Below are 72,089 nucleotides of genomic sequence, written 5' to 3' on the forward strand. Positions count from 1 at the left end.
ATCGGCCCATTCCACCCCAAAATCTACACCGACCAATATGGCCGCCACCTGAAAACTGTTCCGACTATAACTTGTGAGGCAAATGAGCTCCAAATGCAAGCTCGGTGTCTATTTGATGCTTTTTGACCATCATAAACACATGCTTATTTTCATGATTGGATGCATCTGGACCCCTAATTTGCATATTTCCAAGATGTCAGCGACCTAAAATAAGGGTTGCAAATGTCTGTACTTTATTAACCTGCTTGGTTGTTGGTACAGGATCAAATCTGCACTCAGTCAGAGATGTAGCGAGTGTCTCCCATATTTGACAGCTGAGTGATACTTTAATACTTGAGGTGCAAAGCTGCGATGTGTCAACATTCAGATGTCCCTCCACATCACTGTGTAGCTTTCTCTGGCAATAGAAGTATTAATCCCATTGTCACTATTTTATGATTTAATAAATTAAGTAATGATGTAATGATTGTAACTGAACAAGTAAGCCTGTACTTGTTCTTCACTCTCCTGCTGTGATGGAGTGAAGCTGTCTGTGCTGCTAAAAGCAAAACAACAAATCCAGTACATCAAATTAGTATGTGTAGGCACTGAGGTACACATTAGTAAATATGTAGGGATAGTAGCCAGTGGTGTAGTGGTAGTCGATGAGGTGGGTGTACCACTAGGTGAATGGGTCACCAAGGAGGAAGTGAGTATACTTTCTTATATTTTCCAATGGCTTTTTTTTTTGAGATGGCTTTATGATGTGTGCCAAACACCTCCATTACAGCCCACTTGTTCCATTAAGCATTTTTACTCCAAAAATGTGAAACACAACATCTGAGCGTGGTGTAATGACAAAAATGACACCAGTCAACAGAAAACACATTTTCCACTCATTCCCATTTAGAATATTCAACACAGGAGAACAGGTAATACATCAAAATTACGCATGACCTTGTGACCCCACACAAAAAACAAAAATATATGTACTTCTACAAAATGCTTCAGAAATATTGAAAGTTCTAACAAAATTCAAACCTTATGTAAACTTTGAGTAAGTTAAGTATTAGCAGCAAAATGTAACTTAAAGATTCAAACTTTAAAGATTAACAGTGCTGCTCTGAAAAATATTTGATCTGGGGCGCACAGTAGCTCAGTGGGTAGAGCAGGTGTCCCACTTACAAAGGCTGTGTCCTTGCTCTGGTGGCCTTGGTTTCAATTGCTGCATGTCATCCCCTCTCTCTCCCCCTTTCAGGCTTAAACTGTCCCATGAAGCCAAAAAATAGTCTATCAAAAGAAAAACTCTTACTCCCACAGTTCATCAGAAACAATCACATTCAGTCCCACCAAATTTGGAGATACATGGTTTCCACTGGACAGGAAGGGTGGGGGTAAAATTGCAATCTGATGAGTAACTAAAGCTGTTGGTCAAATATAATGGAGTAGGAATAAGATTTGCCTCTGAGATGTAGTGGAGCAGAAAAAGTACAAAGAGTTGAGTAAATATAGGCTACTTATATTTCTGAAGCATTCAGTAGAACTGTTTTTGGTTTTTGTGTGTGGTCAAGACGTCAGGTGACTTCTAGTGTTTCAATCAATATTGTGACTCTAACAGTGCTTTCACACCTGCCCTGTTTGGTTCGGTTCACTTGAACTCAAGTTTGTTTGAACACAACAATCGCACTCCAGACCGAGACCTTCTTGAAGAGGTCTCAGTCGCTCAATGTGAACCAACTGCAGTCACATGACACATTGTTTGGGTTAAACATGAGCATGTTGCAGTCCTGGAGGATTATTAATGTGCACCTCCTCCTGTACTGCCTTAATATGCACATTCAGCACATCCAATGCATCAAAACATTGTTTTCTAGTTGGAGCCACGCCTCGTTTTCAAACTGTATGGTTTGACTAAAATGAACAATGACAGCAATATAGTCCACGATGAGCAGCGCTAAAATCAACCTGCGTAGTTGTCCCTCCATTGTGACATTAGAAAGTGTCACATTTATCCTGCAAGTGTACTCTTCTTCAATGTTTTGTTTACTTCCTGGATTTTTCCCAACTGGAAATTCTGACCAATCAAACAATGCAAGTTTGTGACAAAATTCGTCCCTGATTCGGACCAAAGCAAGACAACTCTAGGTCTGAAAGCACCCGAACATTACTTGTAAAACATTTGATGACTGTTAATAACAAGTAGAAGAAAGATATAAGTTACCTACATAAAAACTGTATCCAGATAGTTCAAGAGGGTTTTGAGAAATTATATCAAAACTAAAAAAATTGTTACAGCTGCTCCCAGTCTCCCCTACTGAGCTGCTTAAAGAATTACAGTAATTGCAATGGGAGTAGTTGGGAGTTGTTAATATTTAAGTAGGTAAAAAAATTTTAAATATTTGTTTTTCTTTTTAAATTATCATCAACAAGCAGCCAGTCACACAATTAAACCTGAGTTCAGCCAGCAAACACACACCAGCATAGTGAAACTGCGGTCAGGTGGCCGACCACTTGTTGGCACACCGGCTTCATAGTGACACCAGTGTCAGAAATTTCCGAGGAGCACGTGAACGCACCGTTTTACCACCGGGTTGCGTGCGCTGGAGGGGCAGAACTTCCACGGCACACACTCACACTTCTCCGATGCCACAGTCTGCCCAGTTGTGGATGCTTTACTGGATGCGAGGAGGACTATACACAACGTGTTCATGTGTTAGACACTTATTTCAGTGCAGATCCTTTTCTGTACACACATCTTTTGGAGGGGGAAAGTTGGAAAGTTTTCTTCTATGTCTAATTAAGGGTGAGTTGACTTTGAAACTACTACCAGAAGGAATAAGTTACAGCCAAGGATGGATCTGTCACTGTGCTGCGGCAGAGTATCTTTTTTTGTGATGATTTTCTGCTTGTTTTTTTACACTGCTATTGTTTATCCTGGTGGAATGATTTTGTTTTTGTTTTATGCTCTTTAGGAGTTTTTGTTCTAAACAAAAATCATGTTCACATCCTACATAAAGAATCTGAATGATTTGGTATTTTCTACGGTAAGCTTACAGGTTCTAAGCACTCCTGCATGTATTTGCAATGCTGAGAGATGCATGGCCATACTAAAAAAAAGTGTCTGTGAACAAACCTCTACTTATATTTACTTTAGATCCCAAGCCTGCACTCCCTTCCTTTGTTCAGTGGCAAGTTATGATGTTTGCACTACCACGTGTCAGCTCATTAAAAGCATATTCATTTGAGATATGCATGTCGATTAACTGCTGCTGCGTGTGTGTGCAGATGTTTATGTGAGTTCTTCTCTGCTTTGATTTAGTCTGAGGACCCTGAGGAGCAGCAGAGCACCGGGGTCTTGGGTCGTATCGGGAGCTGGCTTTCTCCATGGAGGGGAAAGAGTCCAAAGAGTCCCACTGATAGTGCCTCACTAACTGGTGATCAGGCTCTTAGATCAGAGAGAGAAGAAGAGAGCGAGGAGCCTGTGAGACCCCGGGCAAGGACACAACAGTGGGAGGAGAAGGGCCAGAGCTCCAATCCAGATCCACTCTTTTTCCCCAAAGACATTTTTCCCTGTGAAGAGGGGGACGCCAGGCAGTCTGCCCACAGAGTCGGCTCTGCTGTGAGCAGCACTGAGAGAGCAGAGGGAGGTCCAAAAAAGGAGGAGTTTGCGGAGAGCAGGAAGAAGAGAGCAGGGCAGGGCAAGGAGAGGGAGGAGAGCAGCAACGGTACTTCAGCGAGCGGGAATCCTGAAAAGAATGCCAGCCATCTGACACATCTCTCTTCGTCTGCTGAGCAGGGAGTGGTGTGGGACTCTGACCGGGCCCACACCCTGCCTCAGGCCCCAAGACGAGCACAGGCACAGGCACAGGCAGGCGGGAAGCTCCATGTGTACCTGGAGGAGACCAGCGTGACTCAACGTGGCCAAGACACCTGTGCTGGACAGGAAGTTAAAATCACAAAAAAGAACTTAAAGGTCCTCCCCAAAGCAAAGTCATCCCCAAGTTTTGATTTGAGCTCAATTTCAATAAGCGCAGAGAACAAAAGGACAAATGTTAGGCCGGCTATTGGGGCGCAGAGTTATTACAGTGCCCTCGTGGGAGTGTCACTGAAATCACGCAAAGACTCACAGTCATCGCCTGAACCTGTAGAACAAACAGACACCGACAGCATGGGGCGTAAAAACGCAGCCAGGAGGAGAATCAGGAAGAACTCTCAGGGAGATGGAGGCAACAGCCCGCAGGAAAAAATGCCTCCCAACACCCAACATGCCCCAGAGGGAATCCCTACATCAGATAACTCCGTGACCAGTCCTCAGGGCAAAAGTCCAAAGACACACATGGGAGAGTCGTCTGCAAACTCCTCCTCCAAGCACCACCCCACCTCTCAGGCTTCACCTGAGGGAGCGGAGAGTAAGACTTCCTGCTCCAAGTCAGTCAAGCAGTTGGACAGAGTCCAGGACTCAAAGTCAGTCACTGCAGCCGGTCTGGCGTGTGTGGTTGATGGGGGCGCAGCAATGGAGGACGACGACAGCCTTTACAAAGTTGAGAGGAAGACAGAGACGCCAGAGTCCAAACGCAGGAGTATCAAAGTTTCTCGAAGTGAGGTGAAGCTGTTTACAAAGAATGTGCCTCTGAAACCAAAGCAAAGTCCAGCGGGTGAGACCCAGGAATTTAAGTCAACGCTGAGGAATAACAAAGATGAAGCGAAGGATAAGCCCGAAACAGAGACTGATGCAAGGTAAGTCTTCACCTGAATGTGACTGGGTAAATATAAACACGGTTTGTGATTTGTTTCTGAAACAATGACTCATCACATTGCATAAACTGCAGCTATAAAGCTTCTTCAATAATCTTCCACTTAAAACACCATTTTTAAGGATTCTTGATTTCTTTATTTGTCTCGAGGGAAATTTGTCTTGTCTTGTAAAGAATAAATGTTTATTTTGTCCAACATTTGCAAATATTTGAACCTACCTGTCAAGCTTTTGTCTAGCATTGCTGTCAAAAGAATGTGTGGTAAATGCAATGGGTGGATTGTCACAGGTGTATCCACTCTGAAACAATGGTGTGAGTCATAATTCACAAGGTACAGCCCTGTGCTCAAAGACTGGCACTGTAAAGAGCAGATCAGACAAAAAAATATGTCAGATTAAAGATAATAAATCGCCCACACATTAAAATATCTTTTTCTGTGGCAGACAACAGAGTGCATGCAGAGACAGTTGAGCCAAAACTTCAAATGTATGTTTGTATTCAAACCTTAACCTCTTCTCCTACACAGACTGCACCAACTGAAGAAAACTGACGAGGAGCCTAAGCCAGGCGTTGGCTGCATTGCAGATAAAATCAGCCTCTTTGAGCGCTCGACAGCAAGGGTCAACAAGCAGACCTTTCCAGCCCCGAGGAGCGCGGACGTCTCTCCTGTCAGGAATGCCACGGATAGGCTGAAAGAAAATTTGTTTCTGTCAGAGCAGAGGTCAAGATCGGCTGAACGTTACAGCCCCGCCAGGTCCAGCTCTGCTTCGCCTGTCAGGGAGAAGCTGATGACGATCAAAGAGCGAGCACAGAACTTCGCAGAGGCGTCTGAAACGGCGCCTCAAAAGCCAGCCTTGATAGGGATATCTCAAAAATCCACCTCGTCTGTTGCGGTGGCTGCAATGAAGTCACCAGAACTGGACAGTCAGGGTAGACCGGATACTAAAGTGCAAATACAAGCAAAAGCAAAGTCAGAGATAACTTTGAAACCAGATGAACAAGATACCACGGCTGTAGGGGTAAAAACTTCCATTGCTAAAGAACAACCAGCAGACGCCATAAGAACTGACACAGTTGCCTCAAAAACAGCTGATCAAGGTATGAAGCCTGACAGCGTTGACGCACATGTTCCAGCTAAAGGGACAGGTGATGCAGAACTGACTGACAGCATTAGCCCACAGTCCAAAGGCCCGAGCAGAACGGGCTCCCGCTCTAAAAGACGAAAAGGTAGGGAACCAACCAGTCCCATGAGCCCGAGTAGTGAAAACGAGCCAGACTGCTCTACAAGTAAAGCAGAGCTCACTGCAACAAAGCAGAAACAGGTGGATATTAAAGCCGAGGCTGCTTCTGCCTCCAGACAGCTCACAGAGGAAGTCTCATTACCATCTGATAAAGCCCAAGGAAATACATCAGACAAACAGTCTCTGCCTGATACCAAACAGAAAGCACTTAGGAAGGATTTGGAGCTTTTAGACAAACAGAAGAAACAGTTAGATTCTTCATTTAAAAAGGAGAGTATTGACAAACTGGCCAACAGAAAGGAGGGATTGCCTGAACCGTCTGTCAGCAAAGATGAACCCGATACTGGTGCTCGTAGCAGCGGAACAAAGACACCTATTGACAAGGATCCCGTTATTTTACCTCAAAAGGAGGAGAAGGCTGGGGGACACAGCCTCTTATTCACACAGAGGATGGAAAAGGACTCCAAGGACAGCAAAGAAACTTCAGCCTCCCCCGCCTCACCTGCAGTACAACGACCTACTAAGAAGATGGAGCCACCTGTTGAACATCCCAAATTAGATAAGGAAATGCCATCTGAATCAAAAAGTAAAGCAAAAGAAAGGGAGGCAAACACAAATAATGACACAGAACTAATAAATCAGGCTGAGAATAAAATTGTGGAGAAATTAGAAAAGGTTGAGGGTGAAAAAACTGAGAGGAAAAACAAAGAAAAACCACAGCTGCTCCCGCGTTCAGATAAAAATACCCCAGAGGCCAAGGTTGCAGACAGCAGACGAGGTATCTCAGGGACAGAGGGGAGCACTGCTAGAGATGATGAAAGAAAAAACGCTGAAAGAAAAGATGAGACACAGCTGGTTAAAGTCATGACAAAACCAGAGGCAAACCGTGCAGAACCGGCCGCTCAGTCCTCGAAAAACACTGCCGTTACATCAGACCTCCCTGCTGAAAAACAGCGTGTCAGACAGACTAAGACTACACGTCCAGAGACGACTCCTGTTTGTGCCGATAGCCACACTAATGAGGCCGCGAGTGTGACAAAGAGTGGGATAGGGCCTCCTGAGCTGCAGACAAAGTCCACAAAAAGCCCTGGAACAGAAACAGAGCCAGCAGTGATTGCAGCAGAACCACAGCCTCATTCTGTATCTGTGGAAAAAACGGAGAATTCACCAGATGACTCATGTGCACATGGAGCTAATGATGCTCAGCTCCCCAGCTCAAAGTCTATTACCAAAGCAACTACAGCAGCTGAGAAAGTGGCTGTAAAAGCCGCTGATGGCACTCCATATCTGATAACTGCACAGACTGATAATAGATCAGAGAAGGACTCGTCTGTTAAAGAGCCCACTCCTATTTCTGTCTCTGAATCTGCGAGCAGCAGGGGAACAGAGTGGGATGATGGGAAAAAAAGTTCAAGTGTCAAATCAGGGCCCTCAGAAGTCATAGTCTCAGGAGAAGGAGACGTGATGAAACTAGCTGCTAGGCGCCAACAGTGTGAGGAATCAAAAAATGCAGAGAGCACAAGCGATATCATTTCAGTCAAGGGCACAAAAAAAATAGCACAGAGCGCCTCTGACGGTGCCGCATCAAGCTCTGCAGTTACTGTGGTAGGGAAGACAGCTGAGAAAACATTCCAATCAAAAACAAATGAACTTTCACCTGTTGCTAACGGTGATATCTCTGCACTTCCACAACTCCACACAGTCAAAAAGGAAGCGGTCACTAAAAAGCAAAGTCTGAAAGCACTTACTTCCCCACAGGCCAATAAGCCGTTCTCAGAGCAGCGTTCAGCCATGAAGAAGCTCCATTTGCCACGGGGACTGAGCAAAGATGATTCCGCAACACACCATGACGCCCCCTCTAGCTGGCTGGATGTAGACCTGCCTAAGAAGAAGCTTAAACTCCCACCACCCAAACTGACCTCTTCTGGAAGTGAGAGCAATCTTTTGGACGCTTCTAGTGAGCTAGACGACGCCGATTTCATTGAGAGAATCAAGAACCTCTGCGCCCCGTTCTCCCTCCCGCCACGTAAACACAACCAATTTCGGCCACCTCAGCCGCCATTCGCCATGCCCGCCATCAAAGAGGTCGGCATTGAGAAGACCTTTGACCCAGAGGAGTTTAAGTTTGGCTTAAGGAAGAAGAACAAGTTCACTGTGGATGCAGCCCCGAGCTTTTTAGCCATGCTCCAGAACAAGGAGACAAAATCAAGCCTGAAGCCTGCCAGGGCGAGCTTGGCAGACAGGAGCCTGCTGCTCAGCAGCCTGGACACTCACTCTCGCCTCAGGGACAAGAGCCCCGCCAAGGATGAGGAAGGTGAAAAGAAGGAGGAGGAGAAAGACGAACAGGTCAGAGTGAAGTCTCGCTTGGAGGGGAGCTGCGTCCTCAGCAGCCTCACTTCCTCCATCTTCAGAGGGAAGAGGAATGGAGTCCAGGCGGAAGGCACCAGCTCCGGGGATGTGTCCCCCAGTGATACCCCTCGGCAAAGCCCCCCGCTGTCAAGCCCGACTGCCACAGCTCCACACAAAAACACACAGGCCCTTGGCAACAGAGAGGAAGCCCAGGCTGCGGAGGCTGTGGTCAGTGACTCAGGCCCTCCACTTCCCTCCTTTAACGACATCAAGCTGCCGGACTATTTAGAGAAGTACCTCCCCCGAGATCCAGCAAAGCCAGTGCAGAGCACACAAGGACAGGAGCAAGTCAAAACAGAGGTTAGTTTCTTCTGTGTGTTGTTTTCAACAAGTAAAAATGATGTGAATGTTAAAGATGAGGTCTCACAGACAACATACATCCTGCTAGCACAAGCTGAACTTCAGTTATTGACCAATAACACCATCAATCAGAACGTATTAATCATCTCGTGACAGGAAATACTTTTAGAACCAAGCGCTCTGTTTTAACACGTCTCTAAATAAAGTGCTGCAGGAATGAGTCCAGCAACCAGGAAATGAGTTAGCATTTTAGCATTCCCAGTTCCCTTGTTTTAAAGTCAATGGCTTTTTTGAATGGGTTTTTTTAGATGCCTGAAATAAAGTCTGTGGTTAACACAAGCATAAGAGACTTTCCTGTTTGGTTATAAGACATAAAATGCATCAGTGAATAACCCAGTTACGAATTTTGAAGCTTTTATGGGTCTTAAAAAAGGCAGTTGCTAACAGGAAGCTAATCTAGACTACACTGAACACGGCTTTATAGCCTTGTTGTCGTGGCAACATGAAGTCATACGACCATAGTTTAGTTTGTTTATAGCTTAGTGTTAGCTTCCCATGGTGTCCACAGAGCTTATTTTCTGCAATAATCCAAAATCAAATGGAAAAATCCTGTTGGATTTTTGACAAGGGAACCACACTAACTTCAGCGTCAGCCTACTTGAAGCACTCTCTAACAACAAACATCATTTCTGTAAATTTTTACTAGCAGAGAAGCCCAAGGAACAACTTTCACACATATCTGTTTATTTTCCACTTATTTATCAGGTTAATGGAAAAATGATAACTCCCGTCTCTGGAGGTGAAGAAGACCTGGCTGTGAAACCAGCTCCGGTGCTTCCTGATGCCGTGCCTCCATCTTTTCCTGATATTACTCCGATCACACACCCTGCAGTCCCTGAGCTCAAGCAGCCTCTGGCTCAGCCACAGGGAATACTTAGAAAAACTGTAAGTGTGCTGCATACATACTATCAAAGGATACCTAATAGTTTAGTATCACAGATTGAAGCTACACATCTTTTTTTTAAGTACATGTATGAGCTTAGACAGCTCACTGAACCAAGAGGTGACCTAGAAACTATTTATACCCTTCATTTCCCTCGGAGCTGCTTTACCTACGCTCTTTATGGAAAATCCACCTGTTTATTTTAACACTATTTGCACTTTGGTGTCGTCTTCAGCGGGGAAGCTTCTCAGTTCTTTTGCCTTGCTAGTCTCGAAAGATGATTCAGGGTAGAAACTAGTAATGATGTGTGTAATGCTTTGTTTGAAATTTCCAAATAACTTCCTTGTAATTTGGCACTAATTAAAGGGACAGCTGCAATTAAACCCAAGTAAATACTCAATCAATAGCAATTCATGATAGGTTTTTGTCGTTGTTGTCCATATATGTCGAGTGGGAGGGTGTGTTTTGTAGATGACATATGGGGAGTGATGTATGACGTGTGTGTATGAATCAGTGCAGCTCAAGCTGACGGCCTGAACTAGCTCGCAGGCGTTGCTCCATTTGTTGGAATAATTTGACTCAGAGTTTACTGAGTGAACATGCCGTGATTTCTCAGTTATTTATTTATTTATTTATTTTAGATTATGTTTCTGGGCTTTCGGCTTTTAATGACAGGATAGTCAGAAGCATGAAGGGGTAAGACATGCAGCAAAGGGCCATGGACTGGAATCAATCCCCCAGCTCTACCCACTGAGCTACTGCACACCCCTGTCTCTCAGTTCATCATACCAAATACCATGGTTCTTTCCCGAAAACTCTGAAATTACAAATTTCTATGATTAAGTGTTATTTAATGTGTTAACTTTTTGGTCTGTATACTGTCTCATCACAATTTCCCAAAGCCCCAGTTGACATATTCAAAGGTCCAGTGTGTAGGATTCTCTATTGGCAGAGATGGTATCCAATAATTATATCTGTATGTTTTCATTAAGCAAAGCAAATTTATTTTAACAGCACATTTCAGCAACAAAGCAATTCACAGCTCTTTACATAAAGCATCAAAAGCGTCACAACAAGGTGGACAAGAAACACATTATTAAAGGACATTTAAAAAGCAATTCATTAAAGAGCCGGAGAATAGAAAATACTAAGTTAAAATGTACTGAGACAGGCATAAAATACAAGAATAAAAGTTATAGTGCAGTTGAAATCAATAATAGAAATTACAGTGCACATTTAAGAAATGAATGAAAATTTGATTCAATAAAAGGCAGCAGCAAACAAATTAGTCTTCGACCTTGATTTAAAAGAAGTAAGAGCCGGTGCAGACCTGCAGTTTTCTGGGAGTTAATTCGAGATATGTGGTGAATAAAAACGAAATGCTGCTTCTCTGTGTTTAGTCTTGACTCTGGGGACACAAAGCAGACTGGTCCCAGGTGACCTGAGAGGTCTGGATCGTTCATAGTGTAGCAGAATATCAGAAATGTGTTTAGGCTCTAAACAATTTGGTGCTTTGTGATATTAGTGTATAATCACCTGGAAATAGGAATGGTTGTTTTTGTTACCTTAAAATGAGCCGTTTGTATCTACATAGTCAGCGGGTCCTCTTCCATGGAGCCCACCATGTTGTTCTACAGTAGCCCAGAGTGGACAAATCAAACACTGGCTCTAGAAAGGGCGGTTCTCATTTTTGTCTGCCACTGTAGTTGTCCCACACACATGAATTTTCCTAGTTGACCAATAGTCGAGTAGGGCCACTAGTTGACTAGACGCCCGCGTGTTTACGATATTAATTTAATTATTAAATGATATATTTTGGTGGTTTGAGTTGAAGGTGTGAGAAAGAATAGTATCAGTAACATTGTTAAGACTACGCTACATTACAGAGAAATACAAAACCATACTAATGACCCTTCATTAATATAGGCCTATATTTTATCTACAAGTGCACATCACACACTGAGCGAGCCGCCTGTTAATGACGCTGTCGGCAAAGCAGTGATGATTGTGCTAAGTGGCTAATGGGCATGTAGCTACTTCCACGTTTCAGATGATACGTCATGTTTGTAGTCGACCAATGAAGATGAGTTTACTATCACCTTGGGTTCGTCCTTCACCTTCTCAAAATGATCCCACACTTTGGATTTCCTGCCCGACATGTTATTAACTAGCCCGTGGAATAACCGCAGGTACCAGCCCTGGAAATTAATGTGACTCCTGAGTCCTGTCTGACTGCTGAGCGTGGCCACTTCCTGTGTCTGTCCTTTCACATTAAATTCTCATAAAAGGTTTTGATTTATTTTGACAAGGCACAGCTCCCAACAGAGTTCCATGTTTGTTTGTTTTTTCTGCAACTAAGCAACCAATGAATTCCTGCCGACTAATGACTCTTCTGGTCGACTAACGTTTGGTCGACTATCAGGGAGCAGCCCTGTGGCACACGGAAGAAGTTAAAGTTGTGCAACCTCACTGCTACATACCACTAAACCCTACACACTGGACCTTTAAACTGCATGTTTAATTTGACCAGCAGTCTAAAACCCTAAATTATTCAGTTCAGTATGAATGTAGAGGAAGTAAATATTCGCACTTGAAAAGCTAGAGCATGTGAACCTTTAGCATTTTTAAAAAATAATTACATAAATCTTTAATTGATGATCAAAATTGTTACCGACTTGATGTTGCAAGCTAGTTGCTGTGGTTTTTTTTTTGTTTTGTTTTTATTGCAGCCATTTGTAGCTGCCAAACTCACAATTTGCCTATGTTGTAAGCATGCTGTGTTAAGCAACTCTTTCCCTGCTGGCTATGCCCACCACTGCGCTGCTTGAATACAAATCCAAAACAGTGCAGTCTCCACGGACCCAACTGTGTCTGTGTAAGTAAACTGAAAGGTCGGGGCATTCAGCAGGCACAGAGCTGCTGCATAAACAAACGCACATTAGCATTTTATAGAGCTTTGCTGTAGTCCGCAGCCTTTGTCACAGTGAAAACTATGTGTCTTTGCATTCCAGATAAGAACCGCCAAGGGATTTCACAAGCGCCCAGGAAAGGTACGGTAGGCACAGCTTTGCCCACACACACAACAGAAACAAGACGGAGAGAGGAATCCGGACAGACAGCTCTGTCTGTTCTGTGAAAACATCTGCTTTTCATATGGTGTTCTTGGGGGTAAACAAAGTATGTAAAAAAAAAAAAGCAGTCTAGTGCGAATGCTCAGCTGGATGTGATTACAATCATGGCGTTCAGAGTTGCCAGTGCAGTGCAGAACTTGTGGTTCTGCATTATTGTAGAACTTCATTAGCAGTTGTTGCAAGAAAGAAAGAAAGATATTCCCCTGGCGCTCAGCATTTTCAGTTTCTTGCCCTCGCGTTGCTTTAATTCAGTCTACCTCCAGCTTTAGCTGTGCTGGGGATCTTCTGTCATGACTTGTACCAACCAAACCAAACAGCATGAAGGATTTCAGATTTAGAGTACATTTGACGAGGGCTTTTAGAATTAAATTAAAACATCATTATCGACCACAGAGTCTCTAGAGCAGCCAGTTTGTGCAGTACAATATTTCTAAAGTTCAATATTCTGTTGGCTGGTGAAATAAAAATGTAACTTTTATATTAATTAGAGTGGTGTATTACATTAACAGTACGCCCCGGTGGTTCAAGTAATGGGGCGCCTGTTGATGCTTTTTGTTGTAGATACATATAAATATGCTTTCACTGTAAGCATAAAAGAGGAAAGTACCGAGCCATTAGGTCTCAGCACTCTGTGAGTCATCATTCACTGTAATGGAGTAAGCACGTAATGCATTTTTAAATTTTTCTTAAGTGTTGATCTTTTTGACACTACCCTTCATGTCTCCACACAGATGGTGTTGTTCGAGAAAGCTCAGTTCAGCGGCCAGGCGCATGAGATTTACAGGGACGTAGCAGATGCTACGTCTCTGCAGCTCTCGCCTCTCATATCTGTGAAGGTTGTTAGAGGATGGTAAGTAGCGACTTTGGACTGGAACGACGAACAGAAAGTGTGCACTGAAGTGTGGTTCTAATTAGTGTCAAGTGGTTTTGGGATGCCAGTGTGGCCTGCTGGCTCCTGGATGTGTCATTAATTTAATGAAGTATCGGCATTGAGAGTTCAGCACTTGATGACTGTTATTATAGAACCACTCTTACAGTTTTTTCCTTGTAAACCTTGTTAACAAGCAAAGTTTCTGTTTACATTGAGTGTTGGCAAACAAATTATGTGTATCCTTGAGGCCAGGCAAATGTGTTGAATGCACGTCCTTCCCTGTGAAACATATTTTTCTTTGAGCCTGCTTTATATACATCCATATTTACTTGCTATCAGTCTTCTTCACTGACTTAGCTGAAGCATTGCCTCTTTCCTGACGAATCAAGGCCCAGACACACCAAACTGACATCAAAGAACGATGAAGGCCAACTGTTGCGTTGCCTTATGTCAGCTCTGTCTCAGCCAAAAATTACACTTGAACGCACCAGGAAGACTACAGCTGATGGCTGACTAGCATGTACGTTCTGGACCTGAGTGATACCTCCATACCAGCAGGTGGCAGCAGTCTGTATTAGTCATTCAAAAAGGGAAAAGGGGAAGACGGGTTCAAGATGCTAGTTAGCCAGTTAGCACATAACACAACCCAATGTTGAAAGATCATGTGCTAGTGAACAACAACACAAACAACTACAAACTCAATTTGTAAAAAATATAATCTAACCTTTTATTACAAGTTTGTTTCGATCTCTCACCCTCTTGACTTTAGCTGTTTGCTTTCCTCACTTCCTCCCTTTCTCTTCCCATGCAAAACCTACACTGCCAGTCAGAGTGATTCCATTCACTGATGGGCTCTGCTGTCTCAGATGCCGATTCAACTCGCTGAATAGTCCGAAAAACAGCTGACAAGAGTCGACTTGTGCCAGTAACAACTCATTTAAATTTTATAAGGATTAAAATTGCGCATAATTAAGGGTGAGCCACTTGATGCAACAGCCTGTCTGCAGATAGTTTCCTCCTGTTTTCAGTCACATCCTCTCGTCTGTGTCGAACTCAGGGTTTCAAAATGGGAGCCAACAAGTCAATGGGTGTCGTCAGAATAGCTCTGTCCATTGTTTTATACAGTCTGTGGCTGCTAGGCACTTTTTTTACCGGCTCTTTGAGCGTGGCTGGTATTGTTTTCACCTTGTGAGTCTGTGTGTGTGCTCTTAGAGACATCTATTGAAGCGCGACCAACCACAGATGCAAAGTGCAAGGTGTTTATGTGTCTGTCTGGGGACAGATTTTGTCAATGTGTAGCGTCACAACCGTGCAAGATGCAGTCACGAAACTGTACAGGTGTGTAGTTGATATCACAATGAAGGTCAAGTGTGAAAATGGGTATCGTCCGAGCAAGGGGAGCAAAAGTAGAGGGTAAGAAAGAAGGGAAGGAGCCATTGCCCCTCCCCCCGACTCTCCAACTTCATGTCTCTGGCTCACATTTGTCGCGGATCACTGTATCCATTTTCAGTTTGGTCATTCCCATCCACTGATTCAACTCAGTCAAGGGCATATTGATTAAATCTGGCTCAGTTCACCTGTTTGACCGAACTCATGTTCATATCCTGTGCCATGATTGGGTGGTTGGCGTGATCCCAAAGCACAGAGCTCAATTAGCTGTTCCTCCGTTTCCACTTTTTATGTTAAACAGTCAGCTACCTCTTCTCATCCAGCTTTTGGTAATTCCGGTATGCATATCTCCCAAACTGTTGCTTTGCTTTAAGGCACTATTTATACCACATGAATTTATCCTAGTCTTTACTCTCTTTTTTCCAACACACTCTATAATTATCTCTTCCTTGCCATGTGTCTACTCATCTTTGCTTTCACTACAGCTGGGTGCTCTACGAGAAGCCTGACTTCCAGGGACGCACCATCGCCTTGGAGGAGGGGGGCACTGAATTGACAAACGTGTGGGCAGAGCCTGGGCCGGAGACAGAGCCGCAGAACAACCAACCGATGCGGATTGGCTCGATTCGACTTGCTATCAGGGTCAGTGCTCCGATTGATAAACACTTCCCCCTCATTGAGCCTCCAGCATTTCAACATCTCCATCGTCGTCACCTCACATGGCCCTCTGAAATGTAGCTAATAAGTGATATTGCTTTATTGATATTCAGTTCAGACTCCCCTAATAGCAGAGGGAGTGTAAAGAAGATTAAAGTCGTACTTGGTTACTTTGCAAAGGAATGATGCAAGGACTAGTTTGGGCAGCTGCTGATAATTGCTGTGTTTGTTTCCCCCCTCTCTGCAGGATTACAGCCTACCCCATATCGATCTGTTTACTGAACCGGAGGGCCACGGCAGAGTAACACCTTACCATGATGACACAATAGAGACGGGCTCGTTCGGCATCCCGCTGAGCACCGCTTCCATCCAAGTGCACTCCGGGGTGTAAGTGTGTCTGTTTTAGCAAAACAATCGTTCAGATCTTTGACCTCTGGTAGAGCATGCGTGACAGTATCGAACAAGCAGACGAAACCAAATCATTAGCAAGACACGTAGTCTACTTATTGTGATTGATCAGAGTGGTAGATGGGTAGTTATCTGGAGATTAGATTTTATTTGAAATGCAATTCATTTAGCAAATAACATGTGTCATTGCTTTGGAGCTAATGAGACAAACCCCCATGCTCCGCAATCATTTCTCTATCGCTAATGACTGGTAAACCCAGCAGAGGAGTACACTTTGGAAATGTTTCCCGCTGTGCTCAACGTAAAGCTGTCTTTTTAATGGGATGTTCCCAGTGCTTGGCTTTGACAAATAGCTGGGAGATAATAATGATTACGACGTTCCTCAGTGTTTGTCTTTGGTTTGACTCTCACTCGTTCGCCTCTTGAGGAATGTTTGTCCTGCTGTTGCATGTCAGAAAATAGAGAGAGTGGGTGTGGGGGCACTTGGAAAATCAGAGTGAAGAGGTGGAGACTAGATGCAGAGACACAGACAAAGGTGTGGAGAGAATTTGGCAAAGGGGAGGATGTTTTTCCACGTGAGAGGTGTCGGTATTCGGGACACTTTGTGCCCTGCCCACGAGACCGTTCATGACAGTTTTTCATAGTGCTATTCTTGTAGCTTTACCTTGGCACCTTTAGTAGAGACCTGTCATTTTCCAAGATTGTTTCAGCGTTTCTCAACACCCTGACAGAATTAATTGCTGTCAAATGACAGCTCATCTTTGCTCGGCTACAATTACTCTCCAGCAGCTCCCCCCTACGGTGTTTGCTCTGCGACAAGTTGAGCAGCTGCTCAGCACATGGAGTTTTGTGTTTGTGTCAAATTTACTGTAACATGCTAGTTCAGTTGAATTCACTGACCAAACCGACTCACTGGCTCCTGTTATTATAGGTCTCTCAGCGCCACAAGGTTGGCATCGCTTCTTGGTATCACTTCCTCAGCGCTGACAGAATGAGCTGGGCTTATTTTTCCTGCCAGAGGCTCACATGTGGTCTTTGGTATGAGGCTTTGTGTTGCACTGCATAATGGATCAAAATGGCAGAGGTGGGGGCAAAGCTCCAACAAAGGCTGCCCACGCCAAAAGTGAATTGTTAAAGAAGAAGCTTTGAACTGGAGCATGTCATTCCCAAGATATTCTACTCCGAAACAAATAGTTGTTTGTTCTCTGCTATAGCTGGATGACTCATGTCTGTGGTAAATATAAAATTGTTAATTAAAATGCTGCCCTGACCTGATTATACTCAATGTACTGAGCAAAATGACCAGTCATAGCTGTAGCTGCTGATTTCTGTGTAGAAAAACAAGTATCAGTGAGTTTGTTCCTTTTTATGACCATTATGTCTTTATAAAAGCAACAAGCAACGCAAGGTCATGAATCCCAGTGTTTTTAAAACTGCCAAGAGGCAGAGCTGTGCATAATGTGCAGGGACTTTTTGGCTTGTGGTGCTCATTAACATGCATTGTGGGTGTTCCTCTTTCCTTCAGGTGGCTGGTGTTCAGCGACCCAGGGTTCCAGGGCATGGTAGCTGTGCTGGAGACAGGAGAGTATCCTTTCCCAGAGGCCTGGGGCTTCCCATCACCCTTTGTCGGATCTCTTAGACCACTTAAAATGGTTTGTAATTCTGTGCAACACCTAATGTACACCGGACAGTTCACAAATGTGATAACATAGTTTGCTACAGAGTGGTGCAGGGATGATGTTTAATTGTGGGCGAACACAGAGGTTAACATCCCCCTAGTTCCCTCGAAAAAAGTTTATGATTCTTACAAGTTTTGTTCAGCAAGATAATTGTCACAAAGGAACACTCTACTGGGGGCCGTAGGGGAGCCTATCCCAGCTGATATTGGGTGAAAGGCGGGGTACACCCTGGACAGGTCACCAGACTATCACAGGGTTGACACAGAGACAGACAACCATTCACACCCACATTCACACTTACGGACAATTTAGAGTCACCAATTAACCTGCATGTCTTTGGACTGTGGGAGGAAGCCGGAGTACCCAGAGAAATCGCATTCTGACACGGGGAGAATATGCAAACTCCACCCACCCCAGATTTAAACCAGGAAACCCTCTTGCTATGAGGCAACAGTGGTAACACTGCACCACTGTTCCGCCTACAAATGAACACTACTGTTACGATTTTCGAAGTGTAAATGCAATTGCCAGAAGTAAAAAGCTAACATTAGGCTGTAAATAAACTACACCACAGTCATATGACTTCAACGTTGCCACTTAGACAAGGCTGTAGAGCCACATTTGGCGTGGAGTCTCATTTAGCATCTTGTTAGCAACTGCCATTTTAAAGACATAATGACAGATAAAGACAGATTAAACTAAGCTTGTGTTAACCACAGACAAAAACCACTGACTTTGAGACAAGGGAACCGGAAGCGGTGAAATACCTATTCATTCCTGCAGCACTTTATTTCTAGCCACACTAGTGGCATGGGATTTTGGCATTGTCCAACTGCCCACCGCTTTTGTCTAGACTGAAATATCTCAACAAATGTTGGGTGCACTGCTTTGAAATATTGTGCAAGCATTCACGGTTCCCAGAGGATGAATCCTAATTACATTGGTTATCCTTTGTTCTGTCATCTGGAGCCACCAGCAGGTCAAAATATTCTCTTACTGTAGGAAATATCTTAACATTTACCAGATGGATTGAGAGAAAATTTGGTACAGACATTAGCCCATTTTACACAGAGATCCTGAGATAGGGGGGCGGCACGGTGGTGTGGTGGTTAGCACTCTCGCCTCACAGCAAGAGGGTTGCCGGTTCGATCCCGGGCGTGGGAGCCCTTCTGTGCGGAGTTTGCATGTTCTCCCCGTGTCAGCGTGGGTTCTCTCCGGGCACTCCGGCTTCCTCCCACAGTCCAAAGACATGCAGATTGGGGACTAGGTTAATTGATAACTCTAAATTGTCGGTAGGTGTGAATGTGAGCGTGAATGGTTGTTTGTCTCTATGTGTCAGCCCTGCGATAGTCTGGCGACCTGCCCAGGGTGTACCCTGCCTCTCGCCCGATGTCAGCTGGGATAGGCTCCAGCCCCTCCGCGACCCTCAAGAGTATGAAGCGGTTAGAAGATGAATGAATGAATGAATCCTGAGATAGGGCCACAATAGAGACCTGTCATTACTTTGCTTTTTATACAAAGCCAAACAACACCAGCATAATGCTGCTCCATTGTCTGGTTTTAGATAGCATGTCGGTATTTCAAAATCAAAAGAGGCGTGGTGTGTAACACAACAGCATCAGCCTCCAGTATGCAATACAGCATACGCATCTGGCAGTGCTTTCTAAACAACAACAATGGCATAACAAGGCAACAGTATTCATTTAGCATCCTGGTCATGTAGTGGCTGATCTCGCCTTCTGCTCAGAGGGTAATGAGCTCCAAGACCTCATTTTCTCCCCAAGTTTGCGGGCATTTTTGGTTGCTATTCTTCTTTGAGTTAGCTGCTAACTGCTGCTGGCTGCTTTTTAAATCTACCAGCGGTGGGTCGCACACATCATCAAAACCTCACACCTGTCCCATCCTGCCGGCTCACAGACATCAATTTGGTGCTATTAGTACCTCCACGCCGGCTTAAAGGCGAGACAACTCTTTCTCTTTTCCGCAATCATACCTTTACACAGCCTTGAGCAGGCAGTTTAAGGCTTGGCTTGCATAAAATGTCTAGAACTAGAACTATTGGATGGATTGCCATGATACTTGCTACAAATATTCATGTCCCCCTCAGAATGAATTGTAATGACCTCGAAGGTGCCATCATCCCATTGGTTTATGAACAAATACTTGAAAATACTAATGACGTTCCCACCAGCCTTAGCTGTACTTTGTGTTTAGTGCTCATTAACACGTTTGCAGCATGCTAACCTGCAAAACTAAGATGTCGAACACCTTAAACATTATAGATGAGCAGGAACTGTTAGCATGTTAGCAGTTAAAGTTAGCCCCATGGACATGGGTGCAGATCTGATGACAAGTTTGGGGGGGACACAATCTGATTGTGATTTTTTTTTAATTGCACGCGTGCAAATCATGCCCACAGAGCGCTTGAGATTGCCAGCATATTTCACGATTTCATAGAGGCTCATCACCATCACCAAGTCATTCAAAAAGCACTACAAAGAGAATCATATGCTTACCTTTACTGTTTATTTCTCTTAAACAGCCAGTAGTACATGGAACCAGCCATCACCCTCCTTTTCACTGCTTCGCTGTTAGTTAATGCTACTTCTAGTTTCAGGGTCTCAGGCATGTTATGTCCACTCACGTTCTCATCTCTCGCCTCTCACGGATTCCCATTTCTCCTCATCATCTTCCCTTTCTCCCAGTATATAGGACTACTGTATACATTTGTTCAATTTCAATCATTTAAGCTATTTAAAATTGGGGGGGACAATTTGTGTTTTTCAGAATTTGGGGGGGACATGTCCCTCCCATCCCCCCTGGGATCTGCACCCATGCCCATGGAACTGCTATCACTGCTTTAGATTCTTATTCTCGTTTCTATTAAACATTTCCTTTTCCATATTCTGTCAGTAACTTTGTGCTTGCCAAGACACGTGTCCAATTAATATCGTACAATTAGCTTTCATGAACACTTTTCCCAGTTAGGTAATTCACTATTGTGACTTTGTAATGACGGTTTCCTTTATATGAATAGCCTGTCTCTGGCTCTGTACAAACGCAGTCAATGTGAGAATTAGCAGCAATTAGTTGCCCACAGGGACAGAAGTTCAGGTCAGCATGTTCTGTGTGTTCTATTCATTTTCTTTGCTGCTCGTCAAAACAGAATTGCCATCCAGTTTCCAAGAAAAAAAGAGCCATTTGCATAATTGCTGACTGATGTTTTGCAATGTACATTTATGTAGAGAGGAAAATGGTTGTTTATGATGATGTCTTTGTTGCAGGGTGGTTTTAAAGTGGAGAATCCCAGTGAAGTCAAGGTAGGAGTGACATGCCATTCTACAGTTTTGCATGCTGTGTGTACTTAACGTCAATATAATGTGATTTGAAATCTGCAAATTGTAAAGCAACCAAATGATGAGCTGCGATTATTGTACTAAAGAAGCACTGTGTAGGATTCAGTGGCATTAAGCAGTGAGGATTGCAGATTTTAACCAGCTTTTAACTGCACATCCCTGTGAGATCAAACCTAGAACATGCTGCTCAAAACAACACAGAACACAAGCATCCCACGAATGCTGTGTTATGAAACCAGATCTAACATCTTCCTGAGTCCCGGGCAAAGGCGTAGGTTATGTTTCAACATGGGGGGGACATATATGAAAGTGAGGGTGGTTTTGGTGTCTGCTGCCAGAAAAATTTGAATGCCAAACACTTAAAGGTCCAGTGTATAAGATAAGGACTGCGGATTGCAACCAGCTGAAACTTCTCCAGGTTAGAATTCCTTCAGTATTCATTGTAAAGGAGGATTTTCGGTTCAATCAGACTCAAGTTTGTTTGCCCCCTAAGTGCGGTTCATTTGGGCAGGTGTGAACACAGCAATCACACTCAGGTGCACACCAAAACAACCAGACCGAGACCTTCTTGAAGAGGTGGTCTCGGTCTGGTCCCAAACGAACTCTGGTGCGGTTCGTTTGTGGTGAGAACGTGTTCCGACCTGGATCTGAACCAACTGCAGTCACATGACACATTGTTTGGGTTAAACATGAGCATGTTACAGTCCTGGAGGATTATTAATGTGCACCTCCTCCTGTACTGCCTTAATATGCACATTCAGCACATCCAATGCATCAAAACATTGTTTTCTAGTTGGAGCCGCACCTCGTTTTCAAACTGTATGGTTTGACTAAAATGAACAATGACAGCAATATAGTCCACGATGAGCAGCGCTAAAATCAACCTGCGTAGTTGTCCCTCCATTGTGACATTAGAAAGTGTCACATTTATCCTGCAAGTGTACTCTTCTTCAATGTTTTGTTTACTTCCTGGATTTTTCCCAACTGGAAATTCTGACCAGTCAAGAGCAGCTTTCTCACACAAGGCATTTGATCTGGTCCACTTGTAAATGGTGCCATGAGAGCACGAGACAACTCTAGGTCTGACAGCACACTTATTTTCAGGTGATTATACCCTAAAGAAAATATACTTTATATATTACATTCCTTGTCTACCAATATATCCCCCTAAATCCGACACACTGGACCTTTAAGAGAGCGGCCTATTTTCCATTTCATGTTGTTTTTATCTTATTTCATGACAAGAATAGATGTGATGTCAAGGAATTTCCTATGTAACCCGCAGTGTGTTATGACAGCAGATATTTTCAGACCTCGGAGTGAAAGCTGAAGAGTCCTTTTGTTCGACATGTTTTGTATTCACATTCAGCGAAGGTTAAAATCTCTGAAGCGCACACATTCATGTTACTGTGCTCAAAATGCTCAGTAGACGGTGTGTCCAAGGATATGTTTTCACCTCATTTGCGGTCATGCTAAACCGCAGCGAGATAGCCATCAAGAATTAAAACATTCCTCAAACTTGCCGTGTATGTTTGGATAGGGGTGTTATCTCTTTATCTGAATAGAAGTTTGGTATGTGTGCAACCGGCAATACTGGCTTAAGTATCAAATGTGCCATCCTTTACTAAAATAACTCAGTTAAATGCATTTGGAACAAAGATACAGAGATAAGAAAGACAACATAAACTCAAGGTTGTACCAAGGACAGCTGAATTTAATCAAGTTTAATGTAAGCCTTTTCCTGTCTCTCTTACAGGCTGTGGTGTATGAGAAGCCTGGTTTTGAGGGCTCCTGTTTGGAAATCGACAGTGACGTTTTCAGCTTTTGTGAGAGCGAAGGAGACGTTCCTAATGATGGAGCAAACCTTGACTCAACAAAAATGAAGTCTGTGGGTTCCTTAAAGATCACTGGAGGACTGTGAGTCTATAGTTCATTCTCTGTGCTCACACAGGCTCAAGCTAGTACAGCCAGATGGTGATTCAGAGGTTATATAATGCAGTCACGATTCACAAACACAGCTTTAACCAGCGAATCTTTCCTCACAGCTGGGTGGGCTACAGCGAGCCTGGGTTTGAGGGCCAGCAGCACATCCTGGAGGAAGGAGAGTACCTGGACTGCAGCGACTGGGGAGGCTCAGAGCCGATTCTATCACTGCGACCAGTTCTGGCTGTGAGTACCATACTGAGCTACCTCTCTTTATACACCTTTGCGTGCCCAAAGTTAGCTCTGAGTACACCAGTGTGTGATGAAAATAGCTGTGGTGTAATGTTTAAATTATGGCTCGACCATCGTGGGTTCGGGAAAGTCAGAATTAGTCTCCAAAAATGGAAAGGATTCTGTGTTCCCCACTCCAAAAAAGTTTATTCTTGTCAGGATGGAAAATCCATGTCAAAGGATTCAGACCAAGGGAGTCTAGAACTTTCCAGAGTGTGTAGGGTTAGCAAGCCAGGAGAGCTCTGTTAAATACCAGAGGAGAAAAAAAAAGGTTTTATTGGAGAATTGATTGATGAAAAACAATGCTGAGCAAAAAAAGAAAATAAAACGCAGAAAACAATGAAGTTTTGTTTTTATGAAGCTGCGGTAAGGGAATAATTTTCACATTATTAGCATCAGTTGGCACTGCTGACTTTTGAATAGCCAAACAATTCACAAAGCAATCAATCTAGGTGAAAGTCGAAATCCTTCTTAGATATGTTTTGAATTTTAATACCCTGTTTTCTTGGAATTAAATGTGTGAAAGCACAGGATGGATAATTCAAGGCCAGCCAGGCAAGGATTTATGTTATTAAGAATTACTGTTTATTTAAAGAAGAAGATGAAGAAAAAAAAAATGAAGTCTGCTTTGAATTCTTGAGAAACTGTATCGATTTATTATTTTTTTGTTTGGGTTCATTTTTGTTAAAAGGATGACTTTATGTGAAACTAATGAGATGAGCGGCTTTGTTTGTTGTGATTTTGTGTTATACTGTGTATAAGTGTGTATGTCTGCATGTATGTGGACCCCAGATAGATAGATAGATAGATAGATACTTTCTTAGTCACTTCCTTTCATAGTCAACATATTGAATGCAAGCGACGCGGGCGACACTTCAAGTGCAATACATCACTCGTGCAATAGGGGGTAGCAGAGTCACCGGAACATTCCGGCTAGCTAGTACTGCTGTAGCTAGCTAGTACTGCTATTGTATTAGAGTGCAGGGCACTAGAACTGTCATATAAATGGGGGTGCACCCATAGGACTTCGCAAAGTTTTTCCTCTTCGCCCACTATATTTCATACCTGCTTCTTCTGTGAATAACAAAAAAGTGGCTAATTTCAAGTAGTCGCTTGCATTATCACCCCCGCTGGCAACGCAAGGTATTACACACGCTGCTGCGTCACATATAAAAAAATGAACAACACATTTTGAGACGCAAGCACGCATCACGGCAGCCAATGCGTCTCAATGTGTCCCAATGCATCTGTGTGCCTTTGTGTCAACTACGAAACGGTCCTTAGTGTAAGAATAAAAACGCACAGCAGTGAAATGATGGTCTAGTCCCAGGACTGCTACAGAGAGCTGTTACTGCAGAAGATATGCTTTAGATGGTAGTGCACATTTAGGTGGTTGACAGTGCAGGTATTGCAATGTAAGGTGATATTAAAGTGTTAGAGGTTAATGAATACTTTGCTATGGATAATATAGATGCAACTGAATAGCCACTGCTTATGCTGGTTTAAATGGGGATCTGCAGAAAGGAAGGAAGAAAGAAAGAAAGTAAAATAAAGAAAGACTATCAGTTTATTATTTTGTGTAAACTGATTTACAAGTCAAACCCTAGTGCAGCCCTTCTGAAACTATAGGGTGAGTCTTCCTAACAGTGCACTGAGCACAGGGTGGCATGTGTCTAAGTGAAAAAATGTTACATAGGGTTAAATTAATTAACTGAGTTAAATGAATCTGTTTCATGTGGGCAAAACAAAGAAACAAGTTATTTCACTATCGCAAAGCCATCGAGATGCAGATCCATTAAAAGGGTACTTTGCTTTTCAACCACCTTTGTAGTCTCACTGAAAATGCACAACTAAAGATTGTGTTGTGCATTTTCGCATGCCCTTCACCCCAGATACAAAGGGTATAGAAGAGAGAAAGAGAGACGCTCCTGTCTCAAGCTCAGACAAAAGTGCAATCAAACTGTAAAGCGAGGCAGTGCTGATCACATATAAACCAAGACTCTGTTACTATACTGCCTATTTCTCACCTGAATTGTCTTCAGAAACATATTTTAGTGACCTGTTTGGCTGTAATATGAGAATTAGTGACCAGGAAGTGGGCGCAATACTGTTTCCTGTATTGTAAAAACTGAGCCAAGCAATGAACCAAGATTCTCTTACTGCTATGTATATGTATTTCAGCAGAAACCTGAAATGCTGATGTGTTCAAGATCAACAATTTTTGGTAAATAATCTTGTTAATAGTCTTTATCGTGTAAGGAGCTTGAGTTTTCTATGTTTTTCTTGTTTCCTTGTTCTTTCGTTGGTGGAATATGTGACATATGGTGCACAGGCTGTTGTCAATTATTGAGAAGCACACCAACAGCTGATAAATTCCCTCACACCTGTGCGCACCTGTGAAATGGTTGGTGGAGCTCAATGTTGGAAATAATGGCGCTGAACACTCTTGACGAAGTTCCAGGAGGACGGAAACGTATTTTCTGTTCAAAGGCTCAACTGTTTCCTGTGTCAAAATGGCTGAGCTCGCATTTTGTCACCCACCAGCAGGAGCCTTCATTGGTCTGGTGCACCGCAGTGCATTCTGGTAGTTGTAGGTTTTCTACTTCTTGAGCCACAGCGAATGCCACAGCCCTTTTCGTCTGTTGTCTCTGGTCATGTAGCACCAATTTAAAAAGTATTTGGGTCTTTTTACTGCACAGACAGCGTGGGGAGTTGAAGCTCATAAACTGCTGTGACTTAACTTGTGTACATTCGCAGGAGCAGGAAAAAACTTCCACGTAACTCTGATGTAAAAAAGATAAAACAAAGTATTATTATTCCACAGTTCTGCCCTATCCTCTTACAGGAGTAGTCAAAGTTAAGCTCTCCTTACAGCAAAGGGACTACAGTAAGAAAATCGTGTGGCTTGACGTCAACTGAGCAAAGGCACTTCCATGTGCTCGAGACCTCTTCTCTTAAAGCGACAGTAACATAAATCACTGTCCTAACAGAAAGCTTAAAGGGATAGTGCACCCAAAAATGAAAATTCAGCCATTATCTACTCACCCATATGCTGATGGAGGCTCAGGTGAAGTTTTAGAGTCCTCACAACACTTGCGGAGATCCAAGGGGAGAGTGGGTAGTAACACAACTCCACCTAATGGAGGCTTACGGCGCCCCAGATTTAAACGTCCAAAAACACATTTTTGGGTGCACTATCCCTTTAAATATTGTTGCCTTTTACAGACTATTGGTTACATAAACATGAATCAAATGTTTTAGTTGACTTTGTAAGTAATTATTAACTTATTCAATTAAATCAATTATTTATCTCCATTTACAGAAAACATAATACAGACTGCATTTATTTATTAACTAAAACATATGAAAACATAATTTAACTCCCAGAGACAGTCCAGTTTTATGAAAAGACCATCTTTCCAGCAGCGAAATATTTTTGATTTGATTTGTTCGGACAGCTAAACAACAACTATAACAGATTCTAACAAGTAATAAATCAATCAAAACTAAAGTAAAGAAAATACGATAAAGTTGATTTTCAGTGTGGCAGATTTTACTTTTTGAATCTGAAAACTGAGTGACATTTGCCTTGAAATGTTGGTGAAAGGAAACAAACACTTCAGCTCTTTATAAATTCATTCAAATGTTCAACTTGACTTGTTATGCTTTTAATTTCTGCGATCTTGGTAGTGATTCATCAAAATTGTATTGGTTTATAGATACTGGGCATGACATTTTTTATTCCTCCAAAGAGGGAAGGACTAAAAACAGATTTGAGAATCACAGAGTGTGTTAACTTCATGCTGTTTTCAGTAATGTCTCTTGATATGATGCTCATCACATTGTCACCAGTTGCTTTTACTTCTCCTCTCTCTGCAGGACTTCATGTCGCCGCACCTCAAAATGTTCAGCGACAGAGATTTTGGCGAGCTGGGAGTCAACATTGACGTGTCGGTGCCTGTTATTAACTTGGATGACACGGGCTATGGAGCGAAGACGCAGTCAGTCGACGTCATCCGTGGCGTGTAAGTGACTGGCATTATCCTAATCCCTGTAGCCTTCACTGCTGTGCAAGGTGTGATGGAAAAATAAAAGGTTGTCTGTCAATTGGAATTCCTCAGATGTCTTTCCACTGCAGAACTTCAGGTATGTTTGTGTGATGACAGCTCACAGTGCAGCGCATGCTTTCAGATGCATTCCTGCACTTCAACCTGATAATTACTTTGGGCTGTAGGCCCAATGAAGCCTTGTGCAGGTTTTTTTTTGCCATCCTCTGCAGCTCAGGTGTGTAACGGTGAGGCTGCCGCACCCATGCTGACAGGTCAAGACAGATCGCCTAGTTTACTAATGTTTAGTCTGCCACACCTCACTTCCTGTCAGTGTAAGTTGGTTTTGGAGCACGCAGTGGGAATGAATGTGAAATTAATGGAAGGTGTGGAGGAGGAGTTCCCTGACATCTGAACACCGTTAACAAGAACTGTCATTTATGTTTGGATAGTGTTTGTGTGTGAAGTGTTTCGTCTCTTCATCTGTGTTATTACATGCCATATGAGAAGTAGAAGTAGTGGCTGTGTTTTCTCGCTGTTTCTATTTCTTTATGCTGTGATGAGCTGGAGGAAAAAAGGCAGAAGTAAACAAAACCAGAAGTAAATCAGAAACAATGAGATCTGAATAATGAAATGCAGAATATGGTGATTGCCCAAGAGAGAGCATACAAAATTATGAATAATGTGAAGTGGAACATTTTGTCCTTCTCCAGGAGGCGGGACTCCCGCAACACTGAATGGTTATTCTTGCTGCGCCGCTACCCTGTTATTAGAATGCACAGCCTCGCCCATGTCATACTGCCGTCCTTCGGAGCCTTTGATTGGCTCTGTGTGTTGTTTTAGCATTGCTCAGAGAGACTTGTTTGTAGTGCAGTGGCACAGACACAACACCAAAAATGCAAACACAGCCGAGGCATCCACAACAAGACACAGCGACCTGAGACATGCCCGACTTGCCAAGAGGGTACATACAGTACATAACTGCTGAGATACTATCATGGGAGGCCATTATCAGCTTGGACTTTGACCAAGAATTGTCAGCATACATGATAAATGAACACTTTCGGCTGTGTCACGCTGTGAATTTTTGTGGTTTGCTTTCTCAGTGCGGCTAATAAAGATGAAAATGAGAAAAGGAGAAAACTCTATTGTGAAATGTCAGAGCAAAATAAAAGGGCGATTATATGCCTTCTGTTTCCTCCCTCAGCTGGGTCGTGTTCGAAGAGCCAGGCTTCTGTGGTGAGAGCTACATCCTGGAGAAAGGCCTGTATGGAAGCCCGGAGGACTGGGGCGCGCTGCAGCCCAGAGTTGCCTCAGCTATGCCGGTTGTGCTGGTAAGAACGATGACTCACACAAAGTTACGAAACCATGCGGCTTTGCCCAGCTATTAGATTGTCTTGTGATATTTTCTGTTCAATCACTGCACCCAAGTGTGTTCAATGACATCCACAATTAGCTTCAGATAATCACAGTGATTATAATTTCAGTTTTCCATGATTTATAATTGAGCACTCGCTGTATTCTCACTTCCTCTGGTGGTTCCATCATGGCTAAGTGAGTGATTTCATTGCATGTGACCAGTCACACCACACAATGCTCGTGACCAAATCAAAAAGAGCAGGCATCTTTGGAGGGACAGATAAATCTATAAACAGTAGATTATCTCTGGGAGCATGAGTCACACACAGGGCCAGTTTGTAATGAGTCTGTGCAGAGAGGAAATTTCTTGTCACAAGACTTTAATTGAAAACATCTTAAATCAAAAAGGTGAGTCATCACGAGGCTGCTTCGGTTTCAAACCAGATGATGATAAAGAGACGTAGATTTCATGCAAAGTTTTCTACAGTGTTGCAGCTACGCTCTGAAGATAAAAGAGCAGGTCAACCCCCGAAACTCAACAGCAATGTCCGCCTCTGGAAAACATGACCGGTTACTCAAGGTAATCCACAGACCTTGCTGTGAGCAGTTTCATGTAGGAACTATTTTCTTTCTACTGAACTACACTAACCGACGGTATCACAGCGCAGAGGGAAGCATGCATCTACCAGAGGTGTGGACTTGAGTCACATGACTTGACAAATTTGATGACTTTAGATTCTAGACCAGTTTCCCTGTGGGTGGACATTCCTTTAGGGCCTTTTTTTTCTTTATAGCTGCTGTCATAACACAAGGGAGGCGTAGAGAAATCGCAGGTCAGAAAAACACTTTTAACCTGCACTTTTCACACCCTTTTAGCCACTTGCTGACTGCGCAGAGAAACTCAGTGTCGTCTCTCCCTCTCCTCTCTCACCATGAGCAGGCAGGCAGGAGAGTTACTATGGTTACATGAATTGACATCGGCAGGTCATATTGTCGTGAGCCTGTCATCATGTAAGACGATGTGAAGTTAGACAAAAAGACCATCACGTGAAAGTCTTTGTAAGGGAGAAGTTAAGTAAATGCAGGTGTGTGTGTGTGTGTGTGTGTGTGTGTGTGTGTTGGAGGGCTGAGTTACACAAGTTACAGCAGGAAGAGTAGAGTGTAGTGTGTGGCGTACATAGAATGGTTATTGGATATCCTACAAAAACTGTATGCACAACATTTCGTATGATAGCCTACGAATTAGCACCCCATGAACGACGTTACGTGCTTTAGGCACAGTTACATTATTAACGTTAAGTCATTGAGGTTAGGTTTAGGCAAGTAAAGTTACTGAGGTTAAATTTAGGAAAAGAAACATGGTGAGGACATTCCTTAAAATTACCCAAAGTTAACACAATTCCGAACATGTGATTCTGAAGAAAAGTTTTGGGGCAAAGTCCAGGTTTTTGAGACCCAATCAAAACCCCAGCCTACCTCCACACAAGACTACTTGGGACTGCTTCCTTGTATACTCCCGTCTGTGCATTGGTCACGTGATCACAGCCTTTCCAAATACATGGGTTATGTACGAATTTGGATGCATTATTTTTTGTAGGGAAAACATACAAACAGTTTGGGAGAACAGGGGTCCGTTTCACAAAGCAGGTTCAACAAACTCTGAGTCTAATCCTGAACTCTGAGTTGATCTACTCTGAGATAGGAAACTCTGAGTTTCCGGTTTCAGAACAGCTGATTTGAATCAGTTTAATCAACTCGGAGTAGTTTCACCTGGAGTTAAGCGCCTGCACCACGACTATAAAAAGCCAGCATCAATGGAGCCCCGATTCGACGAGTCACCATGGCAACGGGGAAGAGGAGGGCTGCGTTTTTCACCCCGCTAGAATTAGAAATCTTAATGCGCTCATATGGCGAGTTTGCACATGTTTTCAAAAAGAAGTGCAACACCGCTGCAGCTGCAAAAGAGAGGGAGACGGCGTGGGAGAACATTGCTGCTCGGGTCAGTGCGTAAGTTTAAATGTAGTCCTTTGCAATCACAATAATATTACTGGGGAAAACTGCTTGAATGGTAGCCTATTAATTTATTTCATTTAGGTGCAATCCCGCGGGGGAGAAACACACTTGGCAGCAGTTTAGGATGAAATATAAAAACATTGTTCAAACAGGTAAGACCTCGGCATAATCTCATGGGGGTGCCTCATTTTGATCATGTTTTACATTGTAAAGTAAATATTAAGTGGCTGTTTGACTGTGCAGTTGTTTTATCCCCAACATAATGCTGTTTTCACACACATAAATGTGTTCTCATCTATATCATGTTCTGTTAAATAATTAAGCCTATTTAAACTAACACAGTCTTCTACTGAGCCAACAGAAAGAAGGCAGATGCCCGTAAAACGAGCACACTTTCCTGACCGCCCTGCACACAGTTGCCTTACTCAAGTGCTCAGCATCTCCGACATTGTACAAAAAACTTCCATTTGCAAAGAAACGCAGCGCAACTCACAATATCTCCTGGGATGTGAGAGCATGACTATGATTGGTAATGTTGCAAATGTAAGGACGGATTAGGTTGTGTATGTAGATGATGGACTGTGACGTGAAACGGTACAGCTCAAAAAGATAATTGTGTGGAAATGCTAAAACATCTATGTGTGGTCTGATAACCATCTCCCGACGAATATTTAATTCTCTGCGCAGTAATTCTGCACCTTCATCCACGGGATCGTTATCAAAAGGACATGCCATGTAGTAGTGAAAAAAGTCGCCACCTACTGTGCCTAATGGACTTCTAATATAGCCTACTGACTCTGATTTTTTTTTAAATGACAGACGGCAGAATTAGGCTACGCCAAAACTCACCTGCTGACTGAATGAATGAGGAAATCAAATGGAGTGTGTGGCTCTGAAAGAGGGCGGAGACAGAGAGAAACTCGAGGTTCACTGAGAAAAACCTGGTCCCGACCAGGTTAGGTTCATAGAGTCTGTTACTACGGTAACTGACCAAGAGCTTAAGTTACCTCTCTCTCTGAAACAGGCTAGAGTTACCCCTCTTTCTCTGGTTTGAGTTACCTCCCTTTTTGAAACGGAAAACTCAGAGTTTCCCTCATTTCAGGGTTAACAGACTCTGAGTTTTCACTAAACCTGCTTTGTGAAACGGACCCCAGCTTGATATATTAGGCACAAAATTGTGCATAAAAATTCACCGGAATGCAGGAAAGGAAGTGCTTGATACTCAAAAAGAACCCAGGAACCCCTCGTTAACATGTGTCCCTTTAAAGTTTGAAAGAAACCTACAGATTTGTGTCATATAATATTTGCATGACTAATATTTGTTTGATTGTTTGTGGCAAAATGCTAGGGCCAACTTTTTGTCCTTTCGACTTGAATATGTTTGATACCTTCCCCCAAGCCCAAAGATTAAAAAGTATGTTAAGGTCTGCAATGTCTTAAACAACATCAAAGTACTCTTTTTACTGCTGTATTTTATAGCACTGACATTTACATTATACAGTGAAACTGGACAAAAACATACAAAACCCATCCTGTTGTGGTCCTGGTTAACAGTGCAATATGCGATAAAAGTGCAATGTCAGCACTACTTGTTTAAGATTAAGTTCAGTCGTGTGGAGTTTGCATGTTCTCCTCGTGTCAGGGTGGGTTTGCTCCAGGTACTCCAGCTTCCTCCCACAGTCCAAAGACATGCAGGTTAACTGGTGACTCTAAATTGCCCGTAGGTGTGAATGTGAGTGTGAATGGTTGTCTGTCTCTATGTGTCAGCCCTGTGATAGTCTGGTGACCTGTCCAGGGTGTACCCTGCCTCTCGCCCAATGTCAGCTGGCATAGGCTTTAGCCAATCCACGACCACCAACAGGATTAGTGGTCACGGAAATGAATGATTGGCGGAATGTTAACATGACATGACACTTGGGGACGAGCGCATTATGAACTGTTTTAGACTTAAAACTCAAAGTTTGGGACTTCAGACTTGACTTTGTACTTGAGTGTAAAGACTTGACTTACTTGTGACTTGCAAAACAATGACTTGGTCCCATCTTGGGCATCGACTCATGGACGAGAGGCTCATGCTTTTGACAGTGCGAGATATCCGAGGCGTCCTCCTCGGCTGAGCTGTAACGTTAGCTAGCCCAGTGGTGCTAGGTGAGCTAGCAGTAGATGCACACTTCCTTCTGCGTGCTCATCCAGTTGGCGCGTGTAGTTCTGTAGAGAGAAAATAGTTCCTACTGTACATGAACCTGCAAATTATCTTGAGTAACCAGGTCATGATTTCTGGAAAGAGACATTGCTGTTGAGTTTTTCAAATGTATTTTTTGGCACTTTGAGCACCACGAGCTGAGTGCTATCTAGTTCCATTATATTGGAGAAGGCAGACATTTTTATGGCTGTTATCTGCAACACTCAGCAACTCAGACCAAAACAATCTTGACTGATAAATAGCACTAAAGGTAAGAGGAAAAATATGTCTTTTGATTCTTGGGTGATTACTATCCCTTTAAGAGGCTAACTGCAGTAAAATGAAATGATTTCTTAACACCAAGGCCAATGAGACGATTGATAAAGCAGAGAAATAATGGTATTTCTTTCATCATCTTTCTCATCTTAACTGCTGCTGTGCAGTTTACCTATAATACTAATATGCAACATAAACCATATCTAATGACTTCCTGTTTTGGTTCAGTGCATGTACATGAGTCTCATCAAGCTTTGTTTCATTTCAGGATGATTTTGAGAATGCCGCCAAGTTCAAGGTAGGCGACCCAACAGGACAAAAGAACACATCTATCCTCGCTAAAATTGTGTCCGTCTTATCTGATGAAGAGTGTGAGAGGTTTAGAGTGGATGAGTCAGCCTTGTTGTTTTGCAATGTGTGTCCCAGGTGCAGCTTTTCTCTGAGCCAGGTTTTCAAGGCTCTGTCCTCCCTCTGGAGGACAGCGTGGCCTCCCTGCCGGACGGCATCTCAGTGGCCTCTTGCAAGGTTCTGGCTGGAAGGTGAGTAATACCACACACTAGGGACGAAAATTAAAATACCACTGTGCAAGTCATGATTTAAGTTGCATCATAAAAGCTTGAAAGAATCTGCGTCATCCTGCAAAAGCAGATTTTAGAAAAAGGCCCTTTTGGATTCCCAAAGGTGATTTGATACAACCGTAGCTGCATATTACTTATATTACAAACGTATCTGTAGGACTGCTACGGGCTACTCACTGCTCCACTTACTAAAAATGGCTCATATGGCAGCAACTTGTGATATACTGTACATCTTACATTTTCAATGACGCGGCATCCAAAAGACAATTCGATACATTGCTCAGTCCTGTGCATGTGTGTGTGTGAAACAGTAAGCTGTTCATCCTCCGGCATGAATAATCTATCACAGTGTGCACACTGTAGCTCACTGTGTGGCAGCGTTTAATTCAATGTACATATTAAAAATCTGACACCTACATTATGCAAATAGCTTTACATTGTAATCATAGCTCTTCATCAACGCAAAACATGAGTCTCATTTTGTGCTGTGTGTGCGTGCGCGTGTGTGTGTTTATGCAAATGACTTTCAGCTGGCTGGCATTTGAGGGCCCAGACTTCACTGGCAGGATGTATGTGTTAGAAGTGGGGCGCTACCCAGACCTGAGAGCGATGGGTTGTGTCAACGCGAGTGCCTCCATCCTGTCACTACAGACGGCTGGCTTTGTAAGTGTATTTTCTCTTTTATAAATATTTTAACACTCTGAAATATCCACTCACTTTCAGGGGTGGTCTGCCTGAGCTGAGACAATTTTTGCACATAAGACCCTTGAATGTTCAAAGATTAGATTGGTGGACTGCCAGACTGTATTAAAGGTAGAGAAACTCAAAATATTTGATAGCCTGAGTCTCAGACTGAAGCTCCCAGAACCTTCAGTCTGACATGGCTTCCATTGAAGGCGATTTACAAGGGGGATGGAATCTGACATCATTAGTGAGAGAGAGTAGTGGCGAAATACCTCGATAGCATCGTTAATGTGGTCTGTAGGATCTGTAGTGGTCGCCATTGTTGCTATCCTCACCAGTTACCCACCGGCGTACAGCTTGACATCAGCGTGGCGCTGATTGGCTAATCGCTAGACCCGCCCCCACCCCCGGCGTTCATTGGTCCTTCCATTGTTTGGACGAGATAAAACGCAAATTCATTGCAGTATGCCAGACCAGAGATGCAAGCCTACTCAGTTGAGTGGGCAGGGTCTATGGTCTGGAACCAGGCTAAATATTAGAAGCTACTACACCAATTTAGCTGTGCACTCCTATAACATTCGTTACCTGGAGAGGCTGGAAAAAGATATACGTTTCTTCCCTGTTCCAAAACCAAAATCAGACCCTGAAAAGTGTAGGGTTAGCTAGCTAGCTACTGAAGATACAGCCTATTGAAGGTATACACACGCTGCTACAGTGAAAAAAAGACCGACCCTGCTGTACAGGAACCAGTGAAGGGAAGCAGGGAAAATTTGCTGATATTAAACCAACTGTGTGTCATCGCAGTGTGTGCAGATGAACGGTGTTTGACTTCCCCTGGAGATTCCTGCCCCCAGCAACATTCATCTGCACACACTGCGATGCCACACAGCTGGTTCAGTATCAGCAAAGTTTCCCTTTATATTCATTGTCTTGTGTGGCGATCAGCAGTGATGTGGTGGTTCACTTTTACACTGTGATCTGTAGCCTATAGTTCGGCTTTAGCTTCTAACTATCTTTGTCTTTTTAACCTGTTGTTGCTGCTGAGTCAGTTTGACATCCTGGATATATCCTTCAAACACAGACTGTAGACCCCATGTTTTTTTTGAAAACTACTGAAAAGACCTAATTTACCGATACATATTACATGTTCATGTTAATAAAACCTTATATAGTGCCGGTGACCCACAACTTTCCTTCCCTGACTTAAGATGACGCGTGGCAAAGGATAAAAAGCAAATGTTAAATGAGTCACTAATGCTGATCTATGACATGACTTTTGATTCAGAAGAGAGTCCATCTGTTGCAGAGGTATCAGAGGGCAAAAATGCCAGGGAGCACAAATATGCGAGTGTGGTCTGTTTCCAGGGTAACCTCAAAGTAACTTTAATATCAACCTGCATGACCTGCAGCTCTCCGCCTACTCCATTCCTTCATGTACTTTGTGTCTCTTTTTTCACCTCTCGCTCGACAGGAGTTTTCGCTGCCATCTATCACTCTGTTTGAGCGGTGTGATCTGCGGGGGAAGAGGGTGGTCCTGACAGATGGATCGGTCAACCTTCAGCTGGCTGGAGGCTGCAGCAGGGTCCAGTCTGTGGCCGTGGAAGGAGGCATGTGAGTACATCACGACCGCTGCGTGGTTACAAGTTCTGTGGGAGCGTCACCAAGTTCTCCTCTTGGTGTGAGTCTGACAGGTTCATGCATTACAGCGTGCGTGTTTCTACTGGGGGGTGAACTCACTGTGCTGTCAGAGACATTTTTTTCTGCTGGAAACAAGTAAAACAGAATATCTTTCATTTTTTAACTCATGTGTCACTCACTGGCCCCAGTTGATTCTTTACGATTGAATCTGTTGTGTTTTTAATCTCTTTTTCATGTCTTTGAAATTCAAAAGTCGACAGGTCAGATATTTTTTTAAGCTTAGGACTTTTGCTCAAGGCAAACCACTCCCAGGCAGTGTGCCACCACTTTAACAACATCTCACAAGATAAATCTTAATAGAAAAAGCAAAGTACAAAGGAGAAGGATTAAGAGATTATAAAAGAAGCAAGTCAAGGTTATCTGTCTGAATAGGTGTCTCTGTTTTCTTTTCAGCTGGCAGAAGTTACTGTTACACCTGCAAAGTCAGTATTTATTATGGAAGCAAAGATGCTTTTGTGTAGTAGGTAGTTCTGGCCTGTATGCTAAGACGTATTTCATAGATTCAAATTAACTGGACACAGAGTGCATCCTCAGCACATCGTAAGCATGACAGCACAGACAGATGGAGTGATGATGGAAACCTACTGCTGATGTGCGAGATTCAGCCCGTAGGTGTGAACCAATGCTGAGGAAATAAAGGGCTCCCAGTGAGCCAGAGCTGTCTCTGCAGTGGCACTTTCCTGCTGCAGGAGAGTCGGGCAATCAGCCAAACAACGGTGCCATTGAGAGACCCGAGTTAAACGCAACATTTAGTGTCACCGAGAAATTGGCCGGTCGTGAAGCTCGGCACATTTTAGAAGATTACCTTTGGCACAGTGCTGCATGAAGGGGAGGGGAGGGCTCAGAAATACAGCTGCAAGTCAAGAGAAGACTTTGTTCCTGCCGGGATGACAACTTAGATAGCCGTGGTTTAATGCATCAGAACAAGTGAAACTGACTGGAAAAAACAGGCTGTTCTCTCAGGTTGAAATCTAGGTGCCATGATGGGGAATAATGATAACAGCAACCAACATCCTCACAAGGGGGCAAGAGCAATGAAAAAGAAACACATGAAAGCATTTTTTTTTCATCTGTGCAGACTGATAAAACAACAAAATAGTGACTGTGTTTTTGTCTTGTCTTTATCACCAGGTGGGTGTTATATGAGGGAATCAACTATCGGGGGGCTCAGATTTTGCTGAAACCCGGTGAGGTGCTTGACTGGCGCAAGTTCAGCAGCTGGAAGAAAATTGGATCCCTCCGCCCTCTCATACAGGTATATCCTGGTGTTCAACAATGAGCCCAAAGCTTTCAGTTTTATGCAAAACGGTTCCAACCAGAGGTCTGAGGTCTTTACAGTAGTTTATTCACTACGAAGTGAACTCAGTGTATGAGCCATGAGAGCGACTTTATGATCACAGCTTTTATCTCCTCAACTTGACAGCTAAAGAATCCTGGGGCCGCTTGCACAGCACAGTGAAGATTTTCCTTAAAGTCCTAGTTAAGGTTTCTTCAAAATAAGATTAGTTGCACAAAACATCCTTAAAGTTTCCTTAAAATGTTCACTTCAGTAGTTAAGGTTTCTCCTTGTCTTGGTCTTACGCTAAAGGAGTCCTTAGACTGTTGCACAAAAGACCTTAGCAACCAAAGCAAGGTGAAGAAAACACTTAAGGTACCTTTGACTCTAACTTAAGTGCAACATGACTGAGTTTATGGTGATACATGAAAAAAAAAGTCACCCCGAGAAAAAGGTTATACGACCAGGAGATTGATGGATGCACTTTTGATTTTACACTAAAGATTTGACTGAGATAGACATTTTCTTCACAATTCCTTCCCACAATCATTTTCTGTTTCCCTTCTCTGACCAATGTGGTTTTCTTGTCTTCTTTTCTTCTTGTCATTTTATTCACTATCTAACTATAAGCCAACTTGAGCCCAAGCAAACAAATAATCTCCACGGACACTTTCACTACTGTAAAATCTCTTTTAACACAGTAAATGAGTTAACGTTTTTCCTTAAATAAGGAAACCTCTCAAGGGATTTTGTGCAACTGCGTAAGTCCCTAGGCTAAGGAGAAATTAAACCTTAAGGGTCACACTTAAGGAGAAAACTTAAGGTGTTTTGTGCAACTGGTCCCTGAAGAGTAATCTTATCCAATGAGCATATGTGACCTAGTGTTAATTAATCAAGGGGTCCTTGACATGAGAAAACTTCCCAGCTGGCCACCAACATCCTTAGATGTTTATATTTGGTTGAATTTAGGTTGTGATGTCGGTTTTCGGTTTGTGTCCTTCCTTGTTTTGGTATTCATTCATGTTTAATCTGTTTTCCTCTTTTATTTTGTAGATTCTTTCCTCATGTGTCATGTCTGGGTTTACTTCCTGTCTTTGTGCCTGTTTTCTGTCACACCTGTCTCATTAGTCCTTCCCTGTTCCCAGAGTCTTTTACACCTGTTTTGTATTAGTCTATTTCACTCCACCCTAGTGTTCCCAACCACACCTATGCGGCCTCCAAATAAGTTCAAAAATAGCCGTCTGCAGACGCCACTGTAAGAAATATGATGAATTGAACTCACTGGCTTTGGTTTAGTTTTACTCACCGTTTGACGATCCAGGTTCTTCGGTTGGTTTTAGAGTTGACTGATTTGCAGGATGTGTGGTGAGTTGCAAGATGACACTATGAACTGATTGTCTTCATTGTCACATTCAAAAAACTCCCCAAACGTTCCCCAAATAAACAGGCCTTGGAAAAAACAACGACTTCATCAAACAGTGAAAACTGAGATTAACAAAAAACATGGTGGTTAAAGACTGTAACCCTGTGGCGTCTTCCAGGCTCCACACTGGCTTCAGCACACCTGCCTTTAATTAAAGGTTCCCAATGTGCCAGATCAGGTGGTGCATTAAAGTGACTCAAAATAATAGGAAACTAGGACTCAAACAACACCCTTGTTGTCAGCCAGTCTTGGATAGTTTTCTGTGTATATAGACCTGTGTGTTTCCCTTTGTTCCTTGTGAGTTCGTACTGTCAGGGATCAGTTCAGTAAGGACCCAAATGCAGAGCAGCAGGCAGGTGTGAAAAATCGAGCTTTAATAAAGCTGATGAAAAACATCCAGAACAGGCAGGTAATAAAAGTCCAAATGACAAAACTAACTGAAAACCAACCGGGATAATTCGATGAACTCAGATTGAAGAATCTAAACAGAACACAAGACACCAGGCAGGAAACGGAGCAGGGAATGACACCAAGAACACAGGGATGAGCACAAGGAACAAAGGGAGACACACAGGTATATACACAGAAAACTAAACAAAAGAACTAGACACAGCTGGAGTAGGTGGACACAGGCAAAAGGAGGGAAATGGGGATTGACTAACAACAAGGGTGTGGAGGGGAACACTAGGGTGGAGCGAACTAGACTAATACAGAACAGGTGTGGAGGGAACAGGGAAGGACTAATGAGACTGAAGGAAGACAGGAAGTAAAACCAGACATGACACATGAGGAGAGAATCTACAAAATAAAACAGGAAACAGATTTAACAGGAATGAATGACATAAAGCAAGGAAGAACACAAACAGAGAACTCCAAAACAAAGTCCACAAGATAACGTAATGTTAACAAAACCCAGGATCATGACACCTAGAGTTAGCTACAAGCTCATTTGCATCTGTAGTCTCTGGGCAGGAAACAGAGCATCTCTGTTAGGAAATATAATTGTTTTGTACATGTACATCGGACCTAGCTTTAGCTACCGTCAGTTATTACAGTTAACAGCTGGGTCAGGTTGACTTGATTGAAAATAGCAACTGAAACAAGTTAAAAAAAACATGTCAGTAATTTCCTCTTCAAATAGTATTCATTAAAAGAATACGTCACTTGCAAAATGGTCCCCACATTAAACAAGGAATCGAGGGAAAAAAAAAAACAGCAAACATTCCTCATGAATTGGAGTCAAAGAGGTCCGCGTTTAACAGCATCTAAACTATTTTAAAACATCTGTTTACTCTCATACAACTCAAGCAGCATAATTTAGGTCTCATTTCTCCAGCTGTATGCTCAGTGCTTCCCAAACACATGCATATTCACTGCAACATCATGATTTGAAACACACCAGTGTGCCTGGGCATATGTGTGTGTTTGAACTGTGCTCAAGCTCATACACACGTACGTGCTCAGGCATGCCGCAGCTACCTGGAGGCATAAGTGTTTTGTGTTGTAACGTTTTAGCTAAAACGCATGTGTTTGGGAAGCACCGAGAGTATGACTGGATAAATGAGGCTGGGATTACACTGCAGGAGCTGCGCGAGAGCTTGTAAACAGATGTTTTGATGTAGTTTTGCTGGTGTTTAACGCGGTCCCTGATGACTTCATTTCATCAAGAGTGCCTGTTTTAGATTCTCCATTAAGTGTGCAGGCATGTGGGAAAACAGCTTTTTTCATGAATTAAAGTTAACATTAGGGGTGATATACAAATGGGCTTTTTGCAGGTGAAGTGTTCTTGCCATTTCAACAGCCTACTTAGTGTAACTAAGTGTATAATTGTTATAGTTCAGGCCTTTGTAACAGCTGATGTACTTATTGAGGCAGAATGTAATTGTATGGTTGAGACCATGATTTCTTACTTTCACAATGACTCACCTTGAAGTCGAGTAAGTCAAGATTGTTCTGTGTGGAGCTGAATTTAGCAAACTGTGTTTAGAATATGGCATAACGGCACTGACTGTGTGTGTTTGGCCTTGTGTGTGTGTGTGTGTGTGTGTGTGTGTGTGTGTGTTTTCTGAGCAGAAGCAAGTGCATTTCCGTTTAAGGAACAGACAGACGGGGCTCATGATGTCAGTGACCGGTGATTTGGATGATGTCAAGCTGATGCGGATCCAAGAAATGGAGGAGACCGACGGGTTCGAGCAGATCTGGTTCTACCAGAATGGACATCTCCACTGCCAGGTACCAGCACCACCATTATACTGTGGTGTAATACTGCAGGCCAGACAGGTTTAATCAAGTCAGAATGAATTCCAAGATGTAATCAGAATGAGGGCCAGATCCAAAGCAGGGCAATCAAAGGACTTGGAGAGTGAAAATGGGTTTTAGTGCAACAGATCTGGATACTGGCGGTTAGCATTGTCTCCTCACAGCAAGAGTGGGTGGTTCGAAAGCCAGGGTTTGGGAGCCCTTCAATGCAGAGTTTGCATGTTCTCCCTGTGTCAGCGTGGGTTTTCTCCAGGTTCTCCAGCTTCCTCCCACAGTCCAAAGACATGCAGGTTAATTGGTGACTCTAAATTCCCCGTAGGTGTGAATGTGAGTGTGAATGGTTGTCTGTCTCTATGTGTCAGCCCTGTGATAGTCTGGTGACCTGTCCAGGGTGTACCCCGTCTCTTACCCATTGTCAGCTGGGATAGGCTCCAGCCTCCTGTGGCCCCCAACAGGAATGAATGAGACCTGTATACTACATTACCTCAGTCAATCTTCTATTGCTGAGAGTTTTTCAAGTACAAACCTCCCCTATCATACCACACACTGGTCCACTGATTCCATCTATTGCCATGTAAAGTGTCACAATTAAATAACAGACATGTAGTTTGAATGTTGAACACTCCTCTCCTTGTGTCTCTAGCTGCTTGAGGAGTGCTGCCTGTGTCCCAGCGGCAGTGTGACAATACCAGGAAGCCGCGTGGGTCTCATCCCAGAGCTAGACAGCGAAATCCACCTGTGGAGCATCACCCCCGAGGGCTTTATCCGGTACACCCCCACCCCTGATCTAGTCCTGGACGTCAAAGGTGAGACATCCACATGCAGCATGACGTGTAACTTTTGACACACAGCAGTAATGATCTATACAGAAGACTTTGGGGATCCGATTGTTCCAGACTTCTGGAAACTTTATGTTGATATTAAAGAATATGCCAACAATGATTTGAAATATTCTGATGTCATTGGTTTATTATAAATTACGTTTATGCTCCCAGTTACACAGCTACAGTTAGTTCGGATGCAGCTCACACACATAAGTCAGTCACAAGTCAGTATTACCAGCAGCACTGTAAAACTATAGAACTGGGTGTCTGTCTGGGGACTGTGTTTGCATCACTGTCAATTAGTGACACCTTGTGGACTAAATCATAACACCGTGACTCTGTGCACATTCCCTGGAACATATTATTGCACCTTCATGCCTTCTTCTTGTATTTTAAATAGTTAAAATTTTTGTATTTTGAATTACAAGTATGAAAATAACACTAAATACTGTTAACAGTATTATGTAAGCAGACCAAAGACAAATGCCTCACTATCCAAGCAATCATATGGCTGTCATTTATCTGTATTTAATATAATAAAGTATGTATATTATGGAACATGGACTCATCCCAGCTGCAGTAAATTAAACAACCATTCAAAAGAATAACACTTTATCACCCAGGATTATATTTAAAAAATGAATTAACAAGAAAACATCTCGTGTCTGTTTCAGGGGGCCTTCACTACGACAAAAACCACGTCATCCTACAAACACTTGATCCTCATAAACTGCAACAAAGGTGGGACGTGGAGATTATATGAAAACCGTGAACTGCTGCTGAACTGGACTCCTAATATTATTATCAGAAGAGCAGCTCTGCCGGAGGCTCTTATGCAGCTGCAGTACGAATGCTCAAGGGCGAGGTACATCATTGGAGATGCTCAACCTCTGCTGCAGAAGGGCTACAATGATTTCCAATGAGGAGGTCAGCGCGGAGAGCTGTGGATAAATCCATAAGAATGTATTGCGGCCCAGAGCGAGTCTGAACTCGATGCTTCATATTTTACACTTACCCAGCAATATATCCCAAGGCTTATATTTTTTGTCTTTTCGTACAATAAATCTGTTTGCCTGATGTCAATTAACTTAAACAGTGTTAACACTTTACTGTGTTATATATATATATATAAAGCTTTATTTTCCCAGCTGCATGCAAAAAATACAGTTTCTCTTGACACGTTTTTTCTCTTTGTTTAATCAAATTGATGCGCACAAAACTCATTGTTTTCAGAATAAAAGTATTTTTGTCAATAAATTTCTTTAATACAATATACATCATGTTGAGCTGCGCTTGGTTTACAGCTATGTACAGACTGAACGCAAAATGCTTCAAATTTAAAGTTTCAGTGTTTGTTTTTTCCCCAAATGTTGAATGGTTAAAGGAACAGTGTGTAAGATTTAAGGGGATTTAGTGTATCTAGTGAGCTGAAGCTTCACCTGGTTGTTCAGGAGGATTGTACCAGGAGCCGAATTATCTACAGAAGTTGCTTCCTCTCCAAAACAAACAAACCAGTGATTTAAACTGGTAAACTGGCTTGTCGGAGACAAGCTGCTAGCCCAGCAGCTGTTAATGTGTGCCCACATTTTACTCTGATAAGTTAAGAACCAGGCATTCAGGATGTAGTTACTAGGAGCCGAATTGACCCTTTGCTAAGTCTCGCCCATGGACGCAGACTGACCAATCATAGTATTGCATCCGTCCGGCTCAGACCAGAGTCCAACCACAACACAGCTGTGCTCCACTGACTCAGATTTCCTTCATTTTCAGGCTGGTTTTGTGGATTTGGAGCTAAATGTTGTGCCTGGGGCACGTCATGTATTAATGATACTCGTTACCTGGAGAGATTGGAAAAAGATATACGTTTCTTCCCTGTTCCAAAACCAAAATCAAACCCCGGAAAGTGTAGGGTTAGCTAGCTAGCTACTGAAGATATAGCCTACTGAATGTGTACACATGCTGCTTTTGCTTTTTAATAATTGATTGTAACAGTGAAACAAAGACCGACCCTGCTGTACAGGAACCAGTGAAGGGAAGCAGGGAAACTTTGCTGATACTGAACCAGCTCTGTGTCCTCGTGATGAACGTTGTTTGACTTCCCCTGGAGATCCCCACCCTTACAGTGGCAGAGGTCCGGGCGCTACCGTCGGCACCGTTCATCTGCACACACTGCGATGCCACACAGCTGGTTCAATATAAGCAAAGTTTCCCTTTATATTCATTGTCTTGTGTGGCGATCAGCAGTGATGTGGTGGTTCACCTTTACACTGTGATCTGTAGCCTATAGTTTGGCTTTAGCTTCTAACTATCTTTGTCTTTTTAACCTGTTGTTGCTGCTGAGTCAGTTTGACATCCTGGATATATCCTTCAAACACAGACTGTAGACCCCTCTGTCTGCTTCTCTCTGGAATCACTCTTTCATTTTTACAAAAATATAATATGTCTTCAGGGAGTGCAGTTAGTTACAGTGTGGGCTCCATGCTTACTCCGACAGCTTGATACTAGGGATTTAAACCAGTAAAAATGGGTAATAGTGCAGATTCACATTTTGAAAATCTGTTTTTTTACGATGCTCTCATCGCAGACAGGCTTCTAGCTATGGTGGCCGACACAAAAACGTCCTCATGTCCGTTCTGGCCTGCTGTAGAAACAAGGTGGTTATTTTCAGGTGACTTTACACTATAGAAAACACCTATTAGATTCCATTTCCACCATATATTCCAGTAAATCTTACACACTGGACTTTTAACTTTTGCTCAGCTCTCTCACTGTAGGCTGCATCAGACTTGTATCAGACATTTTTTTATTATTTGACTCCATGTTGATAGATTGCAGCAATCATAAGGCCACAGAGAGCCTGGTAATACCTGCTGGATGCTGCCCTGAATAGTATTTATTAGTCCACAGCTGGTAATTATAACAGCCTCTCCATGACAGGAACGCGGCATAACTCAACACCTTGTGAAAACTTCAAGACAGCACAGGAAGGTGTAAGATTTAACAACAGTCTTTGGCATGCTCCCATTACAGTCTCAGGTCACGCTTGTAGTCTGCTGCGCAACGGCAGCACCTCTGCTCCCATTCAATTATACAGTCTTCTGCTGTCAGAGCAGCCTTGTAAAGGTGAGAAGAAACACAGGAGCTGAATTCCCTCCACTGTCTCTTAGTTTTGCTTGGCCGTCTCTTGCACGTCTTGCTCAGACTCTGCGGTCTCCGTGCGACTGCTCTGCACCAGCTTTTCGGCCTGTCTGTCGTCCTCGTCATCCACCCTGACGACTGTCTTCCCTCTGGCGTGGCCCTGCTCCAACTTCTGAAAAGCCTGGGGCACCTGGGTAAACGGAAACTGGGCCTCCACTACTGGCAGAATCTGCAGTGAACCGGCAGAAAAAAATATCATGAATACAAGCTTAAAATCAATCGGGGGAGTAAGTCAGGAAACAATTAAGAGATCAGATTTAAACCTTCAGCATTATTAGACATGGGATGAATTGTATTAGGCACCGGCTTTTGTTTTAATGGGTTTGGGAAACGGATGGGAGGACTGTTTTATTAGACGGCAGAATTAGTGTTGACAGTTTGACGACTGGGTCAATTACACAGACTTTTTGGTGACAACATATTCTTTGAAAATCATACTGACGGGATAGACGCCTCACATTAAGTGCTCAGAGTAATCAGCTTTTCTGATACTACTGGTTTCAGACTGTTTTCTGTTCTGTCTTACAAGGCACCAGGAAATTATAGTAATTATATTCAATCAAATTAGACAAGCAAATATCCACAAGCTCCTAATGCTACATCATCTCTGCTTTCACAGCCACAAAATGTGAAAAAGTGAGGGCGGGGTTCAGAATGTGATGAGGCTGGACAATCCTGCGCTAGTCCCACAACACCAGCAGCCGGGCTTGTTATTCTGGTCAGCATCTCTTGTCGTTAACAATGAATGGGGAGCGCGGTGGCGTCACACTGGAAACCGTCCACACTTCTGCCTGAGAATAGGACGTGCGGAGAGAAGCGTGCATGTGTGTGTTTTGTGGCTGTGTGTGTGTGTCCGCAGCTTCCCGCCACTGGTCTGAGTGTGCCGCTCGCTGTAAGCCCCGGGACAAAAGGACAGAGGTCCCACACGCTTTTGCGAATGGCTGCTCAGCACTGTTTAAAAATCCATTCACCGTCTCCTGGCGCCTGACTCAATCGCCCAGAAGCCAAGCGTACACACCGCCGACCAACCGGTGCAGCGGGGAATGCGTTGCTCACTCCTTCACAAAGCCACAGGGGAGCCTTGAATACAGGCATGTGTGGAATCCCTGGTATGTTCATATATAATTTGCTGTATGATCTCCGCTCCTGCATGAATTTCACTCTCAGGCTGTGATTAGTGTGCAAATGAGAGGATTTCCGTCACCCCACTCTCTCAGTATAAGTGATTCTGGGTGAAAAGTATGCCAGCATGTACATCAGTAATGAGGCAGCACAGTACCTTCACTGCATCCACCAGCCTGCTGACCTCATCCAGGGCAGGTCCATCTGGAGTGTAAAACCCCCACCGATAGAAGACTCCACTTGATATAATGTTCTAAGAGGCAAACAGAGAGGAAGGAAAAATTAGAAATCAGACAGGTATGCACCTCTCTGCGTATGACGTACACGAGTCATGACCTGGGTATGGAAATATCAGGAAGTCAGCACATAAACGTCCCCCAGGCCCAGTTGTTCAGAAGTAATCCGATCCTATTTCAGCGGATTGGATCAAACCCTGAAAACGGGTTGTGCAAAAGAAAATAAAAAGGATTCTGAAATTGGATTAGATCATATAAACCAGCTTTGATTTGGATCCAACCTTCAGTATGTGTTTTTAACCTTTTAAGTAGGATTGAGACACACGAACCAAAAATGTGGATAACCCTGATCCCAGCGTAAGTGTGGATTTCAGGTGCAAAATATATGAAAACTTTAAAATTGGTCAAATATATATACATTTATTATATTTTAACTTGATTTAAATATTCATTACAGTGATGAAGTAGACATTAGGCTACCCATTAAGCCTTTAAATAAAATAATCCCCAAACAGCTGTCAATATCAAACAAATATTCTTTAATTTTAACTCTTATTTATCACTTTTTATTAGTTACAAAAATATGGCAGCGCGGTGATGCAGTGTTTAGCATTCGCAGTCGCCTCACAGCAAGATGGTTCCTGGAAGAAAACCAGGGTGGGGGGGTTCAAAGTTCAGGGTTTTCTCTGAGTACTCCGGCTTCCTCCCACAGTCCAAAGACATGCGGGTTAATTGGTGACTCTAAATTGCCCGTAGGTGTGAATGTGAGTGTGAATGGTTGTCTGTCTCTATGTGTCAGCCCTGTGATAGTCTGGTGACCTGTCCAGGGTGTACCCTGCCTCTCGCCCAATGTCAGATGAAAGAGACCTCCTGCGACCCCCAACAGGATAAGCAGTTACAGAAAATGAATTAATTACAATGACACAGTCAAACTTAATTTCTAACAACTGCACCACCCACGCTGTTTCCTGTCTCTTTGAATTAAAACACTTAAAGTGACCCCACACTGGTGCTTCCACCTCTTGTTCTTTACATAACTAGTAGCCTACATTGTCATATAAAGTCCCATTTAGAGCTGTCGTTATCCGGATTAAGTAATATTGAAAAGTCTGCATCTGGATCAGGGGGATACAATCAAATGCTAGTTTGAAAAACCGGCACAGAAGAGAGATGTGAGATGGATGGATTATTCAATTCTACATAGCAAACGTGGATCATTGTGATCCACATCCAATTTTTTTATCTGAGCCCTTGAGTCCTTACTTGATTTCGATGTTTGCATAAAGATTAAGAGTTTTAACATACTTACAAAAAACCCCACGAGCACACTACTTGAAGTAAAATCAAAATCAGAGTACTTTGAATTACAAAAAACAACCAAGACAAAAACCAGAACACAGAGAAAGTATGCTGGAGGCACTCCATCACCACAGTGACTGTAACACCATACTACGACTGAGAAGTAACAGCATGGATTACACGGAAGAAAACTGATCATTACAAATTTGTTGACAGACCAGTTACTTATGGGAGGTACAGAAAAGTTTCCGAGCTTTTCTGCCTGAGACCGAACATTTAATAATGATGACTCTACCATCTTTTACGGCAACCATTTACTTATTCCTATACATGTGATCCATCCACTAAAAAACAGGTCCTTTTTTCCCTAATTTAATCATGTTACAGGGAGAAATGCCAAGTCCCAATAAAGCTGCATCAGAAAGCTTTTAAAACACAATGAGGAAAGGAGAAACTGCTGTGTACTAATCTTGAAATTCAACACTTGATATTTGATCATATCACATTTTGTGGCGTGACACTGCCACACCTCTTTAGCCTTTGGTAAAATTATCCCTGCTTCCCTGAGAAGAACAAAAAAAATAAAGACAGATTGTGACAGATTGTTCCTGATCAGTCAGTTGAACACTAGAGGGCTCAGTTGCGCTGTGATTTCCCCAGATGAAAAGGACGTTCTGTCCAGAGCTGGGCAGCGAGGGTGTGACTGCTGCAGCTGAGCCCCGCCAAACTGACCAGCTGGCTGCGACCGCGGACAAAGGGGCCCGGAGGCTTGGCAAGAAACACACAAACACTGGTATTTGCCGGGGGGAGATAGCCGGCTACAATCTGCACAAACACCAAATACTGCTGGTTCAGCAGCAAACACATGCACACACACACATCGCATCGAGACTAACACCCACACACACACATATTCAACTCCAACGCTGCCAGCCGTGCTGTCACCACCGCCCGGGACAACTTGACTCAGTCCCCTGAGCAGCTCCACCCTGTCCTCTACTATTCACCCACTACCCTCATTACACATGCACTCCACTGACAGAGCAGCTGGAGGGACGGGACCTGCATGCAATAACACGAGGCTCACACACACGCAAGGCTTCAAACTCTTCAAACTTCCCCCTCACCCACACACAGTCAGATTTATTACACACTGCAGGGTGTATTTCTACAGCTCAAGCATAAACCCTTGCAAAGAGACAATGTGAAGCAAAGTCAAGTTGTAACACGATTTCTCCTTCCCAATTTCCACTGAACTGTGATTGATCTGATTAACCGAATAGAAGTAAAACATAAACGTAGATAGGCTGGAACAGGTGTACACCCATTTCAGTGTTGTCTTTCCATGCCGCTGAGGATTAAGTATTTCATTTCAGTTGGGGAGCACCTGTGGTCCACACCCACGCTAATGGCTGCACGAGAAATACCAGCCGCAAAGCAGTTTATAAGACAAACAACAGGACAATAAGGGTTGTTTATGAGGCGAGTGGATCTGCATGTCAGACCATGAAACAGCAGAATAATCCTTCACATCATCTATGTTTGATTCAGTGTTAAAATACCTGCATGGCCTTGCTTTGCAGGGTGAGTCCAGCGTGAAACACCCCATCCAGCAGGCCCATGGAATCGGTGTTGAGGAGTAAAGGTGTTACCAGTGTGATGTACTTCGCTCCAGACCAGGGCTTCAGCAGGCCCACCGCCCACTCCTCCGTCTCCCCGCCCACATTGTCTAAAATCACATCAAACCTGAGGGTGCAAACACAACTCTGTCAAACTCAAAGGGTTTAAAATACTGGAAAACATGCACACACTTCATAGCAGGTGAGCAATTACGACAGCATTACGTGTTTTATCACCGCAGGTCAGCGTCCTACATGTTGCTAAACCCTGATTTTAAAAGGGAATGCTCGGGAAAGATAACCGTTTCCTTTACCAGTTTAGTTGCGGAGGGGGAAAGAGGGGTGAAACCAGCGTCCACTCAGGCCTTGAGCCCTGGTTTCCATGGAAACTAGAAAGCGAGTCAGTGAGCAGTTGTGCCATGCTGACAAGAAGATGTTTACCACATCTGAGGGGCGTTTAAAGGGAAGGAGCACACACAATTCTCGCAGTCCTGGATGATTCCTTTTCATTAGCACCTTTGTCGGACCGGCACAGACTCTAATGATTCTTCATTAGCCGGGTGAGTAAAGAACATTCTGCTTTCATCTGCGCTTTTAAATTAAAACAATACGGTGTCAACACTTTACACGTAATGTGCTGTATGATTTAATAGCCTGCTTACTTCTAAAACAGACAATTCCCGCAGCAACAACACTCACTTCTCCATCATTTCTAGCTGCTCGGGCGCATCTCCCGCTGTGTAGTCCACCACCTCGTCGGCCCCCAGTCCTCTAACAAGGCCTTCGGCGTTCTGAGAGCAGGTAACAGTTACGTGGGCTCCCCAAGCCTTCAATAACTGGCAGCACACAGAGGAAGAAAACACAAATACACACACAAACACAGTAAGTGGCTTTACACTCCAAGTGACAAACATACACAGTACAGCAGATGGAATAAACTTACCTGAATGGAGAATGTTCCAACTCCTCCGGATCCTCCAGTGATCAAAACTCTAGGGAGGGGAAAAAAACAGCAACCAGAGGGTCATTCAATTACAGTGTGACTCATTAAAGTGAAGCTACTACAAGAAGTGGAAGCCTCGGGGGGTAAAAGGGGATTCGCGGGATGGGAAGCTATTACACCCGCAGGGGAGTGAAGGTTCCATTAGATTACATGTCAGGTTACATTTTTACAGGCTTCGGGTTAAAGGCAGGATTTTAAAACCCCTTTGATGCCAATTAGAATGAAACAGAAGATCAGGGTTCAACGCTGAAATGAGTGTGATGGGAAAAAAAAGTCTTTTCAAAGTATAGGTCTGCATGACTGGACTGAAACTTCAAGAAATTAAAGAAATAACTCAAGGTATGACAGCTTTCTATAAAAGTATTCAGGGACTGCAATTCACACTTCTAAACAGGACTCATCAGTGACAGTTGCCAGGTTGCTTTGGCAACCATTTTGAGACTGGCAACCAATTCTTTGCCTTTGATTTTCAACCATAGAAAAATAGGGATGGCAAACAGCAAACCTGCACCCCAAAATAAATACAATTTTAATTTTGGTTGCATTACTGATAATCAGGGTTCCCACAAAGTTTCAAGGACAAAATTTCAAAACTTTTCCATGACTTTCAAGGCTTTCAAGACTTTCAATATGTTAGGCAGTCTGCGGACACAGAGCAGTAGCGCTCCCTGAGTGGGGGAGTGACAGCAGACAGTTTAGCTGCCGCGTTGATTAATTTATTTGAAAAAGAAAATGCTCTGTGCCTCCCAACTACCATGTTCTACTGTTGACGCATTTAAAATGAAACTGAAGTGGCACTCTGAGAGACAACTAAACTCCCTAAGCTGCCAGCGTCAACTGCACGATCTCAAAAATGTAGTACAATTTAATAGCAGGTGTTATTCAGTTATAAGTGTACTATACAGTTCTGTTTATCTTTTATTTGTTTTTTGGATTATTGTTTTGTGGTTTTACACTATGATGTCATGTTTGCTTGTTTGGACCCCAGGAAAAGTAGTTGCTGCCTTGGTATTGACTAATGGGGATCCAAATTAGTAAATAAATAAATATCTGATCCAAACTCTATTCAAACATAATTCCAGCTAGCTGGCATACATGGAGGGAGAGATGGAACACAGGGAGCAAATGAAGAAGCATACGTGATGGTAAACAAAACATCACACACTAGCTCATATAAGAGCTACATCAACTGCTACAAAAAATAAATTCTCTGTTATATGACAGAGAATGTGGGAGGTTATCCATGGAAGATTACTGAAACAATTAATGTCATTACACACAACAAAGTTCCAGGACTTTTCCAAGCCTGGTAAACAAGACTGTGGAATTGTATACCTTATCAAGGTTTTCCATGACCATGGGAACCCTGGATATTTGAACAGCTATAAACCAAACAACGCTGCATGTGTGTAGGTGTGTTTACTTGCATGTGCTCAGGCATCTGTTTCTGGGACAATGATGGAGTAAATTCAGTTAGACTGTTTGACAGTGGGGTGAAAAGTGCAAAACAACAAAGAACCAGATGAGTCTGAATGTAAAGGTCAGATCAGATAAAACACACTCTACAACTTTCAAACATTCTTCTATGCCGCCTTTTATGTCATTATGAAGCTGACATATAACTGCATAACATCTCCATTACTCAAAATATAAGGTGAAGGTAAAAATGGAAAACATATTTAGTAAGCAAAAGCTGATGCCTGGCAACCACTTTTAAAAATCAGTGGTAAGCCTTGTATATTAAAGGACCAGTGTTTAGGATTTAGTGGTAGAACTGAAACTTTGCCCATGTGCCAAGCGTGTTAGAGAACCATAGCAGCCGATGTGAAAACATGAATCGCCTATCTAGAGCCAGTGTTTGGTTTGTTTGTTCTGGGCTACTATAGAATAACATGGTGGACTCTGTGGAAGAGGACCCACTCTGTATGTAGATACATTATTAGGGATGCAGCGAATATTCGGTAACCGAATATATTCAGCCGAATATTGCAAAAAAACACACATTCGGTATTCGGTGGAATAAGTGAAAAGCATGGCCGAATAATAGCGGCGTGTTTTGATAACGCAATCAAACAGCGTGCGGTGACGGACGGAGTAAAATGTCGGCAGTGTGGCGATATTTTACTCCATCCGTCACCGCACTCGCGAATAAAAATAGTTTTGTGCGGGCAAAATAAATCATTCAGCACGCTGTGTGAGTACAGATTTCAACCAGCAGCAGAAATGAAACAGCGAACCCCACCGGTTGTGGGTTGAACAGGGGTCACAGACACGAACAGGAATACATATTCCTGTCAAATACGGCGGCGCATGGTAACAGCTTACCGGCGACGGAGAAGTCCGGCTCCAGGTGAATAACTTGTTGTCGTGACTGCCCAAAAGTACCTGAACAGCCGAGCCATGGCGGCACACAGTATGTGGCGTATCAGAGGAGAAACGAGCCGTTCACATTTCTCTCTTTTAGTCTTTCAGTGGCAGGTAACGGTCCACAAACCTCACCACACTTTAGGGACTGTTCTTTACTTATGAAGGAACTTGTCAGGGGAGCAGGGGGCTGGTTGATTTTTATTTCATTTATTTATTTTATTTTGATCCCCCCTATGTTAATCACTTATTATAGAAAAGTGATTTATCTTTTTATAAATGACAAAAGGCACATCTGCTTCATTTTCGCTGTGGTATCATGATACTACTCAGAACCGTGATACTTTCACAGGTATCGTACCATGGGTCCTAATTTTGGTACCGTGACAACACTAATCTGGAGGGGGTTCATCTGCAAAAACTAATGAAAAACTAAAAAACGGCATTCGGTATTCAGCCAAGCGTTTAATATTTTTCGGCTTCCGCTTCGGCCACAAATTTTCATTTCGGTGCATCCCTATACATTATTCTAAGGCAACAAAAACACACTGATTCTTATTTTGAGGTGATAATAATCTACTGAAAACATACTTAGAATATTATATAGCATTTCTGCCTGTAGATGTTCCCACATCCTACTCACTGGACCTTTAATGTTTGGGGTGGAGGGGTTCAGTATAGGGTTATCCAGGATCACGCTGGCGCTTGCCTTTTATTTGAAGAGTTGTGTCTGCAAAGACCACCTGCATTGACCAGGGCAGACAGAGCAGTGTTGGCCACATAGGGGATGGATGCTGCCTCTGTGTGACTCAATAATTTTGGCTTATGGGAAACCTGCAACAGCAAACAGCCAGTGTCAAAAGTTCATGTCAACATGTCAACAATCTCTTCACTTATCAATTTATTGTAAAAGCTCAGTGCAGTCAGCAGAGCCGCTGTGAGCACAGCTCGCTCTGAGCTGCTAAATAAATGAAGCACAATACAGTCAGAAAACAGAAGGCAATTAGTGTCTGTCTGTAATTGGTGCCACAGCGGCTCCAGCAACCAAACACAGTAATCTTTAATACGCTGCAGGATTACGTAACAGGGTGCACTTGTTCCAAACTTTTGTTCAGCATTTTTTCACAAATCGTACAACGGCTCTACATCAACTCTTTCCACTTGTTTGAAAACATACTGACCTGAAAGTCGATAGTATCAGTCAATTGATGAGCAAAATCAGTCATTCATAACCGAGCTGGCTTTGTGGCTCACCTCATACTCTGTGAGAGTCACAAATTCTGCCAGGCTGCCTTGTTTCCATGGGGGAACGGCAGCCCACACCTGGAACACAAATATGACATTTCACATGCTGAACACGACTCCATTTAACCGCCTACTCTCCATCTCTGAATCTTATTAATCGGCTATTAAGCTCTCAGTCAGCAGTTCCCGTTCTTATCATCCTTTTTCCAAAGACAGTTTTAAACTGATGGAACAAGATTACTAGAATACTGTAAGTGGAAACTTTTACTGCTGTACTGTCCTATAATTTAATCACATTCACTTTAGGTTGGATTTGCATAATCACATTTGTATCTGCAGGAAGACAGTAATGTGAATATGTAGGAGGCAGAGCAGCAGAGTTCTCAGATTATTATTCATGTGATGACCAAGCAGAAAGAGAATAATCTTTTTTTCTGAGAAAATATGTCTGCAGATGACTTGACTATGGAGTTACTGGAATTGACAAAATGATAATAAATTCCATGAAACAATACACATTTGTTTATTGTCAATGGTTTTGACTTAACATTTATACTATTGTAGCTACTTCTCTATGATCTTTGGGTGTGTTGGATCAGTGGTTACCAACCTTTTCTACTTATAACTTCTCATCACTGGTTCCATTATGTCTATGAGTTATGTGACCAAGACGACCAATGATTTTTTTTTTTCCATCTGTTACTGTTACATATGCTTATTCATTTTAAAGTCCAGGAGAGGTAGATTTATGATTTTTTTTCCCACAAGAAAAAGCAAAAATTAGAGACACATCATGGGTCAGGACTCGAGGTTGGGAACCACTGTTTTAGACCATTGTAGGCAGTGCTGCACATCAATGACCTAGATTGTTTTATGGCAATAATAGATATGTACATGGCTTTTGTATCAATGTGATAAGGAACCTTGATTTCATGGGTACTTAGTGTGCTGACCACTAAAAGGGCATTCCTGTCTGGTCATCTTACAACCATCCGTACGAATTGGGTCAAATTATTTCCTGCCAGAAAAACCCTTAAAACTGTTACTTATCAACACACTAATTCTGTTTCTCGTGTGAAACATTATTATTTTTAAAGCATTTAAATGTGTGACATAAATATAATTTATGAAGGATTTTCATCTGCTTTCATTTTTTAACTTCTTAACTTGCCCGGTGCTGAAACACAGCTTTGTCCCAGACAAGAATTTACAACTACAAAACAATTAAAAATGTGTTACTGTGTAAATAATTTGTACAAGCACCAACAGTTAATGCTTCAATATTGTTGCAGTATCAAGAGGTATTTAGAAAAGGATCCACGGTATGATATTATCACAATACTTGAGTCTTGATAGTGTTATTTTTATATTAACGTCATTTTAAATATGTTGCAATATGCTGAGTATATGTGATATATAGTATATGTGATATACTATTATACATATTATGATTTATTACCTTTTTTCAATTGTAAATGATGTCCCCAAAGGAAAACTTTGTTGACATCTGTTTTAACTAAAAAGATAAAGTTTTCAGTTTGTTCATCTCACTTCAGCCAATTTTTGCAGCAGCCAAATGTATCTAGTGGACTGAAAAAGCAATTGATGATATTATTCTAGTAGACTACTTCAAGTTTAATTTGAGTTTGTAATATTAATAATTTATATATTAAAAAATCAATACTTGGCACTGTGTGATGATACAATATGGCCCCACAAAAATATTGCAATACTATGCTGTATCTATTTTTTCTCCCACCCCTAGTATTTAGTCAAAAATATTGTGTGTTTTGTTTTGGGTTTTTTTATTATCTTTTTTTTTTTTTTATAGATCACCCGACCCTAGACTGAAAGTGGAGCATGACTGGACCGAAACTTGAATTAATTCAAGGTTTGACGGCCTTGTATAATAGTATTCAGGGACTTCTTACTTTTTCCTGACTGTGATTCACACTTCTAAACAGGACTCATCAGTGACAGTTGCCAGGTTGCTTTGGCAACCATTTTGAGACTGGCAACCAATTCTTTGCCCTTGATTTTCCAACATAAAAAAATTAGGGACAGCAAACAGCAAACCTGCACCCCAAAATAAATGCAATTTCAGTATCTGTTGCATTAGTGATATTTGGGGTTCCCAAAATATTGTGTGTTATGTTTTTGTTTTTTTTATCATTTTTTTATAGATCACCCAACCCTAGACTGAAAGTGAAGCAGCATCCTGAATCTGTGTATTTCTGCATTAAAGGTAAAAGTGTCTTGACAGAGACATGTAAATGTTTAGGTGGATTACTAATGTAAGCTGTACTGACAACGGTACTTTCATATTAATTGTCATAATCAAGACAAAAATAACACGATAATATTAGTAAAACATGAATAAATCATGTGTGTTACACTCAGGTTTTTAGCCATTCACATTTCGGCTTCATGTGCACAGTGGACACTGTGTAACAACACTGTAAAATCAAATTACTGGTACAGTTGTTCAGTGTTACAGCATGTTAAAGACAAGTGTGCAGTGCAGCTCCTACCTCATCTCCTGGAACAACATGGGTCACCTCAGATCCACAGTCCACCACCACACCAGACACATCACGACCCAGGATCAGAGGAAACTCACTATCATTGTCACTGCCCATCACAGACAGTGGATCCCTTCTTAATTTAAGCAGTTTAGCTCCATAACCACCTGCAAATGGAGAAAGCCAAAAGGTTATGACTCACTTATGTGGCTGTGTTGATCACAATGCCTCTGCTGAGTATGAGCCCAACACTTACCCCTCATAGACACATCAAGAGGGTTGAGACTGGCAGCATGGACTTTAATCATCACCTCACTGGGAGAGCTGACAATGGGCATGGGGATTTCTTCAGTGTACTTCAGAACCTCATTAGTACCATACTGATCAATGACCCAGGCTGACATACAGCTCTGCAGTCTTGAAGGTGAACTACAGACATTTCTCCTGAAGCACACACTCCACCCTGCCCTGGCTAATGTTTTGGTCGAGGCTGCTGCTTTCGCGTTTAACAAACGCAGGAGCCTGGTTGATGCCATAGCTCTGACAGAACACATTTACACCGTCCTGCGGCTGACTGTGCCTACAAGGTCAGCTTTTGATACCACAAGTCATCAGGAAGAACACTTGTCACTACCTTAGCTAATGATAGCTGGTTAGCTAGGTAGCTACACAGCTAACGTTAGCATGTGCACGTCGTCTGCGCTCAAAGCACTCGCAAAAAATGTATCGAATAAGTCAAACAAATAAGCGACAGCGTCTGTGTGCACGTTAAGTGTATTACCGAGTGTCACTTATTAACCTGAAATGAAAACCGGTGTTATAAAGATTAGCTGATAGCAGATAACACACCCCTCTCCGGCTAGGTGGCTACATAACAAGTTAACCTTTCACCTCACACCGACAGCCAATCAGAATTCTGTATCTAAATATTCTAGCCAATAGAGAAAGAGAATGACTCTGACGTGTTGTACTGATACTACGACAACTGCTACTAATAATAATGAAAAATAATAGCCGAAATAAAGGAAAAAATATAAATAAATAAAAACAATTAAAATAAAATACTTAACAGAAAATAAATAAATAAATAAATAAAGATACAAGTTATGAGTGATACAACATTGAAAATACGTCTTTTTATCCCCTTTTTTTCTCTTCTCAGTTCCATGACCATTTACTTTGATGATATGATGGACGTACCTTATTGTTGTAATTATTTGTTACTCAATAAAGTTTATTTAAAAAAAATATGAAAATAATGATGACATTGTATTTTGACATAAGATAAAATAAAAGCAAGTGAATAACATTGATCATCTTGTTACAGTGTATTGTTCTGCTGGGAAACCTTGTGTCTTGGCATTCATGTGGATGCTTCTTGACATACTCCACCTACCCAAACACTGGGAACAACACCTATCGATGGAAGTGGCCCCCCAGCAAGACAATGCACCATGCCAGACCACAGAAACTGCTCAGGCATGACCCAAGGAGCAGGACAAAGAGCTCAAGGCATCAACCTGACCTCCAAACACCCCAGATCCCAACCTGATTGAACATTTGAGGGAGGTGCTGGTACCCCAGAGGTACCCCTGATCCACGGTGGGTGCTCCTTGGACTAGACTTGGCTCTGACCTGTTAAGGCATGGACACAGGACCTCTGGGGGGTGTCCCTTGGTGTCTGGCACCAACGCGTTGGCTTCAGATCTTTTGAGTTCTGTGGGTTGTCTTGTTCCTAGGACCATTCCTTAGCAGTTTTTGTGATGTGGCATGGTGCACTGTCCTGCTGGGGGGGGCACAGCTACTGGGGGGTGTCGTTGCCATAATGGGGGGTGCCTGGTCTGCACTGGTGTTTAAGTGGGTCCCAGCAGAACATTGCATTGTGACAAGATGATCAATGTTCACTTCACCTGTCAGTGGTTTTAATGTTTTGGCTGATCAGTGTATATATAAAGTGACTTCATTGTTTTTTCAACTTGTGATATAAAATCTTATATGGTATATGTAGTATATGTAAATGTATGTATGTAGGATATGGAAATACCAACAAATTTATTGAGTTATTATTTACTTTGAATGGACGTTAAAATAATAAAAAAACAATATGAGATCTATTTTAACTAAAAGGACATGGCGAGATGTAACAACAGGATGGTTTCATAACCACTTTCATCAAGACGGGGTGATGTACTAATCGTTTAATACTTTTATGTATGACCACTTCCTTCCTGACTTTGTATGTGAAATTTCACAGCTATGTGAAAAAGTGTGCAGATTTTACAGTCAAAACATTAATTTTCAGGTGTAAAAGTAGTTTCTTGGGCCAAGTCTCAATTTTCATTTGTACTGATACTGTTGAAATAAGAATTTTGTAACTTCGATTAGAGAGTAGTGTCCAAGGTAACATGTGAGGCCTCCCATCTTTGCTCATTTTAAACTATCATGCCACTACAGCTAGCTGAACTATGGCTAAAGGGATGAGGATGGTTGTAACACCCTTTAAAAAACCCAATGACAACTTAACACATTTTACCTAGGCTACATGTTACTCCTTTTTTCAGCATGCCAGAAGATTTGATGAGAAAAACTGATACACACATACTAAAATCTGATTTAAATGAGGTGAGGTGGGCAGAGACAGTAAGGGCTGTCCCCAGAAAATACTTCATCTGCCATGTGATATTTAGCAGATACTTAAAAAAATTACAAAACCTCAGAGAAAGAGGATTAACTGCAGCCCTGTGTGGGCGATCACAGCGTCAAAAAGTCTTCTTTGTGCAGGAACAGGATGTCTTGACTGGTTACTTGACTGAGGCTGCAGACTTGTTTTTTGACCCATTCAACATGAGGTACTAGGAACAGGTTAGTGAGTTAGACCTCAGTAGGAACTGGTTATTAGTGTATGTATCACTTTTATATATTTTGTAATTGTGTAACATTTAATTCTTCACTCTTACTGTGAAAACTCTAGGTTGTGTTAAAACTTAAAGGCTGTAACAGTAGCCCTCCTTGCATTTGACATAAATTCATAAATTCTATGATCAGAATCAGAATCAGAAATACTTTATTGATTCCCAGGGGGACATTGTGTGTCATTACAGTCACTAAGATAAAAAGAATAGAGAATTATATTCTTATAACTATAAGAATAAGAGTATGAAATATAAGTATGTAAATATAAAGTAATACAATTAAATAAATAGAACTGAAAATGTGTATTAAAATAAAAATAAAATGTGCATACTTAAAATATTAAAAATATACAAATACAATAAAATATATATCGTCATATATCGTCAAAAATGACATTTTTATCATCACTGATAGATATAGTTGGAGAAGTTGGAAACCTTTCTATTTGTAATAGACAAATAAGGTTACTTTGTGTCACAGTTTGAGTGCTCTAGGATCAAAATTCAGTTAGTCACAGGTGCTAAAACTGTATAGACTGTAAAAATAATGGATGTAGCTACCATGATCTCACCCACTGGTTTGTGGACTTCCGTTCTGAAGCCTGGAGTTTGCCATGTAGGCCACCGCCATCTTGGTTTTTGGAGCCAGAAGTGACTACATTGAGCAAGAGATTGGAGCTGTGGAGGAGTGAGGGGTGGATCTGACTGAGAAGCTGAGGACATTATCATCAGACAGCCTGTCACTCAAGACAGCCAGCCCTTAATTATGCGTACCTTTAAGTCTTAATAGAATATGAACATGTGAGTTGTGAAAAAATTCACCACCTATGCAGTTGTCATGGAGAGGAAAATTATCCGTAGAAATTAATAGATTTTTCTTGTACAGGCTATAAGTGTGTCTATTCAACCCAGTCTCACTCCAAAGTCGTCGAAATCCATCAACGTCAGCATGGTACATGGCCGATCGGCATTACAGTTTAATGGCGCTCAGCGGCATTGTTGTTGTACTGATGCAGTGCTTTTATTTTGAAAGAGACTGTATGTAAACTGTATATTTCCTGTGAAAACGGAAGTGTATTTTGAAAGAAGACAATGCATGTAACAGGCAGAACTTGACAGGTGTCCCCAAACGAACCAACACACCCAGGGTACCTTTCACATCATATCTGGACGTGAAAAGTCCGTGACAAAACGTTGATATGTGACGAGGTCGGAGTGAGAACGTGTTGATTTATTTCTGCTGTAAAGTTAGGCATCTCAACATGGGGGTCTATGAGGATTGACTCACTTCCAGAGCCAGCCTCAAGTGGTCATTCAAAGAACTGCAGTTTTTAACAGTCCCATGTCGGCTTCATTTTTCAGACCCTATTGTTTCTGTTTGTAAAGCCTAGGTAATTTATTCTATTAAAGAAACCTCTGGTGTAATAGTGCATTAAATTCAGTAGAACATTATTTTGCCTGTATTGTTTTCTTACAGTTTGTACTTCTCTCAAAAAATAGCATTGACAACAATTTGTTTTGATACTATAAATGTGACATGTAATATAATATCATAATGCAAAATCTACAATAAATGTTTCATAATGAAATGCAGTCCAATGACAAGCCAAAAAAACATCAACAAATCTAAACCCTAATTGAGGAGAAAGAACTGAATTGTGCTGCCTCCATTAAGGCTCAAACACAGAAATCCATTATGTAGCAATAATAGTCTATTATCATAAAAATGCAAGTGTACATGAAAAAATCATAATCCAATATGCTTGAGAGGCACACTCAACAGTAAAGTGACTGCTGAGTGCTCCATCGGCTGCAGACAAATGGAACACATGCCAGTGTAGCAAAGACTAATGGACGGAGTGCAGAACAGCGAAGAAAACCAAAGTCGAATGGGCAGAAAACATTATCTGTTTATGTCTGAGCAATACACAGGAGGGCTACACTGGGGTTTGTTTTAATGTTTACATGATGCTTCACAGTTATAACATGGCATTAGCCTAATGTGTCTTTAAGATTCATTTGGGCGATGTGGTTACACAAACAGGAAGCCCTCTTGACACACGAACCACAGATTGACACACAGTTTATCTTTGTTCGCCTCTTCATCATGGGAGTAAGAGTTAGTCCACTTTGAGCTGGTTACCATGCAAACTGAAAGCTGCCCTGCTGTTGACCATCGTAGATCACTGCCGCCTCCCATCAGGAGATCTCATGAGGCATGAAAAGTAAGACGGCGAAGCCGCTCTGTCATGTTATCCCAATTAAAGTCTGGTGAAATAATTAAATAAAACAAATCGTACTTGTCTCATGCAAATGACAATCTGCAAGCAGAATTAATGTTCTCCTTTTTTTTTTTTTGTTCCAGAGACGAGAAGGGAGAGAGGTGAGAAAAGAAAGAGACTGGGGGCCTGTGGCTGTGTGATCATGATTCAGCATGAAACCAGGCAACAAACAGTGCTGTCATTATAATCACAACTCCCAGGGGAAAGAGGGCACACTGGAAATTGGGTGCTTTGTCCATGCTGGCTCATTATAGTGGGCCTGTCTAATGAATTACACCCCTGGCTGCTGCTCCAAAAAACTTCCATTCTGAGAGTAGAGGGTGACATCTTTCAGGCAGCACCCTGGCAAAAATAACCACTGTTGAAAATTTCTTGTCAGCTGGCTACCTAAGACAAAAGGGTCAGAGCATGAGAACAGAAGTGGTGTTTTTGTAGGAGGGTCATTCGTTCCCAGAAACACCATGTGTAGCATTTCTAGGCCTCCCTTCCATCTTGGGACCTGTGGCCCAAATCACATGGCCGCTCTAAAAAAAAATACAGCTTTGATCTAATTTTATTTCGTGGTCTTGCAGAGAGGGCCGTCAACATCTGACTAAGGAGACTTTAACCCTCCCTCAGGGTACCTACTTCTCCTGCACAAATCACTCTCTGCATTTGCATCTGTCTCACCTGTTGTTCCATGCACTCATTTTTCTTTCTCCTGTCATCCCTTGTTTTTTTAAAGTTCTTCCCAGCATCAAACAAACCAATTAGCAGACAAATCTCCAGATGCTTGGCTCACCACAGCTTAACAGCGAGCCTGCGGCGAGGCAGGGCATGAATGGCCACTCGCTGCTTTGATTATGTTCACACGAGCCTTGTTTATTACATACACCGTCTTCTGAGCCATGGCAGAGAGGTAGACAGCAGGACTGTGTACCTCTAGCTAGCTGGGCTCTGAGATTATATTTTTAGAATGAACGATTGGTCTCTCTCCTCAGTAACTGCCCCATATTTTCTCGGATAGGTACAAGCACAGAAGATATTGACTGTGGTGTAGAGAAATCTAAAGGAAACCTCAAGGCATCTTTATATATGGCATAGCTCTCGGTTTTACACAGATCTAAATGGTGTCAAATTAACTGCCTGTGAGATGAACTCATCTTTGTTGTGTGTTTGCAGAAAAACATGTGTTTAATGAGCTACACCTGCACAGGGGATCCACAAAAATCATATTAGATTTTTTTTTTATGGGCACCATAGTAGCCATATTTGCAGTGTAAGTGGAAGCACTTGTTGGTGTATCCCTCTGAGGCACATCAGTAAACATGCGTTCACAGCGAGGGTTAGGTGGAATTTACATCGACAGCTTTTATTTACTTTTATTTCACAGATAAGAAACAATAAATTGTGAAGACAGTAAAGCCTCCACAAAAATAGCATTTAAAGTCTTGTACTTCTATCCTTCAGGGATTTATCCTGGCGTTATACGAGCAGAGGAAATCTCCGTTCGTCGCTCGGCTAATTTATACAATGTAAAATGCCATAGGCTTGTGCTAATAACGTTAGCATGTAATACTTGTTTGGAAAACGTGTTTAGTATAAGACAGTTGTTTTGTCAGTGAACCTTGTGAGTTGTAATGGAGCCGAATTTTTTACTGTTACCTTTGTTAAATGTTGCTGTTGTCCCTGGTTTTATGTGAGAAGAGGAAATGATCGCTAGCTGCTAGGCTAATTTATACAATGTAAAATGCCATGGGCTTGTGCTAATAACGTTAGCATGTTGTATTTGTTTGGAAAACGTGTTTGGTATGACAGTTATTTTGTTGGTGAACCCTGTGAGCTGTAATGGGGCCAAATTATGTGCTGTTAGCTTTGTTAAATGTTGCTGTTGTCCCTGCTTTTATATGAGTAGAGGAAAAGTCTGCTAGCTGCTAGGCTAATTTACACAATGTAAAATGCCATAGGCTTGTGCTAATAACGTTAGCATGTTGTATTTGTGGGGGAAATGTGTCCGGATAAAGACAAGTGCTTGTCTGTGAATGCTGAGAGTTATAGTTAAGCCAATTTGTGTACTTGTGTTTGAAACTGTCTCTATTAAGCCATGTTTAATGTGTGTTGAATGTGTGTTTTGAATCAACTGAACTTTACAGCACTTCACAGAAACCCCGCTGCTGACTAGTGTTTTGGAGGTGTAACTGCAAGGTGACACAGACACACTACCACATAAGTAAAAATGCTCACAACAGCATAGGCGACATGTGTAGGCTACAGCGTTGGTTCTGCAACACGAGTATAATTCCGCTTTAGACCAACAGCTGGAGCATATAGGCTTTTTATCACTCTGTACAACATGGCTGAATATGCTGCACTTCTATAGAATACTCATACATGAGTACTACTTTTAGTGCAGGCTTATGATCTTATAAAGTGTACTCTCTCTTCTCAAAACCAGTTGTTATGGTCCATGTAAAATATTTGATTGAGCTAAAGTGCCCACTTAGCTACCTGACAGGATTTGAAGGTACTGGAAGGAAAATCTCATGCAAATACAAAAAGGAGCTTTGGCACACTACTTACATTTCAATACATGCAAATAAAATGTGTTATGCTCACGTGATTTTTCTTTAAGAAAAACATGCTACTAAGGCACTGATAATACGAGGTGCTGGAAACATTCCTCAGAGATTTTGGTCCATATTTACATGATAGCATCACACAGATGCTGCTGATTTGTCGGCTGCACATCCATGATGCAAATCTCCCGTTCCACCACATCCCAAAGGTGCTCTGTTGGATTGAGATCTGGTGACTGTGGAGGCCACTGGAGTGCAGTGAACTCAAATGGACGGACGGATGGATGGATGGATGGATGGATGGATGACATAAGCCACAGACGACGAACACAGTTTGATGGCAGTTTGAATGCACAGAGGTATGAGATCCTGAGACCCACTCTCATGCATTCATCCACTGCAACGATCTTATCTCGCAGCATGATAAAAAACATCCCCATGTTGCAAAGATCTATACGTTGTTCCTGGAAGCTGAAAACACCCCAGTTCGTGTATACTCACCTAACATGTAACCCACTGAGCATGTCTGGGATGCTCTGGATCAGCGTGTCCCAATTCCTGCCAATGCCAGCGACTTCACACAGCCATTGAAGAGTGGGCCAACATTCCACAGGCCACAATCAACAACCTGATCAACTCTGTGTGAAGGAGATGCATTGCATTGTATCAGGCAAAGGGAGGTCACACCAAATACTGACTGATTCTTTGGGGTATCTGCAGCGTTAGTCACATGAAGTCCTAATAAATGTCTTTTTTCAAGATCAAACTGCACATTTTAGAGTGGCCTTTGACTGTGACCATCTCATTTATGTGACCAAAAATTTAGGGAAATAAGTCTGTGCACAAAAAAGTTAAATCTGTGAAAAAATGTAAAATAAAACAAAAGTGTTGCATTTAAATTTTTTGTTCAGTGTAAATTTATATAAAAAATACATAAAAGAAACAATAAATTGGGAAATAATTGACATGTGTTTATGTTGTATACCTTTTACTTATGTGATTACATATTTTTGGGGCTCCATAAATTCTAAGGTTGTTGCTTTCACAGTTATGTAAAAGAAAACCATGATGCATACAACTATATCCTACTGTTATATTCGTAGGTTGACTACACACACACACACACACACACAAACCATGGCCAGCCCACAGCAGTAACACAGGAAACCAAATGCGCTCTGCTGTTCATCTCACAGATAGCATCTTATCTACAGGCTTCCTCCACACTGCAAGGACAGCAGTGGAAATATAATGCACTGTTGAGTCTCTGTTTATCCTGGGGATTAGGAAGAACTATACTGTATGCTGAGGTCAGAGTTATAGCTGTCAGTTTCAAACTTTGGCTTACACATACACCCACACACAGTAGACATTTTGTCTATAAGAAGATCAACAACTTAAAAGTTGCTGAAGGTTGGAGAATACGTGCAATTGTTTCAAAATGTTTTCTCCATGCCTTTTTATATTAGAATACTATGAACCACTTTCCTCTCATCTTTTATTTTACATTCTATATTTACATGTAGAATAATGTTTGAATAGTGTGACAGAGACCACAAGCGTGATGCAAATTAAATATTTGAAGAAAAGATTATTTACTTAGAAACAAGTTTGTTACGTTAGTGTTTAATCTTTTTACACAATGACTCTTCTAATGACTTTGAACCTTTTGAGGAAGCACATAGAGGAAAGTCCCAAAAGTGCCTTAAAACTTACGTTTATGAAAATGTAATGATGTGAAATTTTAGCTCATGCCAATGTAAAGTCAGCAATGATAAACTGTATGTGAGCATGTTCCATCACATACAACAAATTCTATCTCAACAAATTTAGGTACAACTTAAGATTTTATTTGCACACATTTGGACACATTTACATCTGCAAAACCCACATTTGTACAACTTTTCTTTTACGAAGACTCACAATGACACTGACGGCCTCTAAGCCTAAACCCTTAACCATAAAAACCACATGCAACTCCAACCCTTGCCCTAATCTGAACATAGTTCTTACTTAAACCCTTAAACCAAGCTTTAAAGGGACAGTTCACCTCAAAATCCAAAGTACATACTTTCCTTCCTACCTGAGTGCTGTTAATCAGTCTAGATTGTTTAGAGATGTCTGCCTTCTCTCCAGTATAATGGGACTAGACGGCACTCGGCTTGTGGTGCTCGAAGCACCAACAAATACATTTGAGAAACTCAACAACAAAGTCTCTTTCTCTTCAAATCATGATCTGGTTACTCAAGATAATCCACAGACCTTGTTGTGAGCAGTTTCATGTGGGAACTATTTTCTTTCTATCGAACTACACCCTCTAACAGTGTCACAGCGCAAAACTAAGCATGCATCCGTCATGGTAGACAAAAGTTGTGTCTCAATTCAGGGGCTTCAACCTTTGAAGGACGCAGCCTTTGCGGTCGACATCGGCAAAGTCCTTTGAAGACCGCATCAGCCAAACCGAACGGTCTCCGCAATGGGACGGTCTGGTCTGCTGAAGATATCCTGATTGCAATACCAGTTGCTTTCGCCCTAGTCTCTATATACAGACTATACATTCAGTGAATGTAGAGTCTGTAGGCAAACCCCGAAGATCTTGCCTCCAGAAGAAGAGCGGAAGAGCCCTGGTCTCCGGTTTTAAGTTGATTGTAGTCTGCGTGATATTGACCAATCACGTTTGAGCCGGCTGCAGTTGTTGCCAGGTTAAACGGTCCGTGCAGTGAACTAACGAGGCTCCACCTGAATCAAACCAGAATGCCAAAAAATCTGGGGTCTGCCCCCAGAGGCTGTATCGCCGTCTGCCGGAAGTCAGATGCCGAATACAGCCAATGGATTCCGAGAATGCTCTCGCCCCAACCCATTGGCATTCCTGTTGACTAGCAACCAGTTGTGCTTGACGAAAGAAGGAGTAAGCTACTAAGTAAGTTAGCCCTAAATCATATACCCAGAGATTGTTATTATTGATTTGATTTATTTCAGGCTGATGGAGGACTGTTTTCAGGTAAACTTTTTAAAATAAGGTTGTTTAAGCGGTTTGCTTTTAGCTAACAACAATAATGTTAACAGCAATTAACTGTTAGCTAGTTAACAACCGTTGACTTAACTTGATATTTAATCTTCAGCGGCTTGCAATGCATCTTGGGATAGACTAGGCCACGAAGGATTCATCCGTTGCATCCTCCAAATTCTGGGAAAGAAGGCTGCATTTCTCACCCACATTTCAAAGGACCTATGAAATGGGACAGCCTTGGTCGCGCCAATGTGATGCAATCGGTCTTCAAATGCAGCCTTCGAATGCTGCAGCCCCTGAACTGAGACACAGCTAAGATGTAAATATTATTGCCGTCCTCCTTGGCTCATGAGCTAGCTCCATGGTGCTAGGTGAGTTGGTAGTTTTGTTGCGCTGTGATACAGTTGGTGGGTTACATGAAACTGCTCCTTTCTACAGTCGGTATTTTCAACCCAGTCTCACTCCGAAGTCGTCGAAATCCAGTATTTGGCCAGTGACTTGCAGCATCAGATACCAACGAAAAAAGACACCCTTTAATGTCGGCATGATACGCGGCTGGTGGATGTTATGGTTTAATGGTGCCCAGCAGCATCAGGGGGAAACATAGTGGTACAAAAACTAAAGTTATGGTGGCGGAAGTCCAAGTAGGGTAGGTGGGAGGGGAGGTGGATAGGTCCAACAAACACTGACGAGATCGGTGTTCGAGTATCCATAAGATCATAAAGCCAAACCCTGTTCTTTTTTCCTAATCCCAACCACATGGGTTTGCTGTTGAAGGAAAAAAACATCAAACTGTGGTGTTGAACCTACGTAGTGCATTTATTTTGAAAGAAGACAATGCATGTAACAGGCAGAACTTGACACGGCATCCCTTAATTTCAAAAATCAATGCACCCAGGGTGCCTTGCACATGGTATCTGGACATGGATGTGACAAAGTCAGAGTGAGAATGTGTTGATTGTACCAAAACTTGAACTGTACTGTCCCTTTAACCAATAAAAACCTGTTTGAACAAGTGAAAGACAAACAAACGTCTTCATTCTCACAGTATAAAACTCAAACTGTTCCTAACAAAGGTGTAAAAACGTACACACACATAAACTCATTTTATTACATTAATTTATGTTCTTATAATTAATCGCCACCGGAACATAAACAATGACTGACACAAAACTCCACTGTAAACTCTGTGATTTATTGTGTTTCCACTATTGTTCCAACTAAGGGTACAAACACTGCACTGTGCCCTATAAATACAGCAAACGCCAATAACTGCAGACATAACAGCTCCTTAGCAAATCCTTCTCTCTGGCATCTCTGCCATCTACCAACCCTCAGAACCCCGATTTAAGGACACTGCCCAGACTGCCAAAGATAAACACAAGTAGCCTGCATTCATTCACAAACAGAGGAGAAGCATTATATTTACAAGAGGTTTATTCTTTATATCCTTAGCAAAGGAATGCTTTCCCCGAATTGCTGTCTCAAGTGCACTTCTCTTATAATTACCAAAGTAGGATAACATCCCAAGTATGAGCTGCCACACTTAAAGCAACAGTTGGACATTACTATGAGTATTTCTGGTGAAGAGTTAGATGAGACCTAATCTACACTGAAAAGGCCTTTGAGGTTACAACCAGTAGCCGCCTAGCGTAGCTTAGCTTAAGGATGAGAAATGGGAACCCACTTGCAATGAGGGGACAATGCTAACCACTGCACCACCGTGCTGCCCTTCTTTTTTTCTTTCTTTTTTTTATTTGACTGATATGATCTTGTACTGGGTTGATATCAGCTATTAAGCTAGCAGATAAAGACGAGCAGCAAAATAAGTAGCAAACACTAAATCTGTGCTGTATATAGTGTGTTATTATTCTGAATCTGCTTTCATCCATCCACACAACACTTCCAAACAATGTAGGAGGATTAGAGGGAGAGGAGACCACACCCACTTAGGGGTCCAAAAGTGTATACCATTTCATACAGACCCCCAAGATGTGCATTGGGTTCGTAGGCAATTTTCGTGGTGGCCAAACAGTGTGTGGCCCAAAAATATTTTTTCCCATTGACTTACATGGGAAAAGAAGCATCTGTAAATTTGTGGATACACAACCCCCACAAAATGACTCTTTTGACTATCAGGACCTTATCTGTTCATTCAGATAACATTTGAAAGGTCTAGAAGAGCCCAAGACTGAGTCATTTTTTTTCCCATTCAAGTTGATGGAGCGCTTAAACGGTCAGAGGAAGTCTTCGGTCAGAGGAAGTCTTAAGTGTGTCTGCTCTATGGGCTGCACAATGCGGAAGCAGTGCCAATTATTCGGACAATTCTATACAGGGCAGCTTGACCATTTTGTCTTCATGCTTCATTGAACAGCTCTCATAGGAATGAATCAGATCAACTCCAACGTTGTATCCAGCTCTCTTTATACTTCCATGATTTCGTGCCACCGGTGCATTTTGTTATGCGTTACCCTTTGTTATAGAGCATCTTTGCTATAAAGGCCCAGATGCACCAAACCAACCTCGAAGAACTAGCGGTGATAAGGCCCTCTGTGGCGTTGGCTCACGTTGCCCATGTCTCAGCCAAAAAGTCGTACATGAACACCCCGCAAAGACTTCAAACGACGGCCAGCCAGCACATATGTTCTGTGCATGCGTAAGAGGAAATTACTCTGTACAACAGCAGATGGCGGTGGAAGACCATCTTGACGCTAGTTAGCCAATTAGCACAATAACAACACAATCAAATGTTGTAAAAACAAAGCATATTTGCCTTGTGCCAGTAAACAATAACACAGGAAACATTTCTGCTAGAGAGCGCAATGGTTAAAGCAAAAATAATCTTACCTCATGTCACAAGGTTGTTTACTTTCCTCACTTCCGTTTCTCCTCTTGTGTGCTGAGCTGAACTGCCAATCAAAGTGATTTCTTCACCAGCAGGCTCCACAGTCGCTGATGTCAATTCATAATGCTGAATCAACCGAAAAAAAGCCAAATAGTGCTGACAAGGGCCATAGATGCTCACTGACGGCCAGTCAGTGTTGACCAATAACCGACCGTCGCTTTAGTGTGTTACAGCCTTAACACCAGAATCACAGGTTCTCAATCAGACTGCTGTCTCATGTTAGGCTCATGCAACAAAAGCACTTTGCGTAAGGTCAGAGAAAGATTGTGATCTTTGTTATGTTAATAAAAATGTAATCATTTAAAAGAATAATGCTGCAGTTAGCCATGTTCCTGCATTAGCCTCTGTTATTGGCCTATAAAACATAATTTGCTCTGCATCACATTTCCATCAAAAACAATTAGTTGTATATGAACATAATTTCTAGGAAGCAGGGCTGCTAATGGACAGAATGATGCAGATCTTCATATCTAGCTCTCTGCCAGAAATAGACATGGGGAGACCAGGGTTGGATGGCTACAGGGCCTGTTACAGGGGCACACAGCTATTTTCTGGTCCTTTGAAAGTCACAGGAAAACAAATTCAACATCAAAATGTTTGCTTTCTTTGCCTGCACTCATCTACTGTGTTAAAACATCTGAAAGTCAGTAACTTACTTGATGAGGGGGACAGTCAAAAGTCATTTAAAAAGTCATTTAAAAATAATTCCAGGGGTGGATGGGATGGAAAATAAAGTTTGAATGAAATATATTACTGCTGTTAGTAAATGATGGAATGTAAAATGTAAAATTGTATTTCCTTGAGTCAGAAGAAGTATTTAAAACAGTATTTCCTGTGCTTTATCAATGCACATAGATGGTAAATATTGATTACTGAATGCATTACAAACTTGTCCACTGCTGTCCTGCTGACACCACATTGTATTCAGCATTGTTATGAAAAAAAAACCCTGCACATTTATTCAGTCTGGTTCCCAAATGAATTATCTTTCCAGTATGCTTTACATCTGCGGGGATTAAATGTAATCCAAACAGCTCTTTTGCCCGAGAACATTGCACTTACACAAATACAACTAAACTTTCTCCACAGTCCACAGTGTCTCACACCTAATTGGGCAGCCATCTGATAAATGAACCACATTCATTATACAAATGTCAGTGCCTGCTGGTGGAGTGTAGGAAGAAGAGAGGGCTGGGGAGGAGGTGCGGAGGGGCTGGGAGTCGAGCTGACAGGCTGCTAATGAGATCATCAAGGAAAACGGCTCCTCAGTCCAGTTAAGAGGCACAATTTCTAACATAGTAGTTGGGTGTATAATATAATGAGGCACACTGTGGGATTACGGTTTGTCATCCTGTTTTGTTGTAACCGTAAACCATGGCCATCACCATCATAACATGTCTGCACCAGGTTTTTATATTGAACAAGGTCAGCCCTTTATTTTACTTTTAAGGTTACAAAAACACTCCAACATTTTATAATATGTTTCCGTCCTTGTCTCGCATCCCTTTGGCTATTCAAATTCACTCATCACACTCGCTGTTTACAAGGTAGCACTGAGTGCGTATGTTATCAGGAGCATCTAAAATCCATTTCACGCTTAAAAAAAAGGATGTTATTGTAATGAAAGAATAGACCACTGAGGCATAACAGTTATCTTTGGCTAAAAAGCACAGCAGCGAATATCTTTATGTAAATTTAACTCAACAGTTACGAGTACACTGAGAGGAAAAACATTCGCTAAAAGCACAACACATTAGCCGCATCATGTCACACTGTGCTGTTGTTGCCCTGGGGATAGATACAAAGACAAGATAGACCCAAACTGTGGCGAGGTGCGCAACAGCAGATGGTCAACACCAAGCTCATAT

The 72,089-nt window shown here is 42.3% G+C and overlaps 2 protein-coding genes across 3 annotated transcripts; one reads left to right on the forward strand and one right to left on the reverse strand.

Annotated features, from left to right (window-relative positions):
- The first annotated feature begins 2,605 nt into the window (after positions 1–2,605).
- Positions 2,606–43,092, forward strand: LOC125896996 (beta/gamma crystallin domain-containing protein 1-like). The gene is made up of 23 exons (XM_049590006.1): positions 2,606–2,782; positions 2,952–3,023; positions 3,299–4,716; positions 5,260–8,683; positions 9,449–9,628; positions 12,638–12,676; positions 13,489–13,607; positions 15,503–15,659; positions 15,922–16,061; positions 17,608–17,734; positions 21,046–21,081; positions 22,874–23,034; positions 23,163–23,286; positions 27,211–27,356; positions 28,585–28,711; positions 33,476–33,505; positions 33,634–33,746; positions 34,316–34,448; positions 35,941–36,080; positions 37,299–37,422; positions 40,940–41,098; positions 41,769–41,931; positions 42,624–43,092. Exons 2-23 carry the CDS (start codon positions 2,976–2,978, stop codon positions 42,710–42,712), a joined length of 7,197 nt encoding a protein of 2,398 aa, XP_049445963.1. The 5' UTR covers positions 2,606–2,782; positions 2,952–2,975; the 3' UTR covers positions 42,713–43,092.
- On the reverse strand, positions 35,339–57,442 carry LOC125897001 (reticulon-4-interacting protein 1 homolog, mitochondrial-like). Of its 2 annotated transcripts, XR_007450370.1 has the most exons (10): positions 56,814–57,442; positions 56,567–56,724; positions 54,045–54,113; positions 53,500–53,624; positions 50,367–50,415; positions 50,123–50,259; positions 49,367–49,550; positions 46,427–46,522; positions 44,274–45,316; positions 35,339–35,497 (listed from the first exon to the last, which is right to left on the reverse strand). XR_007450370.1 is itself a non-coding variant. In XM_049590016.1 (9 exons), exons 1-9 carry the CDS (start codon positions 57,109–57,111, stop codon positions 45,113–45,115), a joined length of 1,320 nt encoding a protein of 439 aa, XP_049445973.1. In that variant the 5' UTR covers positions 57,112–57,428; the 3' UTR covers positions 44,209–45,112. The 2 variants fall into 2 exon arrangements, 1 of the variants encoding a protein (XP_049445973.1); XM_049590016.1 differs by lacking the exon at positions 35,339–35,497 and having other exon boundaries at positions 44,209–45,316; positions 56,814–57,428.
- Between the last annotated feature and the right edge of the window lie 14,647 nt (positions 57,443–72,089).

This window comes from Epinephelus fuscoguttatus, linkage group LG11 (genome assembly GCF_011397635.1).
Source record: "Epinephelus fuscoguttatus linkage group LG11, E.fuscoguttatus.final_Chr_v1".
NCBI classification, from domain to species: domain Eukaryota; kingdom Metazoa; phylum Chordata; class Actinopteri; order Perciformes; family Serranidae; genus Epinephelus; species Epinephelus fuscoguttatus.

Bases quoted from the DNA above. Each gene is read 5' to 3' on its own strand.
- LOC125896996 (XM_049590006.1), top strand. From the start codon at position 2,976: ATGTTCACATCCTACATAAAGAATCTGAATGATTTGGTATTTTCTACG. The intron at 33,506-33,633 runs GTAGGCGACCCA...TGTGTGTCCCAG, and splicing joins AGAATGCCGCCAAGTTCAAG to GTGCAGCTTTTCTCTGAGCC. The intron at 36,081-37,298 runs GTGAGTACATCA...CTTTATCACCAG, and splicing joins GTGGCCGTGGAAGGAGGCAT to GTGGGTGTTATATGAGGGAA.
- LOC125897001 (XM_049590016.1), bottom strand. From the start codon at position 57,111: ATGTGTTCTGTCAGAGCTATGGCATCAACCAGGCTCCTGCGTTTGTTA. The intron at 50,260-50,366 runs GTAAGTTTATTC...GTGTGCTGCCAG, and splicing joins TTGGAACATTCTCCATTCAG to TTATTGAAGGCTTGGGGAGC. The intron at 46,523-49,366 runs GTATTTTAACAC...TTTGCCTCTTAG, and splicing joins TGCAAAGCAAGGCCATGCAG to AACATTATATCAAGTGGAGT.